We start from the raw sequence: 71,936 nt of genomic DNA on the forward strand, positions 1-71,936 counted from the left end.
AGTAAAAATCCACCGGTGAAAAAAGTAAAAGAAGACATTTCCATGTCGGAACTTTTCTCTGCAATCCAGTCCCTGTCTACTAAACAAGACGCCAGGCTCTCCAAAGTGTCCATCATAGAGCGGGCTACAGAAGAAACATCAAAGAAGATCGATAATTTGTCAGAAACTGTCAATCAGCTACACAAAATTGTGAGCGAGAACAAGGAAAAGATAACGTTCCTAGAGAATGAGGTGAAGAAAATGCAATCCAAAAATAATGAGCTGTGTGAGAATGTAGCTGAACTTCAAAGGTACTCTCGCAGGTAGAATCTGAAAATCCAAGGTGTTAAAGAGGTAGTGGGAGAGGATATTAAAGAAGTAGTCATTAATATCCTGGGAAAAGTGGCGCCATGCATCAAAGACAGGCTAAGAGACGTGATTGAGGTGGTACATCGACTTGGGAAACGAAGATCTGATGGACCCCCTCGCAATATCATCTTGCGCTTAACTATGCGCCATTACAGGGACATCATATGGAAAATGGCCAAGGGGAACAAGTTTCTGGATGAGAAGAAACTCCGCATCAAAGAAGCTCTGATACCGCAGGATCAGGCTGCCAGAGAGAAACTGTGGCCGCTTATACAGAAGGCGCGACAAGAGGGAAAGAAGGCGGGGTTCAAAGGCCCACATGCGTTTATCGAAGGAAGAATGATTACTGGGTAACTCTGTTGACATTAACCAAATTGGAACTGTGAGTACTACCATGAGTACAGTTAATGTACTGCCAATAATAAATGTACCTGTCACGTTCCTGACCTGTTTTCTGTTATTTTTGTATGTGTTTAGTTGGTCAGGGCGTGAGTTGGGGTGGGCATTCTATGTTTTGTGTTTCTATGTTTAGGTCATGGGTAATTAGCCTTATATGGTTCTCAATCAGGGACAGGTGTTTGACGTTTCCTCTGATTGAGAACCATATAAAGGTAGGCTGTTCACACTGTTTGTTTGTGGGTGATTGTCTTCCGTGTCTGTGTCTGTGCACCACACGGGACTGTTTCGTTTGTTCGTTCGTTTGTGTCGTCTGTACCAGTTCATGCGTTCTTCGTGTATATGTAAGTTCGTTTGTTCGGGTCTGTTTGACTTCGTTTATTATTTTGTAAATTCTCAAGTGTGTTTAGTTTTCGTCTTGTTTAATAAATATTCATGTCGTATCACAACGCTGCGTTTTGGTCCAATCCCTACTCCTCCTCTTCGGACGAAGAGGAGGAGGACAACCGTTACAGAACCACCCACCTACCATGGATCAAGCAGCGTGAGAGGAACCAGCAACAGCGGCAAAGAAACCAGGACTCGTGGACTTGGGAGGAAATATTGGACGGAAAGGGACCCTGGGCTCAACCAGGAGAATATCGCCGCCCCAAAGCTGAGCTGGAGGCAGCGAAAGCAGAGAGGCGGCGACATGAGGAGGCAGCACGGAAACAAGGCTGGAAGCCCGTAAGTCAAACCCAAAAATTTCTTGGGGGGGGGGGGGGGCTCTCGGGAAGTGTAGTTGGGTCAGTCAGGAGACGTGAGCCAACTCCTCCTGCTTACCGTAAGGAGCCGGTGAGGGCGGATTTGGAGATGAGTGACGCAGAGACAGTAAAGGAGTTAATGGAGAAATTGGAGGAGAGAGTTATGAGGGATGTACTGGTTTGGTGCTTTAGGCACGGCATCCGTCCGACTGAACGTGTTGGTGAGTTGATGTCACCGGGTACCGCTCTCCATACTCGTCCTGAGGTGCGTGCTAGCCGTCTGGTTAAGACAGTGCCTACACCACGCACCAAGCCTCCTGTGCGTCTCCAGAGTCCTGTGCGTCCTGTTACTGCTCCCCGCACTAGCCCTGAGATACGTGTCTCCAGCTCAATACCACCAGTGCTGGCACCACGCACCAAGCCTCCTGTGCGTCTCCAGAGCCCTGTTCCTCCTCCATGCACTCTCCCTGTGGTGCGTGTCTCCAGCCCAGTGCCTCCAGTTCCGGCACCACGCATCAAGCCTCCTGTGCGTCTCCAGAGCCCTGTACGCACTGTTCCTTCTCCCCGTACTCGCCCTGATGTGCGTGCCCTCAGCCCGGTACCACCAGTGCCGGTACCACGCACCAGGCCTATAGTACGCCTTGAGAGTCCAGTGGTCCCTGTTGTTGTTCCCCGCACTAGCCTGATGGTGCGTGTCCTTAGCCCGGTACCTCCAGTTCCGGCACCACGCACTAGGCCTACAGTGCGCCTCAGCCGGCCAGAGTCTGCCGTCTGCCCAACGGCGTCTGAACTGCCCGTCTGCCCAACGGCGCCTGAACTGCCCTTCTGCCCAACGGCGCCTGAACTGCCCGTCTGCCCAACGCCGTCTGACCTGTCCGTCTGCCAAGCGCCGCATGAACTGCCCGTCTGTACTGAGCTTTCAAAGCCGCCCGTCTGTACTGAGCCTGCAAAGCCGCCCGTCTGCCATGAGCCTTCAGAGCCGTCCGCCAGACAGGAGCCACTAGAGCCTTACGCCAGACAGGAGCAGCCAAAGCCTTCCGTCAGACAGGATCAGCCAGAGCCTTCCGTCAGACAGGATCAGCCAGAGCCTTCCGCCAGACAGGATCAGCCAGAGCCTTCCGCCAGACAGGATCAGCCAGAGCCTTCCGCCAGCCATGAGCAGCCAGAGCCGCCAGCCAGCCAGGAGCAGCCAGAGCCGCCAGCCAGCCATGAGCTGCCAGAGCCGCCAGCCAGCCAGGAGCCGCCAGAGCCGCCAGCCAGCCAGGAGCCGCCAGAGCCGCCAGCCAGCCAGGATCCGCCAGAGCCGCCAGCCAGCCAGGATCCGCCAGAGCCGCCAGCCAGCCAGGATCCGCCAGAGCCGCCAGCCAGCCAGGATCCGCCAGAGCCGCCAGCCAGCCAGGATCCGCCAGAGCCGCCAGCCAGCCAGGATCCGCCAGAGCCGCCAGCCAGCCAGGCTCCGCCAGAGCCAGCCAGCCAGGCTCCGCCAGAGCCAGCCAGCCAGGATCCGCCAGCCAGTCCGGTGCTGCCCTACAGTCATGAGCTGCCCTCCAGTCATGAGCTGCCCTTCAGTCATGAGCTGCCCTCCAGTCATGAGCTGCCCTCCAGTCATGAGCTGCCCTTCAGTCATGAGCTGCCTTCCAGTCATGAGCTGCCCTTCAGTCATGAGCTGCCTTCCAGTCATGAGCTGCCCTTCAGTCATGAGCTGCCCTTCAGTCATGATCTGCCCTTCAGTCATGAGCTGCCTTCCAGTCATGAGCTGCCCTTCAGTCATGAGCTGCCCTTCAGTCATGAGCTACCCTTCAGTCATGAGCTGCCCTTCAGTCATGAGCTGCCCTTCAGTCATGAGCTGCCCTCCAGTCATGAGCTGCCCTCCAGTCATGAGCTGCCCTCCAGTCATGAGCTGCCCTACAGTCATGGGCTGCCCTACAGTCATGGGCTGCCCTACAGTCATGAGCTGCCCTACAGTCATGGGCTGCCCTACAGTCATGAGCTGCCCTACAGTCATGAGCTGCCCTACAGTCATGAGCTGCCACTCAGTCATGAGCTGCCACTCAGTCCGGAGCTGCCACTCAGTCCGGAGCTGCCACTCAGTCCGGAGCTGCCACTCAGTCCGGAGCTGCCAGTAGTCCGGAGTTGCCTCTCTGTCCTGAGCTACCTCTTTGTCATGAGCTACCTCTCTGTCCTGAGCTACCTCTCTGTCCTGAGCTACCTCTCTGTCCTGAGCTACCTCTCTGTCCTGAGCTACCTCTCTGTCCTGAGCTACCTCTATGTCCTGAGTTATCTAGGGGGGACCGGTGTGAAGGTTCCTAGACCAGGGTTGGGGGCGAGGATCGACACTCGGAGGACGCTAAGGAGGGGGACAAAGACAATGGTGGAGTGGTGTCCTCGTCCTGCGCCGGAGCCGCCACCGTGGACAGATGCCCACCCAGACCCTCCCCTTGAGTTTTAGGGGTGCGCCCGGAGTTCGCACCTTGGGGGGGGGGGGGGGGGGGGGTTCTGTCACGTTCCTGACCTGTTTTCTGTTATTTTTGTATGTGTTTAGTTGGTCAGGGCGTGAGTTGGGGTGGGCATTCTATGTTTTGTGTTTCTATGTTTAGGTCATGGGTAATTAGCCTTATATGGTTCTCAATCAGGGACAGGTGTTTGACGTTTCCTCTGATTGAGAACCATATAAAGGTAGGCTGTTCACACTGTTTGTTTGTGGGTGATTGTCTTCCGTGTCTGTGTCTGTGCACCACACGGGACTGTTTCGTTTGTTCGTTCGTTTGTGTCCTCTGTACCAGTTCATGCGTTCTTCGTGTATATGTAAGTTCGTTTGTTCGGGTCTGTTTGACTTCGTTTATTATTTTGTAAATTCTCAAGTGTGTTTAGTTTTCGTCTTGTTTAATAAATATTCATGTCGTATCACAACGCTGCGTTTTGGTCCAATCCCTACTCCTCCTCTTCGGACGAAGAGGAGGAGGACAACCGTTACAGTACCGTTCGAACTACAACTGATGAACACTTGCCAAAGAAAAGGAAGTAAATAGATTTGTTATTCTGTTAACCACCGCTACCTCAGCTGAGCGTAGTTTTCCGTCGGAGTAATCCTCTCAAGGTTCACTGTTTGTTTTATTGTTCACATTAATACTTGTTATCTAATTTGTGTTCTTTTTTTTAATGCAGGAGTTCGTTTTCAATTCACTCAATATCGTTAGTCTGAATGCTAGGGGTTTGAGAAATCCTACAAAAAGGAAAGCTTTATTTTTATACTGTAAACGCAGTAACGCAGATTTTGTCCTTCTTCAGGAAACTCATTCGGGTGAAAGTGATTTGAAATTTTGGAAAGCACAATGGGGAGATATGGCCTATTTCAGTCATGGATCAAATCATTCTGCTGGTGTTTTGACACTTATTCACAAGTTTAAAGGTGACATTCTAGAATCCACATCTTCACAAGACGGCAGATGGGTCATAGTAACTGTTAAACTTGACAATGCTATTTTCATCATCGGTAATGTATACGGACATAACTCACATGCTCCTAATAAGACCCTTTTTACCCAATTTACCAGGAAAGTACAGGATTTAAGCAACAAATACTCAGAGGCTTTTCTAATTATTTCAGGGGATTTTAATGAAACACCTGATGCATCTGCTGATCGTTTTCCTCCTAGAACGAGTCAAAACCCTCAAAATAGTAACATTGTCATTACATTATGCAAGGATCTCTGTGTTGAGGATGCCTGGCGTTATTTCAATCCGGATGCTAAGGGTTATACCTGGACCAACAAAACTGTCACGTAAATCTAGAATAGATTTATTCCTAATTTCCCCTTTTTTGTTACAATTTGTTATAGATGTAGATCATCAGTTAGCTCCCTTTTCTGATCATCACTTGATTTCCCTGAATTTACAAGCTACTAAAAAATCAAAAGGTACTCGAGGATATTGGAAATTAAACAATACACTTCTTAAAGATACTGCTCTCATTGAACACATCAAATCATTACCTAAAGATATTTTTGCAAGAAAAGACTTGGGACATGGAAGTAGATGGGAATTTTTCAAATATAAAGTCAGAGTGGTAGCCATTAAACGCACCAAAGAGCTGATGCAATTAAAGAACCATAGAGAAAAGGAGATGATGAGCAAGCTTGACAGTTTTCTAAAGAAAGATAATCTATCTGAAGAAGAGGAGTCTGTGTTCAGGTCTTTACAACTAGAATTAGAACAGACTTACACGGATCAGGCAAAGGGCGCCTTTGTAAGGTCAAGAGCTAAATGGATTGAAGAGGGGGAAAGAAACACTAGTTACTTTTTTGCACTTGAAAAGAGAAACTACAAAAGAAAATCTATAACTACACTCAAAATTAACGATGTTCTATGCAAAGATCCCATTACAATATCATCATTTGTCAATTCCTTTTATGAAAACCTTTACAGCTCTCAATTTCAGGAAGATGGTTGTGAAAGCTACATTTGCCACATTCAGAATTATGTCCCTGTAATTGAGGATGATTTCCACTCAGTTTGCGATTCACCTGTGTCAATTGGAGAAATTAGAGAGGCTCTGAATTCAATCAAAAAAGGGAAATCACCTGGCCCTGATGGCCTGTCAGTTGAATTCTATAGAGAGTTTTGGGAGTTGCTAGAAGACCCGATTTTCAATATGTTTCAAGATTGCATTAAAAATGGGGAAATGGTCTCCACTATGAAACAGGGCCTTATTTCATTGGTTCCGAAGCCTGATAAAGACCCTTCTCTCATTGACAATTGGAGACCAATTACTTTATTAAATGTTGATTACGAATTGATTGCTCTGGTTTATGCCAAAATATTAAAGAAAGGAATAGATACCATTATAAATGAGACTCAAACAGGATTTATGAAGGGCCGTCACATAAGCTCTAACATTCGGTTAGTCTTGGACTTTATAGATTATTCAGATGCAATTGACTCAGATGCGGTTGTCCTATTTCTGGACTTCTGTAAAGCCTTTGACACAATTGAACATGAATTTCTCTTTAGGTCTCTTAAACTTTTTGGATTTGGTGAAGAAATGTGCATGTTTTACAAAGATATAAATAGTTCTGTGCTACTAAACCTTAATACTTCCCAAAAAATTTGTATCAACAGAAGTGTACAACAGGGATGCCCAATTTCGCCATTTTTATTCATTTTGGTTGTGGAACTTCTATCTCTAGATATTCTGAATAATGCAAATTTGTATGGCTTAACCATTTTTAACAAAGAAATCAAAATTTCCCAACTGGCTGATGATACTACTCTTTTCTTAAGAGACAAAGACCAGGTCGCACATGCCCTTAATGCTATAAATGCATTTTCTATTGCATCAGGATTAATGCTGAATGTTTCTAAATGTGAAATCTTATGTTTATTTGACTCTGATGATAAAGAAATTAAAAATATTCCTGTAAAGGCCTATGTTAAATATTTAGGAATACATCTGTCAAAAAACCACTTAGTCAGACAACATTTGAATTTCTCTCCTAAAATTAAGAGAACTAAAAATATATTTAATAATTGGCTACAAAGAGATCTTTCTATACTTGGGAGAGTACTTCTGTCCAAGGCAGAGGGACTGTCTCGTTTTGTGTACCCCTCATTATCAATACAATGGATCTGATCCCAGCCGGTGACCCTAAACAACGACGCCGTAAAAGGGGCAAACGAAGCGGTCTCCTGGTCAGGCTTCGGAGACGGGCACATCGTGCTCCACTCCCTAGCATACTACTCGCCAATGTCCAGTCTCTTGACAATAAGGTTGATGAAATCCGAGCAAGGGTAACATTCCAGAGAGACATCAGGGATTGTAACGTTCTTTGCTTCACGGAAACATGGCTCACTCGAGAGACGCTAACGGAGTCGGTGCAGCCAGCTGGTTTCTTCACGCATCGCGCCGACAGAAACAAACATCTTTCTGGTAAGAAGAGGGGCGGGGGTGTATGCCTTATGATCAACGAGACGTTGTGTGATCATAACAACATACAGGAACTCAAGTCATTCTGTTCACCAGATTTAGAATTCCTCACAATCAAATGTCGACCGCATTATCTACCAAGGGAATTCTCTTCGATTATGATCACAGCCGTATATATTCCCCCACAAGCAGACACATCGATGGCCCTGAACGAACTTTATCTGACTCTTTGTAAACTGGAAACCACACACCCTGAGGCTGCGTTCATCGTATCTGGGGATTTTAACAAGGCTAATCTGAAAACAAACCTCCCTAAATTCTATCAGCATATCGATTGTGCTACCAGGGCTGGTAAAACCTTGGATCATTGTTATACTAACTTCCGCGATGCATATAAGGCCCTCCCCCGCCCTCCTTTCGGAAAAGCTGACCACGACTCCATTTTGTTGCTTCCAGCCTACAAACAGAAACTAAAACAGCAAGCTCCCGCGCTCAGGTCTGTTCAACGCTGGTCCGACCAATCTGATTCCACGCTTCAAGACTGCTTCGATCACGTGGATTGGGATATGTTCCGCATTGCGTCCAACAACAACATTGACGAATACGCTGATTCGGTGAGCAAGTTCATTAGAAAGTGCATTGACGATGTCGTACCCACAGCAATGATTAAAACATTCCCAAACCAGAAACCGTGGATTGATGGCAGCATTCGCGTGAAACTGAAAGCGCGAACCACTGCTTTTAACCAGGGCAAGGTGACCGGAAACATGACCGAATACAAACAGTGTAGCTATTCCCTCCGCAAGGCAATCAAACAAGCTAAGTCCCAGTATAGAGACAAAGTAGAGTCGCAATTCAACAGCTCAGACACAAGAGGTATGTGGCAGGGTCTATAGTCAATCACGGATTACAAAAAGAAAACCAGCCCCGTCGTGGACCAGGATGTCTTGCTCCCAGACAGACTAAATAACTTTTTTGCTCGCTTTGAGGACAATACAGTGGCACTGACACGGCCCGCTACCAAAACCTGCGGGCTCTCCTTCACTGCAGCCGAGGTGAGTAAAACATTTAAACGTGTTAACCCTCGCAAGGCTGCAGGCCCAGACGGCATTCCCAGCCGCGTCCTCAGAGCATGCGCAGACCAGCTGGCTGGTGTGTTTAAGGACATATTCAATCAATCCTTATCCCAGTCTGCTGTTCCCACATGCTTCAAGAGGGCCACCATTGTTCCTGTTCCCAAGAAAGCTAAGGTAACTGAGCTAAACGACTACCCCCCCGTAGCACTCATTTCCGTCATCATGAAGTGCTTTGAGAGACTAGTCAAGGACCATATCACCTCCACCCTACCTGATACCCTAGACCCACTCCAATTTGCTTACCGACCCAATAGGTCCACAGACGACGCAATCGCAACCACACTGCACACTGCCCTAACCCATCTGGACAAGAGGAATACCTATGTGAGAATGCTGTTCATCGACTACAGCTCAGCATTTAACACCATAGTACCCTCCAAACTCGTCATCAAGCTCGAGACCCTGGGTCTCGACCCCGCCCTGTGCAACTGGGTCCTGGACTTCCTGACGGGCCGCCCCCAGGTGGTGAGGGTAGGTAACAACATCTCCACCCCGCTGATCCTCAACACTGGGGCCCCACAAGGGTGCGTTCTGAGCCCTCTCCTGTACTCCCTGTTCACCCACGACTGCGTGGCCATGCACGCCTCCAACTCAATCATCAAGTTTGCGGACGACACTACAGTGGTAGGCTTGATTACCAACAACGACGAGACGGCCTACAGGGAGGAGGTGTGGGCCCTCGGAGTGTGGTGTCAGGAAAATAACCTCACACTCAACGTCAACAAAACAAAGGAGATGATTGTGGACTTCAGGAAACAGCAGAGGGAGCACCCCCCTATCCACATCGACGGGACAGTAGGGGAGAAGGTGGAAAGTTTTAAGTTCCTCGGTGTACACATCACGGACAAACTGAATTGGTCCACCCACACAGACAGCGTTGTGAAGAAGGCGCAGCAGCGCCTCTTTAACCTCAGGAGGCTGAAGAAATTCGGCTTGTCACCAAAAGCACTCACAAACTTCTACAGATGCACAATCGAGAGCATCCTGTCGGGCTGTATCACCGCCTGGTACGGCAACTGCTCCGCCCACAACCGTAAGGCTCTCCAGAGGGTAGTGAGGTCTGCACAACGCATCACCGGGGGCAAACTACCTGCCCTCCAGGACACCTACATCACCCGATGTCACAGGAAGGCCATAAAGATCATCAAGGACAACAACCACCCGAGCCACTGCCTGTTCACCCCGCTATCATCCAGAAGGCGAGGTCAGTACAGGTGCATCAAAGCAGGGACCGAGAGACTGAAAAACAGCTTCTATCTCAAGGCCATCAGACTGTTAAACAGCCACCACTAACATTTAGTGGCCGCAGCCAACATACTGACTCAACTCCAGCCACTTTAATAATGGGAATTGATGGAAATTATGTAAAAATGTATCACTAGCCACTTTAAACAATGCCACTTAATATAATGTTTACATACCCTACATTACTCATCTCATATGTATATGTATATACTGTACTGTATATCATCCACTGCATCTTGTCATCTTTATGTAATACATGTATCACTAGCCACTTTAAACTATGCCACTTTATGTTTACATACCCTACATTACTCATCTCATATGTATAGACTGTACACTATACCATCTACTGCATCTTGCCTATGCCGTTCTGTACCATCACTCATTCATATATCTTTATGTACATATTCTTTATCCCTTACACTTGTGTGTATAAGGTAGTAGTTGTGGAATTGTTAGGTTAGATTACTTGTTGGTTATTACGGCATTGTCGGAACTAGAAGCACAAGCATTTCGCTACACTCGCATTAACATCTGCTAACCATGTGTATGTGACAAATACAATTTGATTTGATTTGATTTATCGTTATGTGTAAATCCAGCTACTTGTAAAGAGATCAATAAGACCTTTCTTGACTTCATCTGGAAAAATAAGTCTCACAAACTAAAAAAATCTGTCCTTTCTAACAAAAGACCTGAAGGCGGTCTAGAAGTGTTGGATTTTGTTGACATAAATAACACTTTCAAGATAAACTGGTTGAAAAAATGTTTGATCGATACTGATTCAATATGGTATTTCATTCCAAATAATGTATTTAATAAATTGGGAGGTCTTCAATTTTTACTGAAATGTAATTATATTCCTGAAAGATTACCTGCTAAATTGGCTAGGTTTCACCAACAAGCTTTAATGGCCTGGAAAATATGTTTCCTGCACAATTTTTCCCCTCGTAAAGCTCTTTTGTGGAATAATTCAGACATAACTGTAAGGAATAAGTCATTGTTCTACCCCAGCTGGCATGAGAGGAATATTCACTTTGTTCTTGATATTTTCGACAACAAGGGTAATATTCTCACATATGAACAATTTATAACATTGAAAGAGTTTCCAATACCTTTCAGAGAGTTTATTTCTGTGATCAAAGCTGTTCCTAGTGGTCTAACTACACTTATGAAAAGTCATCTTAATTTTGGGAATGATCACAAAGTTTATCCAGAACTCAGATTGGAAGGCGTGGGCTTACTTGAGAGATCTTGTTGTAATAAATATATAAGACAAATTCTTCATTCACAAAACCAACTTACACCGAGAGGAAAGTTTTTCTGGAACATGCTTATTCCTGACATTGTCTGGAAAAATGCATGGTTAAGGCCTTACAAATACTGTATACCAAACAAAGTTAAGGAAGTGCACTTCAAAATTTTACATAAGATATATCCATGTAATTCTATGATTTCCAAATTTGTGGCTATTGATGATATCTGCGTTTTCTGTGGAAAAGAAGGTGAGAATCTGTCTCACTTGTTCTTTGAATGTAAATTTGTGTCAGAATTTGAGGGAAACCTTGCAAAGTACTTATTTACCATTATGAACACTTGCTATATTTTTAACATAAAATATATAATATGTTACTATTGCAATGATAACAAAACCACTGAAATGATTGTTCATTTTTTTAGTCTTGTTGCCAAATAATTTATACACAAACAAAGATTCCAAAATTCTATACCAAAATTACCAATTTTCTGATTGAATTGAATTATCTTATTAAAACATTAACCCTAGTGAATAACAACAAGAATAACATCTTCATGAATCATTATAATAAGATATTTTCAGAGTGAATATAATTGCACTTAAATTGTTTATATTTTGTATTATTTTATTTTTTTTGATATTTTTTGTATATTTGAGCATTGTTAATACCTGTGTTTGGTTTGCTAGACATGTTTGATGTAGCAATGTAAGTTGATTTTTGTATTATGAATAAATTAAAAAAAAAAAAAAAAAAAAAAAAAAAAAGAGTGTGCAAAGCACAACAGGTGGAAATTATAGGCAATTAGCAAGACACCCCCAATAAAGGAGTGGTTCTGCAGGTGGTGACCACAGACCACTTCTCAGTTCCTATGCTTCCTGGCTGATGTTTTGGTCACTTTTGAATGCTGGCGGTGCTTTCACTCTAGTGGTAGCATGAGACGGAGTCTACAACCCACACAAGTGGCTCAGGTAGTGCAGCTCATCCAGGATGGCACATCAATGCGAGCTGTGGCAAGAAGGTTTGCTGTGTCTGTCAGCGTAGTGTCCAGAGCATGGAGGCGCTACCAGGAGACAGGCCAGTACATCAGGAGACGTGGAGGAGGCCATAGGAGGGCAACAACCCAGCAGCAGGATCGCTACCTCCGCCTTTGTGCAAGAAGGAGCAGGAGGAGCACTGCCAGAGCCCTGCAAAATGACCTCCAGCAGGCCACAAATGTGCATGTGTCTGCTCAAACGGTCAGAAACAGACTCCATGAGGGTGGTATGAGGGCCCGACGTCCACAGGTGGTGGTTGTGCTTACAGCCCAACACCGTGCAGGACGTTTGGCATTTGCCAGAGAACACCAAGATTGGCAAATTCGCCACTGTCCAGGAGTTGGCGGATGCTTTAGTCCAGGTCTGGGAGGAGATCCCTCAGGAGACCATCCGCCACCTCATCAGGAGCATGCCCAGGCGTTGTAGGGAGGTCATACAGACACGTGGAGGCCACACACACTACTGAGCCTCATTTTGACTTGTTTTAAGGACATTACATCAAAGTTGGATCAGCCTGTAGTGTGGTTTTCCACTTTAATTTTGAGTGTGACTCCAAATCCAGACCTCCATGGGTTGATAAATTTGATTTCCATTGATAATTTTTGTGTGATTTTGTTGTCAGCACATTCAACTATGTAAAGAAAAAATTATTTAATAAGAATTGTTCATTCATTCAGATCTAGGATGTGTTATTTTAGTGTTCCCTTTATTTTTTTGAGCAGTGTATAACAAAATATGAATGTTTAGTTGCTTGTTCATCTTCGATTTATTTTACTGTTTTAATATGTAAAATAAATCGACTTTCCGCTGGTTTTGTATCCGTATTGTATAATTTATGAAGAAACAATGTGTCGACCCATCGCTGTGATTTGCTGTGCTTTTTGACCCTCCGTAGTTCCCATAGGTAGGTCTCGTTGAAGTTGACATTCAAAATAGGTACCGTTTAGCTCATTTGATCTAAAAGCTACATTTTACTTAGAGTTGCAGATGGCGATGTTATGTGTAAACTCTAGCTAGATTATTGTTGTCATTTGTTATCGATTCAATTAGCTAGTCGGTTTATTGACGATGACTTCGCTAACTAGCAATAGTAGCTAACTTTAGCCTGCAGGCTACAGCTGATCTAACGCATGGTTTCCTGGGTGCACGTTTTGGTTTTTGCCTTAGCTCATCACAGCTGATTCAAATAATCAAAGATTGAAGATGAGTTGGTTATTTGAATCAGCTTTGTAGTGCTAGGGCAAAAACCCAAACGGTGCCCAGGACAGAGTTTGGGAATCCCTGCTTTAACGAAACGAGGTCAGGGCGACACTGGCTGTCTCACTACGAAATAACTACGATCTATGCTCTGAGATTACATTTGATTATTTTGCAATGTTAACTACATTGACCAAATTTCAAAGCCGAAGATGGTTTGTCCAAGAGATAAGTCGACTATTTGCACAAGTTTGCGTTAGGCACGAGTTCAATAGCAGCTTGTTGCTAGGGCTAAAAAGCAACTTGGCAACACAGAGGAAAACAACTGGAATCATGAATGTCAGCACGTCCTGTGCATGGTGCGCCAAGCCTCGAATTTCTAAAAAGAAAGAACTTTCAGAAAAGAAACTGGTATGTCATGATAAACTAGGCAGATAGCTATCTCATATCCTCTGTCCTCATCACACTAGCCAAGCACACATTGGTTTGTTTATATTTGTAATACCCAAGTTAGCTAGTTTGTTTAGATTGCTTGTTTTCTTGGTCTTCTGCTCTATCATGCACTCAAACATGGATAAGTAAATATTGATGACACTATGAGTTAAGATGAAACATTGGGGCTATGCCAGTCCAGTGTGATATGAGTTTAGACCAATGACTTGTATATAGACTACAGGTGGCTAGTTAACTAAGCTTATGTTAATGTTCACTCTGGGTCTCTCTCTCTGTTGTTCAGACTCGCCACTTTGTGGACAACCGCAATGTAAAGCTACTGGCAGGAGCAGGTGGAAAAGGGGCCTGCACCTTCCACAGTGAGCCCCGGAAAGAGTGGGGTGGACCAGACGGAGGGAATGGAGGAGATGGTGGGAACATCATCATCAAAGGTGTGTCGGAGACACCGTCACACTCTCAAGTGTTGCACTATTCCCAAACAGAACTGTTTATACATCGTTTATAATCTGGTTACAATGTGTTGGCCTTCTGAGTTGCTCTCGTTTAGCTATTCAGATCAATGTTTTGATCATCAGGAGATCCACAATAGGCTCAAGGATCACACAAGGATATAATCAGGCCGATGAACATTTTTAATTTGTAGGGATATTTTAACCAGGGCATTGGAGACAGTTTTCGTATGCGTACTTCAAGCCATCAAGTCCTGTTTCCGAATATCTGTGATTTGCATGCCTCCAGTCGACCTGCAGGTGAAATCCCTGGCGCAGGTCGCCCCCGTTTACAAAGGAGACGATGGCGATTCAGGAGGCAGTAAGAACTGCTACGGACGCAACGCCAGCACAACCTACATCGCTGTGAGTTAGTTCCCATGACTACAGCTGGGGTGTTGCTTTAAATTAGGGGCTCTTTATATGAACATTTAAAAAAAATAAAAAATGTTTAGCCATGTAATTGCCACAAATACTAAAATGCTGACTGTAAAATAGTGTAACTGAATGTTTGGTGTTTTGGGATGGTGCAGGTGCCAGTGGGCACGGTGGTGAAGGAGCAAGGAAAGACGGTGGCAGACCTCTCCCAGCACAACCAGGAGTACGTGGCTGTGTTTGGAGGGGCGGGGGGAAAGGGAAACCGCTTCTTCCTGTCCAATGAGAACCGCGCCCCCATGACGGCCACCCTGGGAGAGAGGGGACAGGACAGGGTCCTCCAGCTGGAGCTGCGCACCATGGCCCACGCCGGACTGGTGAGACACGGAAGAGGGACTCACTCCACTGACTAGGCCTATCTTATTAAATGTGGGCTTGTTAAAATAATATTGTAGAAATATAAATGGTATGCACTCTATCCCCCAAAAATGTGTAACATTTTCTTGATTTACCTGTTGGTGTGCGTCTTCCTCTCCAGGTTGGGTTTCCCAATGCAGGGAAGTCTTCCCTTCTAAGGGCCATTTCCAATGCCAGGCCTGCTGTGGCTGCCTACCCCTTTACCACCCTTAACCCCCATGTGGGTATTGTCAACTACAGGGACCATGAGCAAGTGGCAGGTAAAGGAGTTTTTGATCTTCGTGTTATATATTATGTTGGGCACGAAGGTTGGTGTTGTAGTTTATTGTCCCCTCCCTCTGTCTAGTGGCTGACATTCCTGGTATCATCTGTGGGGCCCATCTGAACCGAGGCCTGGGGATCTCCTTCCTGCGCCACATTGAGCGCTGTCGCTTCCTTCTCTTTGTCCTGGACCTGTCCTCCCCAGAACCCTGGACCCAGCTCCAACAACTGCGCTATGAGCTGGACCAGTACGAGCCCGGCCTCACCCACCGGCCCCACGCTATCGTAGCCAACAAAATGGACCTGCCTGGGGCTCGGGGAAACCTTGAGGCCCTCCGGGGCCACGTGGCCCACAGGGTGATCCCTGTGTCTGCCCTCACAGGCCAGAACACAGAGGAGCTGATCCTGCACCTCAGGGAGCTATATGATGGCTATCTACAGACCCATGGACAGGGCAGTGGGCAGGACATGCCCACCAGGTGGTAGGTCTGCCCTGGAAAAGGACTGAAAGACTTCCATGCCTTTTCCTCACTGCTCAGCACCTGCTATTTTGTTTAAATTGTAGAACTAAATAAATATTTATTCAACTGTGAAAAATGGAATTGATTTAATAAATGCGTTTCAGTAAATCTGATTCCTCATTGTTTTATTTACACAAGTACTGAGATCTGTGTACAAGGGTCAGTACTGATGACATCAGATAGTTATTGTGATGTCATATGTACTTAAGTGTTTTCCCTTATATCAACATCACACATTTTACCCCTTGGGATGTCTAGAAACACACTTCATCAAAAATGCAAGTACTGGTACATGTTAGACATTTTGATTATTTGAACTACGCTGATAAAAAATATTAACGCAACAGGTTTCCTTATATGAACTGTAGCTCATTAAAATCTTAAATTGTTGCATGTTGCGTTTATATATTTGTTCAGTATAATGACAGGAATTCGCACTGTGATGCATCTGTCACATTCGCTAAAGGATTTTTCTGTGTTTCTTGGTTGAAAAACAAAACAGCAGCGAGTTTCTGCTGACCTTTGACCTCTGAGAGCAAACGAGATAGGGTATGGGCTGGCACACAATGGCTGGGTTTCATTCTAGAAAACTGATCCCTCTGTCCTTGTTATATGGCAGAAACTAGGTGGAGCTAATGTATGTGAAGGGGAAAGCATTAGAGAATAGAAGGGAATAAAATGTAGCCCTTGTGTTGTGGATGGGGTTGGGTCTAGTCATGTGACAACAACACCCAATCTAAACTTGAGTGGGTGTGCATGCAGGTTAGCAGGAAATAGCTAGGCTTTAACAGCAGTAGAGCTCTGTTTATGTTTTCTCACAGATCTTTCACTTTGGGACCTTTCAGATTTGTGTCTGCTTCTTTCTACTCCACTTAGAAACACAATCATCAGCCTACACTCATCAAATCATGACATCAGTGATCTTCAGGTCAGAAAGTCGGAGCTCTAGAAATGCCAGAGTTTACGATTTAGAATACCGAGTTGGATGACCGTTCAAAACGATTTATCCTGATCGGATATCGTTTTTTCCCTAGTTCCCAGTTCTTTTGAACACGCTATAGTCGGAGATTTACCAGTTCCTAGTTGTTTTGAACGCGGCATTACAGAGACTCACCAACCAATCGAATAAGAGAAAGGAGGCCTAATCAGCCGGTCGGGATAAAGAGAGTACATTAGCCAATGAGAGTTAAACTGAGCAGCTGGATATAATTTAGACTAGCCAATCACAATAATGCCATAGAGTGGAATCTGCAGTGGAATATGCCGGAACATTGGCAGTGCATCCTGGGTAAGAAAACATTGACAGGTGAACAGTGGAGAAAGGGAGAGCATCGTGCAGGATGAAAGAAAGAGACCTGGATAGAGAGCCGCTGGGGTGTGTAAAGCTTTCATCCTTGCGACAAATGAGAAATAGAACGACAATTATAATGGCTTCTGAATGATGTTCGGAAGTTAATGAGTTTAACACTGTTGCAGTGCAGTGCAGTGTAGTGTGTTGAGCATAGCCACTTCTGCTGCAGTCGTCTGTACTTTTAAAGGATGACCCACGACACCTGCCCTCAGGGCGCTGTTATTGTGGTCTGCATGCTGCTGTTGCGTCACATGTTCATTGTCAACGCAACGGACCTCCACTACAGCTCAGTTTGTTCTCCCCTGAGGTGAGGTGGAGTGCCTCCTCTCCACACATGTATTTAATGAGGACATTGTTGACCTGTGAAAATGTCTACTTTAAAGTATTGATTCATTCAGTATCATGCTGTTTATTCCATTTGGTTCTGCATTTGAAGTGACTTTCTCTCCCACAGACCAGCATGTGAGAGAAATGGACAATGAGAGTGAGAAGTGGGCCAGAATTCTGTGGGACTACCTTTGTCTGCACCATTCTCTGGAAAAGGCAAGCCTTCATATCTGATTGTACATACACAAGTTGTACATACATAAGTTTTGACTGGATGCATTTAAAATGAACTGCAATCAGAATTGTAAACAGTATGATGCAACTTCCTTCCCCATTATCTTTTGATTTGATATGATTATATGATATGCTCTTCTGGCTTCACCAAAAATAACATCATAATGATCTGTCCTCTTTTAGGATGATGTCATACTCCTAGATTTTCTCTCAGGGTTTTCTAACAATCAATGCTGTCTCCTCTGTTGAATAATCATGTATGTTCTGTCAGTGATGTCATAATTTGAAATGCCATGATGTCCTCTGAAATGCCATAATCCTGTCATAGTGATGTCATAATTTATGTATCTGAAATTGCATTATAATCCTGTCTGATCTCAGAGTGATGTCATAATAGGCCTGGGTTGCCATGATGTGCGTGTGGCGGAGAGGTCAGCTTCTCTCTTCCTGGAAGGATGGGCTCCTTGGCTGCTCTTCACTGGTTACAAAGGCAACCAGACTGCAGGTCAGCAAGACTGAGCATCATTCTCTCTTTCTGTCCCTCTTTCTGCAAATGCAAGAAAGCACAAAGGCACGCACACATACCATCTTTCTATCCAATGTCTCTAATGTCTGATGTGTGTCTTGTGTGGTCCAGGTGTGTGGTCGAGGCCAGAGGCTGACGTGTTCCTGGATGTGGCTCTGAGGATGGGAGTGCCCAGGGGGAACATACTGCTGGAGACAGAGGCCACCAACACTGGAGACAACATCTGCTTCTCATACAGGCTCCTCAAGGAGAGAAACATCCCAGGTGAGACTCTCCTCATTAGACACACTGATGGAGAACCTTTCATATGAAATGTCTGTTATTGTTGTAGCGTTATTCTACAGCTAGGGGGCAGGACAGCACAACTGGAACACATTTCAGCCAAGCCAATATTGTATTCCTATTACAGGAGGCTGTTGAGGGGAGGACGGCTCATAATAATGGCCTGAACAGAAAAAAATGGAATGGCATCAAACACATGGAAACCATGTGTGTGATGTATTTGATCCCATTCCACTCCAGCCATTACCAAGAGCCCGTCCTCTCCAGTTAAGGTGCCACCAACCTCCTGTGATTCCTATGTACAGTATGCCAATGTGTATTTTGTCATGTACCCATTAGTGGTTGTGGTTGTCATGTCTACCCCAGCCAACAGGGTGATCCTGGTCCAGCAGCCCTTTATGGAGCGCAGGGTCTCTGCAACATTCCTGCGCCAGTGGCCTGACCAAGGGGAACATACGCATGCCATCGTTACCTCCCCCCAGATGGGCATCTCTGCCTACCCCCACCCCACTGTGGGCACTGCCACGGACCTAATAACATACATGCTAGGTATGTACTCTGTCCATAATCCCAGGACTTTTGTGTTGTCTTAAAGCATTTAGACCATGTAAAATAAATATTTAAGCCCACGTCATCTTTCTAGTGCAGGAATGTATGAAGGCATTCAGAATCAAATATTCTAAAAGACGTTGCCCCGTTGCCAACCATTTCACTTACAGCCGTGTAGAAACAACAGACATAAGTATGATGCTGTGAGTAAGGTGTAAACTTTGTGTTCCAGGTGTTCTAGAGAGGATCCGTGACTACCCACAGAAAGGTTTCCAGGTGGAGCAGGAGATTACACCCAGTGCTCTCTCCGCCTACCACTGGTTCCTGCAGGCTGGCTACATTCCCAAGTGAATACACAACACACACACATACACTTGTGCCTATGTTTCGCTATGGACATGTTGATGCTACTGATGGTTGGGAATTTAACATTAAATTACAGTAAGTTCATATTTTGCGAAGATGGTTGTTTCATTAATACCGTGACTTGAGACGTATGAAAATATGCCACAGAACTCAATTCTTGCTTATTGTAAGTCAGTGGATTGAATGCATTTCTACATAAATAAAACAAAATGAATATAAAAGCTATTACCCTTATTTACATACCACATAGAATATACATTAAAAGACAACCCCAAAATATACACCCAAATAAAACAACTGGACCTAAGCCCAAACCTTAAAGCCCAAGTGTTTAATTGATAATAATCTTAAACATGACCATCATATATAATATCATTAGACTATTTTTGGCTTGACGTATGTGGGTAAGAGATGGTGTGGTATGTTAAAAGAATGACCTCTTTCTCTCTCATTCACCATTATAACACTATTTCATTGCAGCCATCGCATTTGTAAAATCAAAGCTAAAAAGTAATTGACATTCAAGTATTTTCCACTCCATGTTTCTCACTTCCCTGGTCTGTTCTCAGTGCAGAAATCCTTTTGTTTTTTGCTGGCTGGTCAATCCAGCCAAAGTGGGCCCTGGCCAGTGTACAGTAGAGTAGAATGTAGCATGCCTGATATGTACAACCAGGCTCCCTACAGCACAGCTGTACATAGCTACTGCCCATGTAAGATCCATTGGTAAATTGCATTTATTTTCCTTCCAGCACTGAGTTCCATCTTGGTCTTTGTATTGGTCATTGATCTCCATAGTCCTGTGTATTTTATGCAAAAAAAAAAAAAAAAAGAAGTTTAACATTGCTTGTTGTTATCCAGATTTTGCATGAGCAGGTTTGCTGTTCTACTTCATTTTTAAGCATGAGTGATCCAGTTCAATTTATAATCTATGAAAGCGGCCGGTACCTAGCCTGTTATGCCCATGCTAACTAGCCAGTCCTGGCAGAGCCTCTTGCCCAAGAGGGTGAGGGCAAGGTGGGCTTAGGATGCGCTGGGGTATGGGGTGTTGCAAATGGAGGCCAGCGTGTTGAACCTGGCGCCCAGGTAGAGTAGCTTTTCCTGGTCGAAGGGGGTCTCGGATGGAGATAGACCGACCTCCAGCTGGGTGCTCTAGGTCCCCCTCTTTAGCGTAGGGGTGGGGGGCATAGTCCCCCAGCTCCTCTCCGGGAACCTGCAGAATGAACATCCTCTGGAGAAGGAGGGATGGATAGATGGAGGGATTGGAGGTCACAAAAAGGTTAATGAAGGAATAGAGTTCACCAGATAGATTTCAAAAATATACATTAGAAACAGTTTGTTTTTTTGTCATAGTCATGATTGTTTATGACTGTTACACATTGTTACATGATTGAGTAGAGTCATCAAGGGCCTGGCGTTATTGAGAGAATTATTTTCTCCCCATGAGGAGTATCTTGTTTTTGTCATCATTGATCTGCTCATCATTGACCCCTGAGTGATCAGAAACATACTATCACTACACACACAACCAATACAATGCAACATTAATCAAGTGAAAGTTTCAGAAAAAATAGTTGACAAGTTTAATTGAAATTTTAGATCTTGAAATGCCTGTCCATAACCATTGGAGTGTAATTTTGTGGGCGCACTCTGAAACCAAATTCAAAATGTTGCTGTAGTTCAGTGCCACTGAAAAGTTAATTGACAGGTCAAAAGTGGATGAAGGTAGTAGATTTATTAGACTTATATAGCCTACCTTGCGCAGAGAGGTTAATCGTTGAAACTGTTCCTGTTGCTATTGGTATGAGGAAAAATACCCTGATTATCCTGAACATACCGATGCTCGCATACTGGCGGACCTCTGTACAGCCTGGGGAAAGATAGTATCATATTTACTTTGCATGGATCAACAATTTTCCATTTGCCAAATATGCCCAGTGTGAACCAAAACAATACTGATGAATGGTGAATAAATATTGCTGGTTTCCTAACCGGCATCTTACATTGGTAGAAAAGCAGCTTTTGTTCCCAGCAGACTGTCCACTTTGAGTGTGATACGTGTAGGCACCTATGATCAAAATAGCATATTGTGTGATGGAAAAAAGCAATGACCAGAGATGAATGTGATGGTAATGTTGTCTGTTGTTACCTTGCAATCAGTTCCTGGGATCTCAATGTTAGATTTGATCTGACGTTCTTCAGAGTTTTCATCTGTAGGGATCAGCTTCAGTTCTCTTTTACTGGTCAACAGGAGGGACAACAGTAGAAAACCTAGGAGGAACTCACAAATCTCCACACACACTGAAGTTCTAACGAACTATACCAAATCAACACTAGGTGGGGATGTAGGCCAGTATGTCTTTCTCAAGTGTAAGATTCAGATCAGTGGTGAAGTTTCCCCTAGGCACAGATCTAAGATCAGCTTCCCCTCCCCCAATCCTAACCTTAACCAAAACTGGCCCACAATTAACATCTAGGGGAATCTTCACCCTACTCCTAAGATTGACTTACCTAGCAGTAGCAGCATGACACCGATGACAATCCCTACAGCCCTCGCTCCAATCTTGGTTCCAGAGGCCCTGCCGAGACTGCAGCTGAACACCAGAGCAGTCATACACGGTGACGAACAGGTTGTGGAGGGCTCCCTGACCCTGCTGGTCCAACACCATGCGCAGCAGGTCGTAGTGACCTGCGTACACTGGGTTCTCCTTCACCAGGTTCACTGTGTATCCTGGAGGGATGTGTAGTGAGAAAGAGAGTCATTAACAGCATTAGTTCAGCTAGTTTATGACTGCATATAGTATGAGACTTGGGCCAACCTGAGGTGTGTGTGAAACCTGCAATAGTGGTGTGTAAAGGTCAAAGAGACCATATGTAAAAATGGATGAGGAATGAGAGGCCAGATAGTGTGTACACTCTTTAAAAAAGGTGCTTCCTAGAACCTAACAGGGTTCTTCAGCTGTCCCCATAGGAGAACCCTTTGAAGAACCATTTTTGGTTACAGGTATTTGGTTCTAGGTATAACTTTCCACAGATGGTTCTACATGGAACCCAAAAGGGTTCACCTCAAGAGACCTGTCCTGGCTTCAGTATTTATCTCTCTCTTTTACTCTCTCTCTCTCTCCTTTGCTCTCTTTTGCTCCCTCTTTCTCTCTTTTGCTCTACCAGAATGGGCATCCATGGAACTCTTGGCTGCAGACAGAGGCCTTAGTCAGTCATGCAGTAACTACAGTACCAGTCAAAAGTTTGGACACACCTACTCATTCAAGGGTTTTTCTTAATTTTTTACTATTTTCTACATTGTAGAATAATAGTGAAGACATCAAAACTATTAAATAACACATATGGAATCATGTAGTGACCATAAAAGGGTTAAACAAATCAAAATATATTTTACATTTGAGATTCTTCAAAGTAGCCACCCTTTGTCTTTGATGACAGCTTTGCACACTCTTGGCATTCTCTCGACCAGCATCATGAGGTAGTCACTTAGAATGCATTTCAATTAGCAGGTGTGCCTTGTTAAAAGTTCATTTGTGGAATTTATATCCTTAATGCATTTGAGACAATCAGTTGTGTTGTGACAAGGTAGGTTTATCTTCTGAATACCAAACCTATTTGTTAAGTCAGAGTCCATATTATGGCAAGATCAGCTCAAATAAGCAAAGAGAAATGACAGTCCAGCATTACTTTAAGACATGAAGGTCAGTCAATCCGGAAAATTTCAAGAACTGCAAGTGCAGTCGCAAAAACCATTAAGCGCTATGATGAAACTGGCTCTCATGAGGACCGCCACAGGAACAGAACACCCAGAGTTACCTCTGCAACAGAGGATACGTTCATTATAGTTAACATTAGCGTTAACTGCACCTCAGAATTTGCTGCCCAAATAAATGCTTCACAGAGTTCAAGTAACAGACACATCTCAACATCAACTCTTCAGAGGAGACTGTGTGATTCAGACTTTCATGGTTGAATTTCTGCAATGGAATCACTACCAAAGGACACCAATGTGAAGAAGAGACTTGCTTTGGCCAAGAAACACGAGCAATACGCCATCGCATTTGGTTTGTGCTTAGTGGGACTATCATTTGTTTTTCAACAGGACAATGACCCAAAACACACCTCCAGGCTGTGCAAGGGCTATTTGACCAAGAATGAGAGTGATGGAGCCCCACATTTGCAAAAAAATAATAACATTCTTTGGGCTTGCCTGTTTTGCATGTTATTGTGGCATTAATACGTGTCACATATCAGTTTGCAAACAATGTCAAAATATATATATATATATATATCATTGAGTTAATAAAGCCATGTACAAACATGGTCTCTTTTTTGTTTTCTTGAATAAGGCAGCTACAAAATGCAGGTGTTTCAGCCTAGCTCAGTGCTTTCTGTGGTGGTGGGGCAAGCCAGCAGAAAATACGGAGCGTTGCACCGTGATTGGCTCAGTATTCTGTCACTCATGGGGACACTACATCACTGCGAAGTCTAAGGGGAGACCTCAAACATTCTAGCCCCTTGGGTGATGCCATAGAGTTACATTAGAAGTGCCCATCCAAGAAGGGTCAAGGACATTGGCCACAGATAAAATGACATCAAATCACGTAGCTTTGATTGGACTGATCATGTCAACATCATACTTTAAAAATCTTAGCTAGCAGTCATCATCATGAATCAAGTCGACAATGTACTGGCAAATCCTTTTCCATCCTTATCATATGAAGATAAATAATGAAGAGAAATCATAGATAAAACTTATCGGTGCTCATCGGCCATTGGACATAAACATTACACAACACGTTGGAAATCGCAAATTCAACAATGAGTGGTTTGGAAGGAAGTGAACACAGCACAAGGTGAGTTGAAAAATGTCTTGTATGCTGCTGCATAAATTATGTAATATGCCAGGGAGATATGTATACTGTAGCTAAGAAAGTAATACTAAGTGTATGTTGTGTAGTAATCTGTTAGTAGCCCATGTGCCTCATGCTAATAATTTGGTCCCTTTTCCCCTCTTAATTTGCTAACTGTTCTGACTTGGTGGTGCATGTCCACATGTAGCATAAAGCCTATTTTAGCAAAATGTAATCATTGAATATTGTAAGAGCTTTCATTGTCTGCTTATATGACCCCTTTATTTATCCTACGGTTCTGACTTGGTTTACAGGGAGAATACTGTAAGAATGGCCCATGTTCTGAATTCTGTCACTGTACATTTCAAAAGTTCTGAACAAATAGTTATATTGACAACGTCTGTCCTAGCTCGCTCATAAATGTCTTAATCGAAATTACGGATTGCCTCTTATCAACTCGTCGTTCCCTTATGCCATAGTTTGTACATCTCAATTGTCAGTAGAAACCACCTTTGTTTAAACAAGTCAGCTATATCAGCTATGTTTTAACTGTATCGATGCCTGACAAGGCTCCGCTGATAGCCAGGTGATCGCCCACCCGTAGCACGTGCTCCAGCAGGTATATCTCACTGGTCACCCCCAAAGCCAATTCCTCTTTGGCCGCCTTTCCTTCCAGTTCTCTGCTGCCAATGACTGGAATGAACTGCAAAAATCACTGAAGCTGGAGACTCATATCTCCCTCACTATCTTTAAGCACCAGCTGTCAGAGCAGCTCACAGATCACTGCACCTGTACATAGCCCATCTGTAAATAGCCCATCCAACTACCCCATCACCATACTGTATTTATTTATTTATCTTGCTCCTTTGCACCACAGTGTCTCAACTTGCACATTCATCTTCTGCACATCTACCACTCCAGTGTTAAATTGCTATATTGTAATTATTTCGCCACTATGGCCTATTTATTGCCTTACCTCCCTTATCCTACCTCATTTGCACACACTGTATATAGACTTTTTCTACTGTATTATCGACTGTATGTTTGTTTATTCCTTGTGTAACTCTGTGTTGTTGTATGTGTTGAACTGCTTTGCTTTATCTTGGCCAGGTCGCAGTTGTAAATGAGAACTTGTTCTCAACTAGCTTACCTGGTTAAATAAAGGTTAAATATATATTTTTTTAAATAAGGTGTTGGGACTGCTGTTGGGACAGCTTTATGTAGGCCCTAACAGTTTATGGTCACTGTTTGTCACTGTTATAGTGCACTTAATGTATTGTTTAGTGTAGTGTAGTGGCTTTGCTGGCATGAATAATTATATATATTTTTTGCTCCACCAAGATTTACATGCTCAAATCGCCACTGATAATAATCTATAATGAACCTTTGGCTGATCAGTGGGCAACGGCTGGTCCCCTTACCAAGAAGGAACGGCCCAGTTTTCTGATTGGCTGAGCTGAGCACGCAAACTCACACTCAAAGTCAACCGCGGCATCAGCAAATAGACCTGATCCGACTAGGACATCAGTTAGACAGCCAAGATCATGGATTGTGAAATGCGGAAAGGGTGAATATAAACTTAGAAAGAGCACATTCTACATTGTCACCTCCCTCAAAACTGCCTATTTTTTGGCTGCTACAACCATGATTTGCTCACACAATAACGTGCATTATCCTCATGATTCCTGTAATGAAAGTGTCTGCCCTGCCCCTTTTCCTGTTTCGATGGGGTATGCTGCTGTGTTGAGCCAATCACCCATTCGCATGAGAGAAAAAAATGCGTTCTGATGGTGTAACAGTTCAAAATGCAATTGTGGGAAAAACATTTGGAAGCTTCGTCCTCTTGTCCCTGTCGAAGCAAGGAAGGTCTCAGCTTTCTCTATATATGATTTTTATTCCTATAACTTTCAATATTCAGCTTAATAGCAACTATTTTACAACAAAGATATTTGATTTGGCTTTGAGATATTGAGCAGCACACACACAAAATGTGCACCGGCCATTGGGAGGGCATAGGCCAATAGGTCTAAATATATAACAACTATAGTATAATTGTCAACCCAAAATTCATGTCGATCACTGGATTAGGTTACACATCCAAAATATCTTGAGTCATGCATTACTGCTTGGACGTGTTAGATTAAACATTTCTTTATTACCCCAGTAGACTATTTATTACACTTCTTAATAAAGCCCTATGATTCATTTATAAGATGATTACTCATGAATTGTGTCTGACCAAATCACCATATCATGGACTAGTGCCACCAACTGTCAAAATTAGAGGCACCAGTGACAGCAGAGGAAAATGTTAGTCTGGAACCCTGTAGTACTTAACACTTAGGGTACACACTAAAAATAAAAGATTCCAGGAAGATCTTTTACGGGTTCTTCACATTGAAACTGTGGGGGAACCTCTACAAGTTCTTTGAAGAGAACCCCCTTTAATGGTTCCTCGAATAACCATTTTTACCTCGCCCATTATAAATCAGCATAACAATAACAAAAACCTTTATTTGTCAGTGTTTATTATGATTTTAGTGGCAAAGCAGAATTCAAAATATGAGGTAAACTCCCAGCAGAGCTCCAAGTTCAATCAGTATATGCTCTTTCGTGTTAATGTGTTGATATCCTTTGTATCCATAGCCAGAATGATTTTGCAGTGCATGGTGATCAAACAGGTTTCCAGTTATGTTCATCAGCAGTGTAGGAAGGGTGAAGTCTGTGAACACAAAAATAATAATTATACAGATGATGCACATGACAGTAATCATACCTTTTTTTTGTGGTAAATGTGAATGAAAAAACTGTTCACTTTTGACAACGGTTTTCATACATATACCTTGTCCATAATGTAGAGACCTCTGTGATCTTCATTGAAGAGGTCTGGGAGGAGGAAGATGGCTGCTATGACTGAGTCCTATAAGGTTTTAGAGAAACCATTAATAGAAATGAGATGATAGTCTACATGTAATCTGCATAACGCTATGTGAAAAATCAATATCAATTGTACATACCTTTGTGTGCCTCCTCGTCAGTATAGGGTTAGAGCATTGGGCCAGTAACCGAAAGGTTGCTGGATTGAATCCCTGAGCTGACAAGGTAAAAATCTGTCGTTCTGCCCCTGAACAAGGCAGTTAACCCACTGTTCCCTGGTAGGCCGTCATTGTAAATAAGAATTTGTTCTTAACTGACTTGCCTAGTTAAATAAAGGTTACATTGAAAAAAAAGCTACAGACACAGAAATAAGTGGGCAGTTCAGTCATCTGTGCCCAATACAGCTATAGCCGTCAACACCTCTTGATTGACATCCATTAAAGTGTGCCAAACACAGCCATTTGCACAAATATGAAAAGATTGATGTTATCATCATGAAACAATATCAATTTAGATAATACAAGAAACCTTACCTTAAATTGAAGAGATCTTAAAAATGTTAAGTGCCTGCACCTGCTGTTTTCTAAAATTCAAATCCACATTTTCAGTTGGGCAATTAGGTTCCTGCAAGAACCCCCAAGAACTAAGGAGGTACCTTGATGAACCCCACCTCCTATGGGGTTCTCGGAAGTACCTTTTGGGAGGATTCTTCAGTGCCAAGAACCCTAAGCGTGTTAACCCTCGCAGGGCTGTCAACCCAGACGGCATCCCAAGCCATGTCCTCAGAGCATGCGTAGATCAGCTGGCTGGAGTGTTCATGGACATATTCAATCTCATTGTAGAATAATAGTGAAGAGATCAGCACTCTGAAATAACACGTATGGAATCATGCAGTGACCAAAAAGTGTTAAACAAATCAAAATACATTTTATATTTGAGATTCTTCAAAGTAGCCACTTTTTGCCTTGATGACAGCTTTGCACACTCTTGTCCTCCTTGTTCCGCTGTGAAAGGACCGCCCCTGCTCAAGTGTCCGAGGCTGGGACTTGCGGGTTAGGACCGTGAGAGGCGCTGCCACCACACCAAAGTTGCATATAAAACACCTGTAAAAATTGGCAAACCCGAGGAACCGCTGGACCTGCTTTAGTGAGGTGGGATGGGGCAAGTCGGCGACCGCCTCAACCTTTACAGGGTCCATTTGGTAGAGAACTGATTCAACATATCCCTAACAGTGTCATTGACCAATGCTTGAAAGACTGTCGGTGAGTTCGATAATCTGAAGGGCATGACTAAATACTCATAGTGACCAGTAGGGGTGTTAAAGGCAGCTTTCCACTCATCTCCCTCCCTGATAGTCACCAGATTGTTAGCGTTGTGGAGATCTAGTTTGGTGAAGAATTGGGCACCTTGGGCCAATTCCAAGACAGCGGACGTCAGGGATAGGGGGTAACGATTCTTGATCGTAATCCGGTTCAGCCCTTTGTAATCGATGCAAGGACGCAGGCCTCCATCCTTCTTACCCACGAAGAAGAAGCCTGCACCAACTGGGGATGTAGAGGGGCGAATGAAACCTGCCTCCAGCGACTCCCGGATGTAATTATCCATGACTGTTGCTTCAGGGGTCGAGAGGGAGTACAGACGGCCCGGGGAGTTGTGGAGCCGGGTAAGAATTCTATGGTACAGTCGTATAGACCATGGGGGGAAGGGTGGTGGCTTGCCTCTTACTGAAGGCCTTCCGGAGGGGAGAGCGGAGAAGTCTTGGTCTTAAATGGATGCAGGAGGACACGACGAGGCTCCAGTCTAGTAGGTGTCCCATGGACCAGGAGAATAGTGGGTTATGTAGCGCTAGCCAGGGGTACCCTAGGATAAGGGGGTTCTCAGGAGCAGTGATCAAAATAAGTGGTTCACCCCAACCTGCAGTAGAATGGGCTTGGTCTAATATTCCATCTGACCGGAGCCAATGGGATGGGACACTTCACGCAGGGGATTTGTAATTCTCTGGCAAGGTCCTGATCAATGAACTTATCCGCGGCCCCGGAGTCCATGAAGGCTTGAATCTTGTGCTGACGGTTGTCCCAGTGGAAGGTTGCGGGTAGTGACAGATAGTGACTGGGTACCCGGGAGGTAACTACACAGCTCGTCAGGGTCTCCCCTTGTCCTGGCGAGCCCTGGTGTTTCCCGTCTGCTCTGGGCATGTAGCACGGAGATGACCGAGACCTCCCGTGTATAGGCAACAGCCTTCGCACATGCGCCTGTTGGCTCAGACATGTGCGTCCCAGTTGCATGGGCTCCTCAATGCTCTGTTCGGGGGGCTTGGAGTGCTCAAGAAATCAGGATACTGGGGTGGTGTCAAAAAGGCACTGTCTCACGCGTTCTCGGAGGCGGTTGTCGATCCAGATTGCCAGCATTATCAGGGACTCAAGGTCCTCTCCCAGTTCCGGAGAGGCCAGTTCATCCTTGATGGAGTTGGTGGAAAGCGGTGAACAGGGTCTCCGTATTCCACCCACTCTTGGCGGCGAGGGTGCGGAACTCAATGGCGAAGTCAGCCATTGGTCTCGCCCCTTAGAGGATGTTGAACAGTCGGCTGGCCGCTTCTTGTCCGCTGACTGGGTGGTCGAAGTCTCGTCGCAGATCGGCAATTAAAGCTAATATGGAGCTGCAGGATGGTGGCTTCTGTTCCCACACTGCCGTTTTTTTGCATTTTGTGTAACTTATTTGTATCTTATTGTGTACATAATGTTGTTGTTACCGCCTCTTATGACCGTAAATAACTTCTGGACATCAGAAAAGCGATTACTCACCACGGACTGGAAGAAACTTTTTCCTTTAACGATTCCGACAAGACAGATATCCTGCTTTCACTGGAACAGGCCCAGATCCACGCCTTTTGCGTGAAGAAATGACGCCGGAAAAGGGGGCGCAGATTGGGGATCCTTCTGAGAATCCGGAGGCGAGTGAGTAAACTCCCAATGCCTTCCATTCTTCTTGCTAACGTGCAATCATTAGAAAATAAAATTGATGGCCTAATATTAAGATTATCCTACCAACGGGACATTAAAAACCGCAACATCTTATGTTTCACCGAGACGTGGCTGAATGAAGAAAAGGACAATATAGAGCTGGCAGGATTTTCCATGCACCGGCAGAACAGAGACGCTACCTCTGGTAAGACGAGGGGTGGGGGTGTGTGTCTTTTTGTCAATAACAGCTGGTGCGCGATGTCTAATATTAAAGAAGTCTCGCGGTATTGCTTTCCTGAGGAATAGTACCTTATGATAAGCTGTCGACCGCACTATCTACCAACAGAGTTCTCATCTGTATTATTCGTAGCCGTCTATTTACCACCACAAAGCGAAGCTGGCACTAAGACCGCTCTCAACCAACTCTATAAGGCCATATGCAAAGTAGAAAATGCTCACCCAGAAGCGGTCCTCCTAGTGGCCGGGGACTTTAATGCAGGCAAACTTAAATCAGTTTTACCAAATTTTTACCAGCATGTCACATGTGCAAACAGGGAGAAAAAAAATCCTAGACCACCTTTACTCCACACACAGAGATGCAGAGATGCTGTTTAAAATGGCGCCGAAAGAAATGGCAGCAGTTTTACGGGCGCCCAACCAAATGTGCTATTATGTATGGTTTTTTGCGTTATTTGTAACTTATTTTGTACATAATGCTTCTGCAACCGTATCTTACGGCAAAATAGAGCTTCTGGATATCAGGACAGCGATCACCCACCTCGGATTAGACAAAGATGTTTTCTACAACAAGGAGGACGCACAAGACATTCTCCAAACACCCGACAGGGCCGACATCCCCGTTATTTGCAAGAGGATGCGACGCAGGTACAGAGGACAAAGAGCCTGGTCAGGACCCGGAGATGGCGAGTGGGAAAGCTGCCATTACCGTCAATATTACTCGCCATCGTGCAATCATTGGACAATAAATAAGACGAGGCACAATCACGAATATCCTAACAACGGGACATCAGAAACTGTAATATCCTATGTTTCACGGAATCGTGGCTGAATGATGACATGGATATTCAGCTAGCTGGATATACGCTGCAACGGCAAGATAGAACAGCACACTCCGGTAAGACAAGGGGGGTGGTCTGTGCGTATTTGTAAACAACAGCTGGTGCACGAAATCTAAGGAAGTCTCTAGATTTTGCTCACCTGAAGTAGAGTATATTGTGATAAATTGCAGGCCACAATACTTGCCTAGAGACTTTTCAGCTATACTTTTCGTGGCTGTTTATTTACCACCACAGACAGATGCTGGCACTAAGACCGCACTCAGTCAGCTGTATAAGGAAATAAGCAAACAAGTAAACCACTCACCCAGAGGCGGCACTCCTAGTGGCCGGAGACTTTAATGCAGGGAAACTTAAATCAGTTCTTCCAAATTTCTATCAACATGTTAAATGTGCAACCAGAGGGAAAAAAATTCTAGATCACCTGTACTCCACACACAGAGACGCATACAAAGCCCTCCCTCGCCCTCCATTTGGTAAATCCGACCACAGCTCTATCCTCCTGATTCCTGCTTACAAGCAAAAATTAAAGCAGGAAGCACCAGTGACTCGGTCTATAAAAAAGTGGTCAGATGAAGCAGATGCTAAACTACAGGACTGTTTTGCTATCACAGACTGGAACATGTTCAGGGATTCTTCCGATGGCACTGAGGAGTACACCACATCAGTCCCTGGCTTTATCAATAAGTGCATCGAGGATGTCGTCCCCACAGTGACTGTACGTACATACCCCAACCCGAAGCCATGGATTACAGGCAACATTCGCACTGAGCTAAAGAGTAGAGCTGCCGCTTTCAAGGTGCGGGACTCTAACGCGGAAGCTTACAAGAAATCCTGCTATGCCCTGCGACGAACCATCAAACAGGCAAAGCGTCAATACAGGGCTAAGATTAAATCATACTACACCGGCTCCGACACTCGTCTTATGTGGCAGGGCTTGCAAACTATTACAGACTACAAAGGGAAGCACAGCCGCGAGCTGCCCAGTGACACGAGCCTACCAGACGAGCTATGCTCGCTTCGAGGCAAGCAACACTGAGGCATGCATGAGAGCATCAGCTGTTCCGGACGACTGTGTGATCACGCTCTCCGTAGCCGACGTGAGTAAGACCTTTAAACAGGTCAACATACACAAGGCTGTGGGGCCAGACAGATTACCAGGACGTGTGCTCCGGGCATGTGCTGACCAACTAGCAGGTGTGTTCACTGACATTTTCAACATGTCCCTGATTGAGTCTGTAATACCAACATGTTTCAAGCAGACCACCATAGTCCCTGTGCCCAAGAACACAAAGGCAACCTGCCTAAATGACTACAGACCCGTAGCACTCACATCCGTAGCCATTACGTGCTTTGAAAGGTTGGTAATGGCTCACATCAACACCATTATCCCAGAAACCCTAGAGCCACTCCAATTTGCATTCTGCCCAAACAGATCCACAGATGATGCAATCTCTATTGCACTCCACACTGCCCTTTCCCACCTGGACAAAAAGAACACTTATGTGAGAATGCTTTTCATTGACTACAGCTCAGCATTCAACACCATAGTACCCTCAAAGCTCATCACTAAGCTAAGGATCCTGGGACTAAACACCTCCTTCTGCAACTGGATCCTGGACTTCCTGATGGGCCGCCCCCAGGTGGTGAGGGTAGGTAGCAACACATCTGCCACGCTGATCCTCAACACTGGAGCTCCCCAAGGGCGCATGCTCAGTCCCCTCCTGTACTCCCTGTTCACCCACGACTGCATGGCCAGGCACAACTCCAACACCATCATTAAGTTTGCAGATGACACAACAGTGGTAGGCCTGATCACCGACAACGACGAGACAGCCTATAGGGAGGAGGTGAGTACTAGCAGTGTGGTGCCAGGACAACAACCTCTCCCTCAATGTGAGCAAGACAAAGGAGCTGATCGTGGACTACAGGAAAAGGCGGGCCGAACAGGCCCGCATTAACATCGACGGGGCTGTAGTGGAGCAGGTCGAGAGTTTCAAGTTCCTTGGTGTCCACATCAGGAGACTGAAAAGATTTGGCATGGGTCCCCAGATCCTCAAAAGGTTCTACAGCTGCACCATTGAGAGCATCCTGACCGGGTACATCACCGCCTGGTATGGCAACTGCTCGGCATCTGACCGTAAGGCGGTACAGAGGGTAGTGCGAACGGCCCAGTACATAACTGGGGCCAAGCTTCCTGCCATCCAGGACCTATATAATAGGCGGTGTCAGAGGAAAGCCCAGAAAATTGTCAGAGACTCCAGTCACCCAGTATAGAGTGTTTTCTCTGCTACCGCAAGGCAAGCGGTACCGGAGCGCCAAGTGTAGTACCAAAAGGCTCCTCAACAGCTTCTACCCCCAAGCCATTAGACTGCTGAGCAATTCATAAAAATTGCCACCGGACAATTTACATTGACCCCCCCCCTCTTGTACACTGCTGCTACTCGCTGTTTGTTTGTTACCTATGCATAGTCACTTCGGCCCCACCTACATGTACAGATTACCTCACACTGACTCGGTACCGGTGCCCCCTGTATATAGCCTCGTTATTCTTATTGTGTTACTTTTTATTATTACTTTTAATTTTAGCCTACTTGGTAAATATTTTCTTCTTCTTGAACTGCACTGTTGGTTAAGGGCTTGTAAGTAAGCATTTCACGGTAAAGTCTACACTTGTTGTATTCGGTGCATGTGGCAAAAAAAGTTTGATTTGATAAATTGGACACACCTGAGTGTCATTAATGTCTCTAGGATGGTCTAATAGGATAAAATGCCAGGGCTGAATTCTTGTCCAAGTCCATCCCTGACGGGAAGTCAATTCAGCCCCAATGTCATTTACCTTAGAAGGTGGATACTGTATTAAAAAATATTAGGACTTACAATGTAGTTGCAATAATGTTACTAATTGAAATTGGTTTTCTAGCAAATGCATATGTATTATAAACAAATCAAACTGTTAGCTCATTATCGATCCCCTGCTTAGGATATGTATTACATAAAGTTGTAGCTCTACTGCAACATAGAGGACAATATTATCTAGTACTTGATGTGTGCATACTGTTTTTTATATGTCACAAACTTTACAGAATCAAGTCTTGTACCGCACCTCTACACACTCTAGGTCTCTCCACTCCTCTATTCTGTAGTATTACAGAACCAGTTCTACAACTTGGTCTGTAGCATCAACAGGAAGGGCGGGTCAGAGCATGTACTATCGGCATGATTCAAACTCAGTTTGCTGAGGGATTATTAGAATGGGTTAGATATGGGTACAAGTTTAGGATCTTAGCTTGAGCCAGTTTGCTATAGAAGGAAAATAATCCTGCAGCAACAGGAAATGTGCATTATTATGTGGATTATAATTAATGGCCATTTTTGTAGGGGTTGATATATTCTTCATAAGAGAAAATCAAGTCTGAAATTTCAACGTGGAAATTACGAACTTCAGAAGCCTTTTTAAACCTCAAATACACTACACGTTTTAAGATATCCTGCAAAAGAGTGGGCAAATTAAGATCCTACCTCTGTAGTGACAGGACTACACAAAAATGACCTTCTCCTATTCACATGAAATTGTTACAGTGGGTGTGTCAGTTTTACGGAGAACTCAAGGGGGTGTTCCAAGGAATTCATGTCATTGAAGTGATTTCATGTCATGTTTAGTGTGAAAAACCTTGAAAACCATTTAGGATCATAATCGTGTTTTTGTGAGGTATGGCTGAGAGATACGGAGACACTTTTCCATGACGTGCATACTTTAATCAAATTTGAAATATAAACAAAAACATGTTGATATATTGTCTTTTGATACAAAACCGGCATAGCAGTAGACGTTAGCAGGGAATAAAAGAGAAGCAAGTCAAAAAGAAAAAAAGACCTGTGCGCAAAAGTGAAGGAAACCAAGTCTAGTATTATACAGTGAACCTTTACATTATGTTTAGGATACACAACAGCACAGCTTTGATTGCTCTTAAAGGTTTGGTGAGGGCAGGGCACACAATGGTTCCAGGCTCTCAGGTTAGCCATGGTTAGGCATTGTCACTTTTCTGCAGATAGGTGATGATTCCAAAATAGCTATCAATTGTTCTTCTGAATCTGCTGTGTCCCAATTCTATACTACCAGACATCGTGTGGGATTCTACTCCATCGAGGTCAAGAAATTAGTTGAAAGCAACATGTGTAAATCATTATCCTAAGCAGAGAGAGGTTATGAAGTATCATTCGCACGATAGTAAAACTCCCACAGAGGTGATGTTGACGTTTCCATCCAAGTGTTGGCATCAAAATTATCCCATTCTGGCATAACTAGTAGATCAAGAGATGATAAGCTGCTGCTGAAAAGTACTGTGAAGCCTGATGATAAAAAACACATTAAACAACAAAACAACAGTGTTGGAAAAGTACCCAATTGTAATACTTGAGCAAAAGTGAAGATACCTTAATACAAAAGGACTCAAGTAAACGTGAAAGTCACCCAGTAAAATGTATGGATAGCCAGGGGTACACTCCTACACTCAGACATTATTTACAAACAAAGCATTTGTGTTTAGTGAGTTCGCCAGATTAGAGGCCCTATCGATGACCAGGGATGTTCTCTTGACAATTGTGTGAATTGGAAAATGTTCCTGTTCTGGCAAGCATTCAAAATGTAATGAGTACTTTTGGGTGTCAGGGAAAATGTATGAAGTTATTTTCTTTAGTAATGTAGTGGAGTAAAAGTAAAAGTTGTCAAAAATATAAATAGTAAAGTACTTTAAAGTATTTGTGCTCAAGTACTTACTTTACACCACTGCAAAACAATCACCATACAAACACACCCCGGCCCTGTCAAAACATAAATCCATAAATCCATCCGAGCATGATGTGGTTTATTCAGTGCAGTGAGGTCATTATTCATTGTGTCTTCAGACATCCAAAATATCAAAAGTGTCTCTCACAGTCCCTCCTTGTGTGGGTAAAAGCCAATCCAGCATGTTTTTTTGTCGGTAAAAAAATGGCCCTCTGTCGTATATGACGCAAAGCATGATCCAGAATCTCAATGGGCGATGTTTGGTGTAACTGTGTCCTCTTCTCCAGCTGATGGCGCTCACCCTATCAGTGTCGTAGCGCAGTTACGTTAGAACCATCTCCAGTTCCAGTCCAGCCAGTTGTGTGTGTTTGTGTGCGTGCGTGCGTGTGCATGCGTGTGTTCATGTGCATGCGTGTCTACAGCCTGATGTTCCTCTCCTGCATGTCCTGCTGACAGATGCCCCCCAGGGTGTTGAATTTTGACCCCAGGTCCCCCAGGAACTCCAGGTTGTCATCCAGTTTGTTTAGCGACAGCTCGTCCAGCGACTGGCACTTGCTGCCTGTCCCCTCGTATCCATACCCGTAAGGTTGGTAGTCCACCTCGTCTCCAATCATATGCAGCTTCTGGAGCACCAATGTGTCAATGTTAGAAAAAATTTAAGAAAAATCTTAAATCATATTTTAATTAGATTTTATAAGATTTTGTAGAACTCTCAATACTAATAACTAAACAAGTAGGCTATTTATATGTAATAGGTCCAATAGAGGGATACTTCTTACATTACAGAATTTGTATTAATGATAAGATAAATATTACCACCATTAGTTCTTGTTTTCAAGACCACATGGTGCATCATACACATCTTTACCAAAATGTCTCTCTCTGTTCTAACACCACAGGCTACTTACTGTATGTAACCTTTTCTACATGTCACATACAGTACCAGTCAAATGTTTGGACACACCTACTCATTCCAGGGTTTTTCTTTATTTTTACTATTTTCTACATTGTAGAATAATAGTGAAGACATCATAACCATGACATAACACATATGGAATCATGTAGTAACCAAAAAAGTGTTAACCAAGTCAAAATATATTTTATATTTGAGATTCTTCAAAGTAGCCACCCTGTGCCTTGATGACAGCTTTGCACACTCTTGCATTCTCTCAACCAGTTTCATGAGGTAGTCACCTGGAATGCATTTCAATTAAGAGGTGTGCCTTGTTAAAAGTTAATAAGGAGTTTCTTTCCTTCTTAATGCATCTGAGCGAATCAGTTGTGTTGTGACAAGGTAGGGGTGGTATACAGTGGGCTCCCGTGTGGCGCAACGGTCTAAGGCACTGCATCTCAGTGCTAGAAGCGTCACTCCAGACCCTGGTTCGATTCCAGGCTGTATCACAACCGGCCGTGATTGGGAATCCCATAGGGCGGAGCACAATTGGCCCAGCGTCGTCCGGGTTAGGGTTTGGCCGTCACTGTAGATAAAAATTTGTTCTTAACTGACTTGCCTAGTTAAATTGAAAATTAAAAACAGAACATCGCCCAATAAAAATTAAAAACAGATGATCACCCTATTTGTTAAAAGTCCATATTATGGCAAGAACAGCTCAAATAAGCAAAGATAAACGACAGTCCATCATTACTTTAAGACAGGAAGTCAATGAAGTCAGTCAATGCGGAACATTTCAACAACTTTGAAAGTTTCATCAAATGTAGTCGCAAAAACCATCAAGCGCTATGATGAAACTGGCTCTCATGAGGACCAGCACATGAAAGGCAGACCCAGAGTAACCTCTGCTGCAGAGGATAAGTTACCAGCCTCAGAAATCGGCAATTAACTGCACCTCAGATTTAAGCCCAAATAAATGCTTCACGGAGTTCAAGTAACAGACACATCTCAACATCAACTGTTCAGAGGAGACTGCGTGAATCAGGCCTTCGTGGTTGAATTGCTGCAAAGACACCACTACTAAAGGACACCAATAAGAAGAAGAGACCTGCTTTGGCCAAGAAACACAAGCAATGGACATTAGACCGGTGGGAATCTGTCCTTTGGTCTGATGAGTCCAAATTTGAGATTTTTGGTTCCAACCGCCGTGTCTTTGTGAGACGCAAAGTAGGTGAACGGATGATCTCCACATGTGTGGTTCCCACCGTGAAGCATGGAGGAGGAGGTGTGATGTTGTGGTGGTGCTTTGCTGGTGACACTGTCTGTGATTTATTAAGAATTCAAGGCACACTTAACCAGCATGGCTGCAACAGCATCATGCAGCAATGCACAATTCCATCTGGTTTGCACTTAGTGGGACTATAATTTGTTTTTCAACAGGACATTGACCCAAAACACACCTCCAGGCTGTGTAAGGGCTATTTGACCAAGAAGGAGAGTGACAGAGTGCCGCATCAGATGACCTGGCCTCCACAATCACCCGATCTCAACCCAATTGAGATGGTTTGGGATGAGTTGGACCGCAGAGTGAAGGAAAAGCAGCCAACAAGTGCTCAGCATATGTGGGAATTTCTTCAAGACTGACTACCTCATGAAGCTGGTTGAGAGAATGCCAAGAGTGTGCAAAGCTGTCATAAAGGCAAAGGGTGGCTACTTTGAAGAATCTCAAATATTAAATATATTTTAATTTGTTTAACACTTTTTTGGTCTCTTACCCGGTCTATGTGCTCTGAGATGTGCTGGTTCGACAGCAAGCCGAAGGAACGGGAATACCTCGAAGAGTTACTCTGAGGAGAGAGTGGAGAAAACACAAAAAAACAAACATGGATGATTGATGGAGGAACAACAGTGTATGTCGTGTGTATGTATGTGTCAATGGTGTGGTGTCAAGTAGACCAGATCCTGATAGTGCACGGCAACACTTACCCTCATGGTATTGTTCATGCTTGTAGTCTGGTACTGCAATTAGAAAATATAATATCAACAATATGAATGTGTAAGTATCGACTGCATTAATGCACCCACTTCACTGTATAAAACCTTGATAACCTGTAGTTAATCTGTAATAACCTGTATCTATACACCTGTCAAATCATACAGCACTATAGTAAAAATTCATAAAAGGAGGGTTATGTTTCCCTCTAGTGGCTGCCTGCAGATGTCACTCACCATGCCCCGCCCACCCTGGCTTCTCAGAGTTCCGTTGGCCTCGCACATTCTCTGGAATGTTCCCCCTCCTGAGAACCCTCCCTCTCCTGACGAGGACACCTGGGTGACCTGGGGAGAGATGGAGGTTGAGTTCTGAGACATAGGCGCTGCTGCTAAGACTACTGGATGGCCGCTGTTTTGCAAGCTCTGACCCAGCTTTTCTATTTTGTGATTCTTTTGTCATTCATTTTTACTTTATTTTCATGAAATGTATCCTCTATCATTTCTTACAACCGACAAGAACGTTTGAACATCAGATCAGCAGTTAATTACCTAAATTCAGGCTTCATCTTCAACTCATCTGCCCTGAGCTCTTTTTGTAATTCCGACCCAATTTTTGGGATACGCAAGAAGAAAGGCTGGCATTACAGAGGCAAGAGAGGGGGATCCTGAAGGCGAAGGGAAAACCGGCCACCTCTTCCCTCCATTGTACTTTCCAATGTCACTTGATAGTAATTTGCTTCTAACGTGATTCTCAAAACTGCAATATTCTCTGCATTTCGGGAACATGGCTCTCGGACACGTCTCCCTCACCACTAGGGGTGATAAAGTCATTGACCACTGTTATTTTACCCACAAGCAAACATACAAGGCCCTCCCTCGTCCACCATTCGGCAAATCAGATAATAACTCTGTACTCCTGCTTCCTGTTTACAAGCAGAAGCTCAAACAGAAAGTACCCGTGACTCAATTCATTGAAAAATGGTTACCAGAATCAGAGGTTATGCTACAGGACTGCTTTGCTAGCGCTGATTGGAATATGTTTTGATACTCCGTTGATAACATCAACAAGCTATCAACTTCCCTCAGCGGCTTCATTAGGAAATGCATCGGCGAATTTGTCCCCACAGTGAAGGTTCGCTGCGTCCCCAATCAAAAGCCCTGGATTAACACTGAGGTTGGCGCTAAACTAAAGGATAGGGCTACCGCACACAGGGCTTTCGCAGCCAACCCTGAAGCTACGGCTGAGGACTGGAACAAGTACAAAAAGTCCTGCTATGTCCTCCGCAGAGTCATCAAACGAGCAAAAGGACAATATAGGAATAAGGTGGAATCATATTACACGTAATTAGACGCCCGCCGCATGTGGCAGTGGCTACAGTCCATTACGAATTACAAAGGAAGACCCAGCCGTAAACTGCTTAACATTGCCTCTCTATCAGACGAACTCATTGCATTTTATGTATGCTTTGACAATACCAACATTGTGCTGGGTGTGAGGGCCGTCACAGACCCAGATGATTGGGTGATATAGCTCTCCGAGGTCGACGTGACTAAAGTCTTTAATCAGGTCAACACTCACAAGGCCGCGGGGCCCGACAGTATTCCAGGGCGCATTCTCAGAGCATGTGCAGAACAGCTGGCAGGCATATTCACAGTGATTTTCAACCTCTCCTTGTTCCAGTCTGTAATCTCCACATGTTTTAAGATGACCACAATCACTCCTGTTCCCAAGAACTCTAAGGCTTCATGCCACAATTACTACCGCCCTGTTGCACTCACATTTGTAATCATGTGGTGGTTTGAGAGGCTGATTATGGCACACATCAACTCCAATTTGTATACCGCACCAACAGATCCATAGATGACACAATCTCAATTGTACGCCACACTGACCTCACCCACATAGATAAAAGGAATACCTATGTGAGAATGTTGTTCGTTGACTACAGCTCAGAGTTCAACGCCATTGTCCCCTCTAAACTCGTAACCAAGCTTACGAACCTGGGACTAAACACCCAGGTGGTGAGGGTAGGCAACATTACCTCTGCCACGCTGACACACAACATGGGGGCCCCACAGGGGTGTGTGCTTAGTCCCCTCCTGTACTCCCTGTTTATCCACGACTGCGTGGCCATGCATGATTCCAACACCATCATCAAGTTTGCTGACGATACGATGTAGGTAGGCCTGATCTCCGGCATTTATGAGACAGCCTACAGGGAAGAGGTCAGTGACCTGGCACAACAATCTATCCCTCAGCGTCAGTAAGACCAAGGAGTTGATCGTGGACAACAGGAAACGGGGGAACATCCACTTCAACAGGGCTGCAGTGGAGCGGGGTGTCTAAATCACTCAGGACTTAAAATGTTGACAGTTCCTCTTCCACCTCAGGAGGTTGATAAGGTTTGGCAAGGGCCCTCAAATTCTCTAAAAGTTCTACAGCTGTACCATTGAGAACATCTTGACTGGCTGCATCACTGCTTGGTATGGCAACAACACCGCCCTCGATCGCATGGCGCTATAGAGGGTGGCGTGAACAGCCCAGTTGGTCATTGGGGCCGAGCTCTCTGCCATCCAGAACCTCTATATCAGGCGGTGTGAAAAGGAAGGCCTAGAAAATCATTAAAGACTCAAGCCACCCAAGCCATAGACTGTTCTCTCTACTTTCGCACGGCAAGCGGTACCGGTGCATCAAGTCTGACACCAATTGGCTCCTGAACATCTTCTATTCCCAACCCATAAGACTGATAAATAGCTAACAAAATAGCTAACTAAATGGCTACACGCACTATCTGAGTTAACCCTTGTCACACACACTGACACTCCAACACACGCAAACACTCACTCCATAGTTTGCTCACACACACATACATTTATACTGACGCTACACTCACCCACTCATATACAATCATCATATACACTGCTGCTACTCTGTTTATCATATATCCTGATGCCTAGTCACCTTACCCTATACATATCTACTTCTATCGATCCAGTATCCCTGCACATTGTAAATATGGTACTGGAGCTGACCCTGTATATCGTATGCTTACTTACTTTCTCGTGTTCTTCTTATTTTTATTTATTGTGTGTTTTTGTTCTACCTTTTTTTTTGTATTACATCGATATTGATTACTGCATTGTTGGGTTTATAGTTTTCAAGAAAGGCATTTCACTGTACTTGGGCATGTGACATTAAAACTTGAAAACTTGAAAGGTTATATACATTTCAATGTAGACTGATGCCCTACTCCATCAGCTGACTGAATTGTGTACCACTGTTGTCACCACTATTTTGTTGCGTTAAGTATCTAACATGGTATGAGCATGTTAGATAATGACATAGTAATAGGGAAAATGCACAAAGTGCAAAATTAAAGCATAACTGAGGATTATGAAGAGTTAAATTATGTTATGTACACAGTGATGTAGTACCACTCAATGTAGAACTACGGAAAGTATACCACTGAGACAGGTAGGAAGAGCATTTAAGATCTTCACTCTTTGAAATGTCTCTCACAAATAGTTGACACAGGTCAAATGCAATGCTTATCAGTGCTATTGAACAGTCAGGACAGTACAACTGGTTCAAGCTAAATAAAACTTTTGCATTTTGTTATTTTGCCATCGGCTAATATCCTCCCAAAAACAAAGTTTCCCACAGTTCAGATTGAGCTATAGCCAGTGAACAAGGGCAGGCATGAACTGCATGTATTTCACACTGCCCAAATGGTTTAATGTGATGTGAGACTTCCATCGACTAGAGATGAGATGCATCCAAAAGGGAAGTATTTCAAGGTATTTAAAAACACATACTTAAAAAAAACTTGAAAATCGTGATTGTCAGTAAGGATGTCACTCACAATGGTCCTCCCTGTGGTTCTGTACATCTCATTGGCCTCTTGGGTCATCTCATTAGTCTTCTGAGTAAACTGTCCAATCAGAGAGCAAGAATTAAGCACAGCATAAACAACAGTGATTTAGACTGTGATCAAAGTGTTGTAGTAAGATGGTAGAAGATATAGTAACTAGTCTTGTTGTTGGTGGTGACAGAGTTAAGAATATAATAATATTTACATTTTAGTCATTTAGCAGACACTCTTATCCAGAGCGACTTACAGTTAATGAGTTCATACATTTCATTATTTTTTTTCTCCATACTGGTCCCCCGTGGGAATCAAACCCACAACCCTGGCGTTGCAAGCACCATGCTCTACTGTACCAACTGAGCCACATAATATGATATACAGGTCTGTGGAGTAGAAGTTCTCTAACGGTGGGAAATGAAGTGGTGTAGTACAGATGTAGGATCTTCATTTGATCCCCCTGTAGCAGGAGAACTTTCCTGCAATGCAGGAAATGTTTCACTTATAGTGTATTTGAGGTTTTAAAAAAGGCTTCAGAAGTTTTTGACTTGATTTCCCTTATGAAAATGTATCAACCCCTACAACACTGTCCATTAATTATAATCCACATAATAAATCACATTTCCTGTTGATGCAGAATTATTTTCCTGCTGTAGCAAACTGGCTCAAATTAGAATCCTACTTCTGTAGCAGATAGAAAGGTAGGGACAGTTATATAATAGGTAGTTCTGTTCAAACAGTAGCACTATCTTACAGATAGGAGACTTGGCTCTAACTCATTCTCCATTGGCAAGCATATGATACATATTGCTTGTAAATCCCTCAATCTTAGGAAACCATAATTTAATGTTACATTATATATACAAAAGATATGTGGAGACCACTTCAAATTAGTGGATTCGGATATTTCAGTCACACCCGTTGCTGACAGGTGTATGAAATTGAGCACGCAGCCATGCAATCTCCACAAACAAACATTGGCAGTAGAATGGCCTTACTGAAGAGCTCAGTGACCTTCAACATGGCACCGTCATAGGATGTCACCTTTCCAACAAGTCAGTTTGTCAAATTTCTGCCCTGCTAGAGCTTCCCCCGGTCAAATGTAAGTGCTGTTATTCTGAAGTGTAGGAGCAACAACGGCTCAGCCGCGAAGTGATAGGCCACACAAGCTCACAGAATGGGACTGCCGAGTGCTGAAGCGCGTAGCACGTAAAAGATATCTGTCCTTGGTTGCAACACTCACTACCGAGTTCCAATCTGCCACTGGAAGCAATGTCAGCACAATAACTGTTCGTCGGGAGCTTCATGAAATAGGTTTCCATGGCCGAGCAGCCGCCCACACAAGCCTAAGCTCACCATGCGCAATGCCAGGCATTGGCTGAAGTGGTGTAAAGCTTGCTGCCATTGGAGTCTGAAGCAGTGGAAATGCGTTCTCTGGAGTGATGAATCACGTTTCACTTTCTGGCAGTCCGGTGGACGAATTTGGGTTTGGCAGATATCAGGAGAATGCTACCTGCCCATGCATAGTGCCAACTGTAAAGTTTGGTGGAGGAGGAATAATGGTCTGGGGCTGTTTTTGATGGTTCGGGATAGGCCCCTTAGTTCCAGTGAAGGGAAATCTTAACGCTACAGCATACAATGACATTCTAGACGATTCTGTGCTTCCAACTTTGTGGCAACAGTTTGGTGAAGGCCATTTCCTGTTTCAACATGACAATGCCCCTGTGCACAAAGCGAGGTCCATACTGAAATGATTTGTCGAGATCGGTATGGAAGAACTTGACTGGCCTGCACAGAGCCCTAACCTCAACCCCTTTGAACACTTTTGGGATGAATTGGAACACCGACTGTGAGCCAGGCTTAGTCGGCCAACATCAGTGCTCGACCGCACTAATGCTCTTGTGGCTGAATGGAGGCAAGTCCCCGCAGCAATGTTCCAACATCTAGTGGAAAGCCTTCACAGAAGAGTGAAGGCCGTGATAGCAGCAATGGCGGGACCAAATCCATATTAATGCCCATGATTTTGGAATGAGATGTTCAACGAGCAGGTGTCTACGTACTTTGGTCATGTAGTGTATGTCAGTCAGTGCCCTTCTAAATCTTCTGAATCTCACTGATGTGGTCCACCGGGCCTACTTCACCATGCACACTGTGTCCTGCCCAATCCACTACACTCAATATCTTAGTACATACTAATTCGCTCCATAATATCCATACACTTGATAAATCTCTGGTACACACTACTGTGATGTGGCCTATACTTAGCTCTTTAGTAATCACATCTGTACTGTATTCTATAATTAATCTTCACCCTTTACAAAATGCAAGTCTCCTCCAAGACTTGTAAGCAAATGTTTAGGTTTTTAAACCTGTTCTGGGGGCTCTAACACATTCTTTGAGCAGATGAGTCATCTTCCCTGCACAGTCAGCCTTACCATATAAATGTGGTTTGGAGAATGTAGTCAGTGTTGTAGGCTTACTCACTCTGCATGTGGCACATGTGCTCATGAGTCACACCCAAATCATGGATGTGATCTCTTTTACTCTCTCATTGGTACTACAGAAACTAAATTATGCTAATAGTGACTGAACCTGCTTCATTCAGTGATTACCATACATACCGTACGTATTAGAGGGAAGCACACACCGTACACAGAAACCACTAATTACCTGTAACTGTCGTGATTTTAATTACTTTTTCCTCCATCATATGACACCTCACACACTCTCTCACACAACTCCACCTAACCGTGCAGAACACACCCACAGACACGTCATTGAAAAATCTCAGGCCCTGTGTTGACCATAGACTGTTTTTTGTATTTTTAAATAAGGGTTGTGACACGGAAAAAGATGAGTTACAGAAAGAATGAAAAAGAAGACAAGAAGAAAGTAAGAATAGTGGCCAGTTTACCGGTATGCCTGGGGTGGTCTGCTTCATTCCATCTATCACTTCCCTGTTAGGAGCGGTGGGGGTCAGGATCAACATGGACTCACCCTAAAAGGTAGGGACAGGAGGAGAGGGAGAGGAGGAGAAGAAAAAAAGGAGGATATGGGTATAAGAGCAGCAGAGAGGAGACAGGAGAGGTAAGTAGAGAGTATTGGAAAAGAAGAAGAGTTTATGATTGCAGAGGAGAGGAAAGAGATGAGGAGAGGAAAGAGATGGGGAGAGGAAAGAGATGAGGAGAGGAAAGAGAAAAGAGATGAGGAGAGGAAAGAGATGAGGAGAGGAAAGAGATGAGGAGAGAAAAGACGAAAGATATGAGGAGAGGAAAGAGAAAGAGATGAGGATAGGATAGAGATGAGGAGAGGAAAGAAATGAGGAGAGGAAAGAAATGAGGAGAGGAAAGAGATGAGTAGAGGAAAGAGAAAAGAGATGAGGAGAGGAAAGAGGAAAGAGATGAGGAGAGAAACGAGATGAGGAGAGGAAAGAGAAAAGAGATGAGGAGAGGAGAGGAAAGAAATGAGGAGAGAAAAGAGATGAGGAGAGGGAAGAGGAAAGAGATAAGAGATGAGGAGGAGAGGAAAGAGATGAGGAGGAGAGGAAAGAGATGAGGAGAGGAAAGAGGAAAGAGATGAGGAGAGGAAAGAGGAAAGAGATGAGGAGAGAAAAGAGATGAGAGGAAAGAGAAAAGAGATGAGGAGAGGAAAGAGAAAAAAGATGAGGAGAGGAAAGAGATGAGGAGATGAAAGAGAAAAGAGACGAGAAGAGGAAAGAGAAAATAGATGATGAGAGGAAAGAGATGAGAAGAGGAAAGAGATGAGGCAAGGAAGAAGAAAAGAGATGAGGAGAGGAAAGAGAAAAGAGATGAGAGAAAATGAACATTGAAAGTTATTACAAGATGAAACATCATGTCAGACTACAAACTGGTCACATACCAGAGGAAGAATACCTGTCTTGCCAACAGTAAAAACATGTAATTCCCAGACTCAATGACAACAATAATATAAGCACATGACTGGGGTTTCAAAGCTACTGGTGATTTACCAAAGTTACCGGAATCGTCAGTAATTTAGGTAATTTACAGAACATCTATGGCAACCTATTGTAACTTTGGTCAATTATACTTGAATAACTTAAATGTATATATATTTTATATATCTGTGTCAATATCGTCCATGAGTATCTAGTAGATAGACCATATGGTTCAAAAGAAAATTCATGAAAAAGTATCTAATTAACATTGGCATTATTTTCAATTACCTCTGAAACTCTTCAACTATTGACTTTTTCACAACTGCCACCAGTTTGACGCCAAAACATTGACAACAAATACATATTGACATAATAAAATAACTACATACTGACATGGTAAAATAGCTACATACTGACATAGTAAAATAAATACATACTGACGTAGTAAAATAAATACATACTGACATAGTAAAATAAATACATACTGACATAGTAAAATAAATACATACTGACATGGTAAAATAACTACAAGTGTGTAATATATAAAGGATATTTCATGCTGAAACCCTCATATTAAACACCAATGGTATTGACTAAGTTGATGGTTTATATTTAGGATGACGTTTTACAGCTTTGTCATTCTATTTTTTATTTTAAAATAATCTTGTTTAATTATTACATATTTTACATGTGATAAGGTCACAGAGTGCCAGAGATAGTTACAGACACCTGTGATATTCTGAAGTACCCAAAAGGGCCACTAGATGTCTTGTGATAGATAACATAACATCTGTGAAAGACACCCAAATTCTGGTAGTTTACTGGTAAACTTAGAAAGTTTCCATTAATATACCCTCCCTTTGCAACCCTACACAGGACAGCTCAGTAAGTGATTGTATTGTACACTCCTGTCATTGTGCTGAACACCCAGACACATAACTTAATGTATACATTCGGCACAAATACTGTAGATATACATGCACACATGCACGTGAACATATACACCCACACACACCTTGCATGCACTGCCCCCAGCCTCCTCGTTGTAGTTGATGAGAGTCTGGTTGCCCTCTTCTTGCAGGTTGAGGGGGAGGTGTGTGAACTTCTTACCGCCACACTCACACAGCAGGAGGAAAAGCAGTAGCACTGGGAGAGGGACACACAACCACACAGTCACCACTAACAGTCATATCTCATAGCATTTTACCATACAAAAAATGAATGGATGTTTAGTCATGTTTTTATAACTTTTCATAGCATGCTGTATCACTGCTATCTATCAACATGTTTTAATTACAATAATGCATCAAAAGTTTGCTCTCAATTTGATAGATGTGATTTAGTTTAGACTGAATTGGTGTCTCTCTCTTCATTTTTTCCACTGAATTTCAGGCCACAAGCACTAAGTTCTAAGAGTGTCTGAGTAACTGACTTACTGATTATCCACCTACTCTCTAACTATCCCTATATACTGTACAGTACTCCATTCCTATTCCCTTCTAACTCACGTAAGAGGAGCAGCAGTCCAGCCAGCAGTAGTCCTATAGCGGCAGAGCCCAGGCTGGAGCTCCGGGGTAGAGAAGCCCTACACTTGTCTTCTTTCCCACAGTCACACACTATCACCTGGACAATGTCATGTGCCTCCTCGCCTTGCTGGTCGAGGATCACCAGAGGCACCGTGTAGTTACCGTACGGCAGGGTCTTCAGACTGACCAGACCCGCCTCCATACCTGACCACCGGGGGAGAGCAAGGGAGAGTGGTGGACGGAGAGGAAAAGAAGGTAGGAGGTTAATTTAGCAATAAGTCCTGAGGGGGTGTGAGTCATGCGTATGGGTTGAGTCATGCGTATGAACAGCCCTTAGCCGTGGTATTTTGGCCATATACCACAAACCCCCGAGGTGCCTTATTGCTATTATAAACTGGTTTCCAATGTAATTAGAGGAGTAAAAGTAAATGTTTTGTCATACCCATGGTATACAGTCTGACATACCACGGCTGTCAGTCAATCAGCATTCAAGGCTCGATCCACCCAGTTTATAATGATATTTAATTCTGTGCTGCTACAAAGGAAGGACCTGGCGTCTGAGTAGTGGTATTTTCTAGGTTAGCAGGTTGTATGGCGATAGTAGATGGATAAAAGCAGTGCTTTGGTGTGTGTGTGTGTGTGTGTGTGTGTGTGTGTGTGTGTGTGTGTGCGCGCGCATGCGCGCGTGCGTGTGTTTATGGGTGTGTGTGATTCTGCTGACCATTGGCAGGGTCCAGTTTCCAGTGGCTCTTCAGTGTTTTGTCTCCATTGTCCACTCCCAAGGAGAAGGAACAGGGGCATCCAAAGGGAGGTTTGTCCTTGTCTTCTACTGGCACAATCACTTTGTTACCACACATGACCAGCTCCTTCTCCACCAAAGAGGGTATGTTATCATTGATATCCCCCAGGTGAACCAGAATGGTGCCTGTAGCTGTGGCAGGAGGTTTGCCTGAGAGAGGAAGAGATTCTTTAAATACTTTATTATGCTCAATACCATATACTGTACAAATGCATACGTACGTACACACACAGCTACATGCATGTTCACACGCACGCAGGTGCACACGCAGGCACACACACAAACACTCACACACAGACACAGACAAACACACACCTCACGCACTAACCGTCATCTATGGCATGGATTTGGATAGTGTATATGTTGTCTTTGTTGACGTGAGGTGACTCCCGGTCCATCTTCTTCACTGTAGTAACCGCTCCTGTCTTGTTATCTATGGTGACCCAGCCTGCTGGGTCCTCAACTAACTCATACCTGGTCAGGACATGGATGGGACAGATATATGCTTACTTTGAATCCATACTGTACATACAAAATAAGTTGTGGTAATCAATATCACAACCCAGGTGAATCTGAGTCATCACATGTTGCCACCTGCCTGATTTTTCCCACATCTGAGTCAACGTCGGTGACCTTGGGCGTGTACAGCACCTTCCCTGTCACCTCCTCCTCCTTCACGTACACGTCTACCACCTTTTTGTCAAACTCCGGGGGGTCGTTCACGTCAATCACCTCCACCGCCACATTCACTCTCTGGGGGAGCGCGGTCAGGGTTTTGGGGGAGTTGGGCCCTCCTGAGCCACACACAAACAGAGGCTCCTCGTTCTCCACGGCGATCTCCACGTTGGTCACCGTCGTCTTCTCAAAATCCTTCCCCTGGGAAATGTAGTCCCGTACTTATGTTAGAGCAATGTAAGTCAATACAAAACAAAAATGGAAAAAACTACTTGGAACTAGTACTATCTGCAGCAACTATCCTGCAGCAACAAGACATGTGAGTTAATATGTGGAGTATAATTAATGGTCATTTTTGTAGGGGTTTATACATTTTTCATCAGGGCAAATCAAGTCTGACATTTTAAAGTGGAAATTACAAACTTTAGAAGCCTTTTTAAACTTTGAATACACTACAAGTTTGCCTTTACTGTTGTGCAGGAAAATGATCTGCAACAACAGAGTGATCAAATTAAAATGGCATATCTGTAAGTGACGTTGATGCTCAGAACCTTGAATAAGGTCATAAGGTCAAACAGACTCACCTTGATGACAGTCAGTATACCTTCGTTGGTCTTGGGGTCGGTCTCAATCTTATAGTTCCCTTCCTCGTTCCCCTTCACAATGGAGTAAACGGCCCGCCATGCGGGGGTGTTGGGGGTGTCTGCGTCAGTCACAGCCACTCGGAGTATCTCCCTATTGGACTCCATCTCCATAACCTGAGTATTGTACTGCACAGAAAGAAGGTAAAGTAAATATTTGTGTTTCACAAATCAATAAAGACATGTTCACTCAATCAGTTGATCAATTGATCAATCAACCAATCAACCAACAAATCATTGAATCAGTCAATCAACCAGTCAACCAACTTGGAACTTACAGTCTTGTTTTTGAACACTGGCTGGTGAGTGTTGGAGTCCATTATGTGGAGGTTGACCACTGCAGTTGAGGACAGGGCTGGTTTCCCATGATCCTTAGCTTCAACAACCACTTTATACATCTTTACTTTCTACACGAAGAACAAAATAAATAAAATATTGATCCCACCATTTTAAAATACAGATTAAAATACACATTAAGAACACCTTTGTAATATTGTGTTACACCCCCTTTTTGCCCTCAGAACAGCCTCAATTCGTTGAGGCATGGACTCTACAAGGTGTTGAAAGCATTCCAGAGGGATGCAGGCCCATGTTGAGTTCAATGCTTCCCACAGTTGCGTCAAGTTGGCTGGATGTCCTTTGGGTGGTGGACCATTCTTGATACACACAGGAAACTGTTGAGCATGAAAAATCCAACAGCGTTGCAGTTCTTGACACAAACCGGTGCGCCTGACAGCTACTACCTTACCCTATTCAAAAAGGTGCTTAAATATTTTGTCTTGCCCATTCACTCTCTGAATGGCACATACACAATTCATGTCTCATTTGTCTCAAGGCTAAAACATCCTTCTTTAACCTGGCTCCTCCACTTCATCTACACTGATTGAAGTGGATTTAACAAGTGACATCAATAAGGGATCATAGCTTTCACCTGGATTCCCCTGGTCAGACTATGTCATGTTCATAATGTTTTGTGTATGTGTTTGTGCGTGGGTACGTCAAGTGTGTGTGTGTCTGTGCATGTAATGGCTTGTCTGTGTGTGCATATGTGTTGTAGTGGGACCTCACGTCATAGTCGAAGCAGCCGGTGAAGGTGAGCTGGCTCATCTTGGTGCCCTCCACCTGCTTCAGGTTGATCTGGGGCTCAGCTGGCTCCTGAGACAACACCCGTAAACTGATGGTGGAGTTTTCTGTGTTCGCCTCATCCCTGTCCCTGACTGTCAGAGGCACTGGCAGATAGCCTAAGACGGGGAGAGGAGGGCAGGAGGGGAAGATCAGGGAGGAGGAGGAGAAAAGGGGAAATTAGTTCCCCTTTATATGTTCTCTCTGCTCAAAAAGAGCACCCACTTGCCACTTGATTTCTCAGCCGAACGCAATGACTGATTGGTTCTTGTGCGAACAGTCTAGTTAAGTATACTTTGTGCAAGGCCTATATGCAGGCATATGATTTACAGCCTTTCTGTGTACTGACCCTCTGGTAAACTTTCTTTCACACTGGCTTTCGTGATAAGGTTCTCAAAGTAAGGCGCATTGTCATTGATGTCCTTAATCGCCACGTCGAACCCCAGAGTACTGTCCACGAGATTACCAGTCTCCTTGTCCATGATGTCAAAATTAATCTGTAGGAAATAATATTATGATTGTCAATTTATGTTTAGATATTGTTATGCTGGTGAATGAGGACCCAAAAGCGACGTAATAGTAACAGAGTCTTTATTCCAGTAATAAACAAATAATGATTCTCCTGGATATTATCAATGGTCAATCCAAAACAGGAACTGAAATCCTCTCGTCAATAGAGAGGAACGACTGGAGACGCGACCACAGACTGCAGGTCGCTTCAGGAAGGCACTGGCCGTAGCTGACATAGACACCTGCTCACACGCAGCATCTGAAGAAGGCAAAGAACACGACAGGGCGGAACAAGGACACAGGAACAGCAAACATCAAACAAGAATCCGACAAGGACAGAAGCGGAAAACAGAGGGAGAAATAGGGACTCTAATCAGAGGGCAAAATAGGGGACAGGTGTGAAAGAGTAAATGAGGTAGTTAGGAGAATGAGAAACAGCTGGGAGCAGGAACGGAACGATAGAGAGAGAGAAAGAGGGAAAGAACCTAATAAGACCAGCAGAGGGAAGCACAGGGACAAGACATGATGAAAGACAAAACATGACAGATATTCTGTTTGGTTAAGATAGTTTTAGGTAATCTGTCCGTCCGTCCGTCTGTCTGTCTGTCCGTCCTTCTGTCTGTGTGTGTTGATGCTCACGTGAAAGAAGGGGTATGTCTCCCTGTCAATGGCCTTGTATACATAAACCACTCCGTCCTTGTTGCCAATGGAGAACACGCCCATCGGTTCCTCGGTCACTCCGGTTCCACTTATACGGAACTGGTAGTTGTTTTTGAGCATTGGCGTTTTATCGTTGAATATCTGGAAAGACAGCCTTGTTGATGAGCAGTTTGCAGTTCTATGAATACTGGATCCCTGGTTTAGGAGAAGCCCAAAACAGGTCCAGGGTTTACAGTATGACTTACTACAGAGTTATGTTGGAAGCAACTGTTCTTCTGATGAATGACCATAGACTATTTATGGGCCCAGTGCTTTTGTACCTTGTTTGGTGGTGCATGATGTTTTTACCTGTATGGCTATCTTGGGAAAAGGTCCAGGGTCCTCCTCCACTAGCTCAATGGTGGACAGGACCCACCTTCTTTTGGAACGCACCAGCAGCTCCTTTAGGAAAGGGGATGAGGGCCATTGTACTTCTTTCTTTAAACTCAAAAATGTATTTCAAGATTTTCTCTCTCTTTTTTCTGGAAATGCCCATGACATACCCGCTTTTCCCGCTTGTTCATTGTATAGTTGCCGGTATCGTGTGCCAGTGCTAATGCAACCATGATTGAGACCTGATGACATAAACAGTTACAACATGCAATTAGAGAGAATATATTTGTGCATAGTAAAAAAATACATAAAGATGAAGGTGTGATTCATCCAGTCTCTCTCTCTCTCTTTCTCTACCTCTACCTCTCTCTACCTCTCTCTACCTCTCTACCCCATGGACACTGTTCATAGACATAATAAAAAAAACACAAATTATACCTAATGAATCATCCAATGAGGTAGCGGTTAATAGTGTGTTCGAATCCCTGAGCTGACTAAGTGAAAGACCTGTTGATGTGTCCTTAATAAGCAAGGCACTTATCCCTAATTGCTCTGAATAAGAGTGTCTGCTAAATTACTCAAATGTACATTTCATTAGAAGGAACACTAAGAGATGGACACTTTTAGTTGGTCAAGGGATGGTCAAATTGAAAAGTTGCACCACAAATTAACAAATTAAAAAGCTGAAGAATATGTTTATTCAGGGTCAGGCATTAAAACGCAATGGGGTGTGTAGTATGATGATTTAAGGAAAGCTCTTACGGTTGAAGGCAAGGTGAAGATTTATAAAATTGACTTGGGATTATATTTACTGCAACCAATTGACATGTATATTACATAATAAGCAGTTTGAGAATGTGGGGCTACACCCCAACGAAGGCTGTCCGCTAAACATTGACAGTTTTGGCTCAGTCCAGTAAAGAATACAAGTTCAGAGTGAAAACGCAATTCGGTAGATCCGTGATCGATTAAATTCTGGAGAATGTTACAAAGTATGATGTGAAATGAGGGCACTTGCATTCTCACCACCATGGCCTCTGATAAAGACTTTATGTTAATTCATCCTCCAGAAACCCTGCATACTCAGCTATCAACACCCATTCAATGATGTCCCAATTATCATAGGAGATTTTCAAAGTCATAATAGATTCAAAGCTCAGTGAACTCCCTACATGCTCAGACAGGTAGTTTTAGTAGAGAGTAGTTTCGCATTAACATTCCAAGAAAGTTATTTGGCATATTTCAGTAAGTGATGCTGTGAAGTGAGGTGAACAAACATGTCACTGTAAATGAGGTGAGAGATGAGACGAGACAAGCTTCACAAAATAATGGTGGTAAAAGTGTAAGGGAAGATGGTATATTTACAGTTAAGTAGAGTGTGTGCAGAGCATTGGAGAACATACGCCTGACATGATTTTCAACGGAAAGTCTAGTTGAAAAAAGTTCACCAGATAATACCAGTTTGCAAGCTAGATTCAGCTAGCCTACAGTACAGCTAGCTAATTTCTCTGAGGTGATTCGGCTAGCTAGACAGATAATATGGACATAATCAGCTTGGTAAAACTTGGATGAACTTGACTGATGCTCCAACAGACAGAAGCAGAGATTCTAAGACTAGGGAAAATAGTATCTTCCCATCAGTTGTTGACATTTTGATTTGTAGTCTACTGGCCTGAAGCACACTTCGCAGCTGAGTCTAAAATAATAGGCATCCTTGCACACTCACACTTCAAACCTCTTAAGGATCCGCCCCTTTTTTCAATTTTCTAAAATGACATACCCAAATCTAACTTCCTGTAGCTCAGGCCCTTTAGCAAGGATATGCATATTCTTGGTACCACTTGAAAGGAAACACTTTGAAGTTTGTGGAAATGTGAAAGGAATGTAGGAGAAAAAAAAATCTACCGTTTTGTGTGTACTTTTTTGTACCATCATCTTTGAAATGCAAGAGAAAGGCCATAATGTATTATTCCAGCCCAGGTGCAATTTAGATTTTGGCCACTAGATGGCAGCAGTGAATGTGCAACATTTCAGACTGATCCAATGAACCATTGCATTTCTGTTCAAATTGTTGTATCAAAACTGCCCAAATGTGCCTAATTTGTTTATTAATAACTTTTCATGTTCAAAACTGTGCACTCTCCTTAAACAGTAGCATGGTATTCTTTCACTGTAATAGCTACTGTAAATTGGACAGTGCAGTTAGATTAACAAGAATTTAAGCTTTCTGCCAATATCAGATATGTCTATGTCCTGGGAAATGTTCTTGTTACTTACTACCTCATGCTAATCGCATTAGCCTACGTCAGCTCAACCGTCCCGTGGAAGGGACACGATCCCGAAGAAGTTTTAAAGACAATGTCAGTCAGATGGCAATGATATCTCCCATTTGTCCAAAGTGTAATGTGTATCTGCCTATATGTAGCCTAACTGAACATCAGGGGCACCAGGTAGCCTAGTGGTTAGAGCGTTGGGCCAGAAACCAAAAGGTTGCTAGATTGAATCATTGAGCTGACACGGTAAAAATCTGTCGTTCCGCCCCTGAACAAGGCAGTTAACCCACTCTTCCTAGGCCGTCATTGTAAATAAGAATTTGTTCTTAACTGACTTACCTCGTTAAATAAAATGAAAATCTATTTTCCTCTAGGATGCCCACAAGCCTCACAAGACACGTCTGAAGTTGATACAGCCTCTTCCGCCAACTTCTGTCTAAAGCATCCAAACGGTTTCGGCTACACACTAGTATGACCCCTCCGTGGAAAGCTGAGACTCGCACAAGACCTGTCTGAAGGTCCCCGGTACCAGATTAAAAAATGAATGGAAGTATATATCGAGATAGTTTCGTGCCTAAAATAGGAGAATAAATGCATGTAAAAAATAAAAATGTATGATCTTTCTTATGTCTCTCAGATATAGGACAGACACTTCAGAACAAACTTCGTTTAGATACTTTTTTGGGGACTATCTGTTGTTCCATGTAGCGAATCTGTTATTCAATGTGATTATATTGGCTAATAGCAGTAATGCCAAATTCAATGTGTCATCCAATAATTGTTTATATATTTGTTTGATACCTTAAGGGATCTTAAAATTCAAAATCAAATAGCTAAATAATCCTTGGTATGACCATCTTAAAACAATTCCATATGTTAGTTTAGACCGCTCCCCTTCACATGGCTTAGACCACAGGTGTCAAACTCATTCCACGGGGGGCCGAGTGTCTGCGGGTTTTCGCTCCTCCCTTGTACTTGATTGATGAATTAACATCACTAATTAGTTAGGAACTCCCCACACCTGGTTGTCTAGGGCTTTATTGAAAGGAAAAACCAAAAACCTGCAGACACTAGGCCCTCCGTGGAATGAGTTTGACACCCCTGGCTTAGACCCTGGACGCAGGCCTGGGCAACTCCAGTCCTCGGGGGCCTGATTGGTGTCACACTTTTGCCCCAGCCCGGCTAACACACCTAACTCCAATAATCAACTAATCATGATCTTCAGTTAAAAATGCAATTAGTTTAAGTCAGGTGTGTTTGCTAGGGATGGAGAAAAGTGTGACACCAATCAGGCCGCGAGGACTGGAATTGCCGAGGACTGCCTGGTGGGTTAAAACCCCTGGCAGGTATTTTGTGCCATTGTTGATGAGGTAGGCTAGATGGACTAAAAACCTTTCAACATTCAGAGAGAAAACACTCAAAGCATTGCAAAGTGGCATACTAATGTTATAACATGATAAACTGCACCCAGATGACACTTCTGTGATCAATATTTCAGGTATGTTTACATTTATACCAGGGGTTGGAACCGGTTCATGGAACAGAACCGAAAATCAGAAAATAATTTTTTGAGGAACATTACCAGAACCGAGAACAAAAGTGATCTATACTGTTCCGGAACAGAACTGTTATTTTAAAAGCATGGGAACAGGTTATAATGTACACAATTTACACTCTGGATATTTTTTTCCAATCCCACAAAAAACACAACAAAGTGCCTATGCAAAACCCTCACTGTAACTCATAAATGTATTCCAGTGTGTGTGTGTGAAGCCCACCTGCCACCTCCCTCCGAAGCATAGGGTACTGTAGCTACTGACGTTACAGGCGTGATTCAGAAATTAGGGAGAGAGATTTTAATTAGAGAACAATGGATACACTTTTTCAATGCCAGTTAACGATATTATAGTTATCACGTTTCACATTGAATTGATCAATTACAAAAAGGTAAGAAGTGTTTTTATTTTAATTCTGTTCCAACATTAATCTTGTTAGCTAGCTAGCTTGTTAGCTAGCTCTGATCTAGCTCTGGAAAACTCTAGGTGACATTATGTGTAATGTAATGGATCTGAGATTCATGATCAAGGGCTAGCTCTGGTCCAACATTAGTTAAGCCAACTCTCTGAAATTCAAAGACATTCAATGTTCCTTCATAGAACCCGATCCTCCGTAGGTATAATTCTGTGGGTCTAATTCAGATAATGCATGTCATAACAACAAGATGCCCAGTGCTTCATGCCCAGAGCTCTCTTCATCCGCAAAATTTCAGTCGCATGTCGCACCCTACACTACACTTCTATGTTCAATGCATGTACATAGCTTGCCCGCTCCACAGCAAGCTACTCTATCCATTGGTGAAGCGATTTAATGTCAAGCTAAATGTAAAATTAAAAAAATATTTTAGAGATTTTAAAAGGAACAGAGAGGAACAATATTAACCATGACTTATTTTGGGTCAAAACATTTCAGAACTTTATTTTGCTGGTCGGAACAGTGAAACTGAACACAAAAAAATTAGGGTTCTGTTCAGAACGAAACGATTGGAAAATCATTTTAGTTCCAACCCCTGGTTTAGACAAATGTGCCTATTTTGTCAATGCTAATCTACTTTAGCACAATGAATTCTGTAGAAGCTGGTTTTGTACTCACTATCAGCTGAAGCAAGGACAACTTCCCCATTTTGGACCGTTCCGCTTGATATCCTCTGGGTGAGTGTCAACATCTCACCTGTGGTAGAGGAGCTTGAGACACTTGGTACAGGCAGTATGTGAGGGACGGCCCACTATCCCTCCAGGCAGAACAGGCGTGTTTGATCCTGTGTGCGTGTGTGTGTGTGTGTACATTATCAGGACCCTAATTTCCTAACAAATCACCAGAATGTCCTAACAAGGTAGGAAAACAAGAAGATTTTTGAAAATTCTGAACTTTTATCATGTTCTGAATTTGTTTAAATGCTATTTTAGGCTTAAGGGTTACACTCTTAGAAAAAAAGGTGCTATCTAGAACCGAAAAGGGTTCTTCGGCTGTCCCCATAGGAGAACCCTTTGAACAACCCCTTTTGGTTCCATGTAAAACACTTTCCACTGAGGGTTCTACCCACTGTTCTCTCTAAGCTGTTCGCTGCAAAGGACTGCACGGTCCCCGGGACTGCCCAGGCAGAGAAGAACCAAATTGAACTTCACTCCACTAGAGATTTCCCTGTTAGTTAGCACTATCAACGTTTCCCTTTACTGTGGGAATTGTGATCGAATCAACGCAATATTAGCCACTTTCAATGCAACATACAAAACGAACTATGCTTTTGTTGTAGGCAGAATGCAGTGGAGAGTAGGATTCTATTGCATTGACAGGCACTACTCAGGCCCATACTCTTCTACACAGACGTGTGCGCCATAACCAGTCAGAGCTGCAGTACGCCTATATGCAAATAGACCATTGCAATGCACTGTATGGATCTGTGCCATTCAGCGGTTGTGAGTAGATGAGCTTGTTTTGAGATCAAAGCGAGAGCTACATGTAGCGACGTGAGCACATTTGTACATTTGTTCATATCCTTTGCTTGTTAGTGATTTATTAGCCCCGTTACAGATAATGTGTAGTCAGCAATGGGGGAGTGATTACCTCCTACAAGAGCACAAAACGTGTGCATTTCTAGACATTGTTGACCAATAAAATGTATAAAAATTATCAAATAATTTATCTTTCGTCTCTGTGTTTTCATAATTTGCTGAATCTCACAGGAGACATCATCCGAGTGAGGGAAACAGCGCCCCTCTGTCTCAGTATGTGTAGCCCATGTATCTGATGCTATCTGGAACAAAAGAGTATGACATGTTGCCGCCGTAGCATTTGATTGATTGATGCTAGCAAGCATTTGGCCTCCCTTGATCATTTTTCAAAATAAAATAATTTATTTTATTGTGGGTTGTCCTGGCACAGAAAAATGCCCCCCAAGGGAAGCCAGTTTGGATTTGGCTTACACCAATCAAGTCACATCCTAAACTAAACGTCATCATTGTCAGACAAAGGTCTCTGTTTCTGGTCTGCTTGTGTTGATGTCATGCAGTAGCTAGTTTTCTAAATCAGCCCTTTCCTAAGCCATGGATGGAGATTTGGATTTGGACTTGTGGTTTTGACTGAATTCTCTGTACAGGCCAATGATTATGAAGGTGATTCTGATCTAACCATGAATTAAGATATTGTGCCACTGGCCTGTGACGATTTAATTTCAGTATGTAGCCTTAATTAACTAGCTAGCTAACTTAGCTGATTCCTTTTTGCCCATGCATTTTAGCAAGGTAGCCTATGAAAACTAAAACTAAATGAGTACTGTATGACAGACCCATAAACCATTTTGCAAACATGAAAGAAAGGAGAATGGTATTGGCATTGGAGAAGGAGAATGGCATTGGCATTCAACTAATCTACAAGTAGGGTGAGTCAACATTATTTGTTTAACTTCTTGAAGCTAGGGGGCAGAATTTTTATGTTTGGAAAAAATAACGTTCCCAATGTAAGCTGCCTATTTCTCAGGCCCAGATACTAGAATATGCATATAAATGACAGATTGGGATAGAAAACACTCTAAAGTTTCCAAAACTGTCAAAATTCTGTCTGTGACTATAACAGAACTGTTATAGGCGAAAACCTGAGGAAATCCAACCCGGAAGTGCCTCTTATTTTGAAAAACCCCTGTTCCATTGCCTGCCTTTCCTCCATTTAAAGGGATATCAACCATATTCCTTTTGCAATGGCTTCCACAGGGTGTGAACAGTCTTTAGACATAGTTTCAAGCTTTTATTCTGAAAAGTGAGCGAGATTTATCAAAACGCGTCAGTGGATAGCTGAATGTCCTTCGATTAGTTCATGCGTGCAAAAGTTGTAGCTCGACATTTTCTTTATCTCTTTTATTGAATAGTTTACCGTCTGGTTGAAATATTATTGATTATTTATGTTAAAAACAACCTGAGGATTGATTATAAAAAACGTTTGACATGTTTCTACGAACTTTACGGATACTATTTGGAATTTTCGTCTGCCCTTCATGACCGCTCGAGCCTGCTGATTTCTGAACATAACGCACCAACCAAATGGAGGTTTTTGGATATAAAAATAATATTTATCGAACAAAAGGAACATTTATTGTGTAACTGGGAGTCTCGTGAGTGCAAACATCCGAAGATTATCAAAGGTAAGCGATTAATTTTATTGCTTTTCTGACTTTCGTGACCAAGCTAATTTGAGGCTAGCTGTTCTTACTGTTTTGTCTAGTGATTGATAAACTCACAAACGCTTGGATTGCTTTCGCTGTAAAGCATATTTTCAAAATCTGACACGATAGGTGGATTAACAAAAAGCTAAGCTGTGTTTTGGTATATTTCACTTGTGATTTCATGATTATAAATATTTTTTGTATTTTTTTGAATTTGGCGCTCTGCAATTCAGCGGTTGTTTACGAAAATGATCCCGCTAAAGGGATCCGTGCGTCAAGAAGTTAAGAAGCCTTTTGGACCTAGACTTGGTGCTCCGGTACCGCTTGCCGTGCGGTAGCAGACAGAAGAGTCTATGACTATGATGTAAATGTAATGTTTTTTAGCGGCAGGGACTGGGAGACTATTCAGGATCAAGGGAAAGATCAACGGAGCAGAAAGACCCCTTGATGAAAACCTGCTCCAGAGCGCCCTGGACATCAGACTGGGGCAAAGGTTCACCATCCAACAGGACAACGACCCTAAGCACACAGCCAAGACAACGCAGGAGAGGCTTTGCGACAAGTCTCTGAATGCCCTTGAGTGGCCCAACCAGAGCCCCGTCTTGAAACTGATCGAAACATCTCTGGAGAGACCTGAAAATAGCTGTGCAGTTATCCAACCTGACAGAGCTAGAGAGGATCTGCAGAGAAGAATGGGAGAAACTCCCCAAGTACAGGTGTGCAATACTTGTAGTGTCATACCCAAGAAGACTCGGGGCTGTAATTGCTGCCAAAGGTGCTTCAACAAAGTACTGAGGGTCTGAATAGTGTAAATGTGATATTTCAGTTGTCTAGTTTATACATTTAGAAAAATGTTGAAAATGTTGCTTAGTCGTTATGGGGTATTGTTTGTATATTGATGAGAATTAAAAACAACAACATTATAGTCAGGGTGCACATGGGCGGCATCCCAGATCTAATCCGAGCGCTTAAGCCATTCGTCCACTGCAGGAGCTTCGATCTGGCTCTGAAGCCAAGGTGCCAGAACCGGCTGATACTCCAGTACGCACTGGAAGGGGGAGAGGTTAGTGGAGGAGTGGCGGAGTGAGTTTTGGGCCATCTCTGCCCAGGGGATGAACGACGCCCACTCCCCCGGCCGGTCCTGGCAATATGACCGCAGAAACCTACCCACATCCTGATTTACTTTCTCCACCTGTCCGTTACTCTCGGGGTGAAAACCTGAGGTAAGGCTGACCGAGACCCCCAGACGTTCCATGAACGCTCTCCAAACCCTGGACGTGAACTGGGGACCCCGATCAGAGACTATGTCCTCAGGTAACCCGTAGTGCCAGGATCCACAACAACCAGGATCGTGGTGTTGCCCTGTGAGGGAGGAAGATCCGTCAGGAAGTCCACCGACAGGTGCGACCACTGCCGTTGTGGAACGGGTAGGGGTTGTAACTTCCCTCTGGGCAGGTGCCTGGGAGCAGTGCACTGGGCGCACACCGAGCAGGAGGAAACATAAACCCTCACGTCCTTAGCCAAGGTGGACCACCAGTACTTCCCACTAAGGCAACGTACCGTCCAACCGATGCCAGGGTGACCAGAGGAGGGTGACGTGTGGGCCCAATAGATCAAACGGTCGCGGACAGCAGACGGAACATACAGGCATCCAGCTAGACACTGGGGGGGAGTGGACTCTGTGCGCAACGCCCGCTCGATGTCCGCGTCCAGCTCCCACACCACCGGTGCCACCAGGCAAGAGGCCGGAGGTATGGGAGTGTGATCCATGGACCGCTCCTCTGTGTCATATATCTGGGACAGTGCGTCTGCCTTAGCATTCTGGGAACCTGGTCTGTAGGACAGGGTGAAAACAAAACGGGTAAAGAACATGGCCCACCTTGCCTGGCGAGGGTTCAGTCTCCTCGCCGCCCGGATGTACTCCAGATTGTGGTGGTCAGTCCAGATGAGAAAAGGGTGTTTAGCCCCCTCAAGCCAATGTCTCCACGCCTTCAGAGCCTTGAAAACAGCCAACAGCTCCCGTTCCTCCACATCATAGTTTCGCTCCGCCGGGCTGAGCATCTTCGAAAAGAAAGCACAGGGGCGGAGCTTTGGTGGCGTGCCCGAGTGCTGAGAAAGCATGGCTCCTATCCCAGCCTCGGACGCGTCCACCTCCACTATGAACGCCAAAGAGGGATCCGGATGAGCCAACACGGGAGCCGAGGTAATCAGAGCCTTCAGGTGACCAAAAGCCCTGTCCACCTCAGCCGACCACTGCAGCCGCACCGGTCCCCCCTTCAGCAGTGAGGTAATGGAAGCTGCTACCTGACCAAAACTGCTACCTGACCCGGATAAACCTCCGGTAGTAGTTGGCAAGAAACCGCTGCACCACCTTTACCGTGGTGGGAGTCGGCCAATTACGCACGACTGAAATGCGGTCACTCTCCATCTCCACCCCTGACGTGGAAATGCGGTACCCTAGGAAGGAGACGGACTGTTGGAAGAACAGACATTTCTCAGCCTTGACGTACAGGTCATGCACCAACAGTCGACCAAGCACCCTGCGCACCAGGGACACATGCTCGGCGCGTGTAGCGGAGTATATCAGAATGTTGTCGATATACACCACTGCACTCTGCCCGTGCAGGTCCCGGAAAATATCATCAACAAAGGCCTGGAAGACTGATGGAGCATTCATCAACCCGTACGGCATGACGAGGTACTCATAGTGCCCTGAGGTGGTACTAAATGCCGTCTTTCACTCGTCCCCCTCCTGGATACGCACCAGGTTGTAAGCGCTCCTGAGATCCAATTTTGTGAAGAAGCGCGCCCCGTGCATTGACTCGATCGCACTGACGATGACAGGCAGCGGGTAGCTGTACCTCCCAGTGATCTGATTGATACCTCGATAGTCAATACACGGGCGCAGACCTCCATCCTTCTTCTTCACCAAAAAGAAACTCGAGGAGGCAGGTAAATTGGAGGGCCGAATGTATCCCTGCCCCAGGGATTCAGAGACATATGTTTCCATAGCCGCCGTCTCCTCCTGTGACAGAGGATACATGTGACTCCTGGGAAGTGCTGCGTCTACCAGGAGATTTATCGCACAATCCCCCCGTCGATGGGGTTGTAATTGAGTCACCTTCTTCTTACAGAAGGCGAGAGCCAAATCGGCATATTCTAAGGGGATGCGCACGGTGGAGACCTGGTCTGGACTTTCCACCATAGTCGCACCGATGGAAACCCCTACACACCTCCCTGAGCACTCTTGTGACCACCCCTTGAGAGCCTTCTGTTGCCACGAAATAGTGGGATCATGACAGGCCAACCAGGGTAGGCCCAGCACCACGGGAAACGCAGGGGAATCAATAAGGAAGAGACTGATTCTCTCCTTGTGACCCTTCTGCGTAACCATGCTTAGTAGAGCGGTGGCCTCCCTAATCAGCCCTGACCCTAATGGTCGACTATCTAGGGCGTGCATAGGGAAGGGCATATCCACAGGAACAATGGGAATCCCTAAACTATGGGCAAATGAACGGTCAATAAAATCCCAGCTGCGCCTGAATCTACGAGCGCCTTCTGCTGGGAATGCGGGGAAAGCTCAGGAAAAGTAACATACAAAAACATGTGTGCAACAGATGGCTCTGGGTGAGAATGGTGCCGGCTCACCTGGGGTGACACCAGAGTGCCCTGCCTGCTGCCTTGATCCCCAGAGGAACCAACCCTCTGCGGCCACAGATGGTGCACGAGACGGAACCTCCTCCGGTCTCCCTGAGCGCAGCACCTCCCAGCTCCATGGGCATCGGTGCGGTGGTGCTGGGGGATGGAACTGACACACCCCGCTCTGGACATCCGCGGGTAGCCAGCAGGTTATCCAGCCGAATGGACAGGTCCACCAGCTGGTCGAAGGTGAGGGTGGTGTCCCGGCAGGCCAACCCCCGACGGACGTCCTCGCGCAAACTGCAGCGATAGTGGTCGATCAGGGCCCTGTCGTTCCACCCCGCGCTGGCGGCCAGGGTCCGAAAGTCCATTGCGAACTCCTGCTTCGCTCCTCGTCCCCTGCCTCAGATGGAAGAGACATTCACCCGCCGCCCTACCCCTCGGGCGGGTGGTCGAAGACCAGTCAGAGAGCACAAACACTTTACAACAAACAATTTCACACACAGACATGGGGGGAACAGAGGGTTAAATACACGACAAGTAATGAGGGAATGTAAACCAGGTGTGTGGGAAAACAAGACAAAACAAATGGAAAATGAAAGGTGGCTCGTCGATGGCTAGAAGACCGGTGACGTCGACTGCCGAACGTCGCCCGAACAAGGAGAGGAACCGACTTCGGCGGAAGTCATGACAGTCTAGAGGCAACTCAATCCTTCTTTTTAATTGCCTAGTTTGCTTTTAATACCAGAGTTAGGATAGCTTCTCCTAGCTAATTAGCTAAATCTCTCAGGATGTGATGGTGGCTAGAAATGGCTAGAAACACTTTTGATATTTTAGGGAGGCAGTTGACACAGTCTAGTGTTCCAACCTTGTTGCCAACTTTTCAGTTTGATATGTTCTGTGTAAACAAAGGATTGTCCTTTGATTTGTTTTATTATGCCTATCCCTATTCATTTCTATGTACAGATGACTAAGCATTGCAAATGTATCCAATCTATATTATCAGGCTGTACAAAAATATGAATCAAATAGAACATTAACAGTACAATTGTTCTGTATGGTCCAAGACAGTCACTACTGTACCTGAAAGATGGTTCACAGCCATTTTCACCAGGCAAGCAGAAATGTGAGCAGATCGTCTTGAAGTAGGCTTATGTCCGGTGACATGGTATATGATTGACACATTGGTGCAGTTCACCCCTTACCCTGAGACATTGTAGCCTCCTATGATGCCATGTTTAAGAGCAAATTCACATCTAACACTATACAACCTAACACCATGCGCTGTATAACGCTGTACAATATTCATGAAATGCTTTTATTACAGCTTGAGAAGCTACAATTCCTGGGCTTTAGGCCAGTGTTGCTACTAAAAAAGCAGAATGCCAGGACAGTGGAGGTGTGAAACGATGACCCCAAGAGCAACCTTGGTATAGTCCTCCAAAGTTAGCCTTAAAAAATGCAGGGCATTGTCGAAATTGTGGTAGAAAGTAAGATTACCTTATTTTACTTGGCGAAAACATTCTGTTTTCGGTAGATTGAAATGAGGTACATTGAGCGTGCAGACTTAACCAGAGCAATACCCAATTAAAATGTCTGATTAACCCAGAGGAGGCACACATGTAAAGCCACAGTTTTCAGTATTAATTTATGGTAAACTGAGGGATAAGGTTGGAGAAATGTAAGCACACTCAAAATCATAGACAGAGCTGTGGATGCACCGATGGGCAGTCGATAATAGTTTTAAACACATTTAAAGCTGTACATTGCTTTCAAACAAACATAAACAATGCACTAATACAGGCTTAGTTCTTGGTACCAAACTTGCATACAAGTTGGAGTTACCTTTGCAGTTAAAGTTCCCTGTGAAATGCAAGAATGGAATTGTAGATGGAAGAGGAAAAAGGTTATTGATAATAGCTATAAAGTTGAAATAGGTCTTAAATCATGCCATGTGTTGATGAAATTAGTAACCAGTGTAGTGGCTGACCTTCCTGATATCCACTCTAGCACAGGTGGGATTGTTAAGAAAAGCATAGCAATATCATAGTTTCATAGTCTTAACGTGTGCACGGTGATCATGGTAGAACTGTATGCCCTCCATACCTGTGCATACCTAATTCCTGGTCACACGTGTACTTAGACCTGTGACCAGTGACCCATGACTCAACATATAGTGAGTGAAATATAGGAAAATTGTCTTAGACACAATATACACAGACATACACATTATTTTGGTGGAGTTTTTTGCTAAGTTCTCCATATTGTACATTGCTCTCCGTTACTGTTTTTTGTATGGTCATTAGCAGGGTATACATGATGCCAATTTTAGCTTCAAGACACAAGCAATTTGAAAAAACTAAATAATAGATTGTGCTGATTGATTGGTATATTGAACCACATCGCTCGCCGTAGTTTAAAAACTCAGTGTGGATAGTTTTAAAACAAGGACATTTCGGGATTCTGGCATCTTTATGCACCTTCACCATTGTATCTCAGTTTATACATTGATTCATTTCTATGTTTTTTTCTTTGCAGTGGGATGACGTTTGGCCAATTTGCTGTAGTGGTGGCGACTACAGTAGTAATGGTAGTAGTAATACTAGGGTTAAATATGTTAGATTTACAGTGTTCTTTCTTTCAGCAACTACAGCCACAACAATAAATCATTTTATTGCAACGCTGGCGTTTTGAATTTTTTTATAGTTCATAAGCCAGGTAAGTCATTACTGTTGCCATTATTTGTTCTTATTATCATATATCCAAATGAAATGGAGTTGACCCTTTTCACACTATCATGCTGACTGACTCAGTCTCCAACCATACTATGTAAAAACAAATATTCATTAGTGAAGTCACCACAATGAATTCTCATTTTATAATAATTTTTAATTAAGGCAATCATTACAGCTCATGCTTCCTGCATATAACTGTAATTGTCATTCCAAGATGGCATTGCAGTCAGACGTCCTTTTGTCCTCGTCTTGTCGTGTCCCGTATATATACACTGCTCAAAAAAATAAAGGGAACACTTAAACAACACAATGTAACTCCAAGTCAATCACACTTCTGTGAAATCAAACTGTCCACTTAGGAAGCAACACTGATTGACAATAAATTTCACATGCTGTTGTGCAAATGGAATAGACAACAGGTGGAAATTATAGGCAATTAGCAAGACACCCCCAATAAAGGAGTGGTTCTGCAGGTGGTGACCACAGACCACTTCTCAGTTCCTATGCTTCCTGGCTGATGTTTTGGTCACTTTTGAATGCTGGCGGTGCTTTCACTCTAGTGGTAGCATGAGACGGAGTCTACAACCCACACAAGTGGCTCAGGTAGTGCAGCTCATCCAGGATGGCACATCAATGCGAGCTGTGGCAAGAAGGTTTGCTGTGTCTGTCAGCGTAGTGTCCAGAGCATGGAGGCGCTACCAGGAGACAGGCCAGTACATCAGGAGACGTGGAGGAGGCCGTAGGAGGGCAACAACCCAGCAGCAGGACCGCTACCTCCGCCTTTGTGCAAGGAGGAGCACTGCCAGAGCCCTGCAAAATGACCTCCAGCAGGCCACAAATGTGCATGTGTCTGCTCAAACGGTCAGAAACAGACTCCATGAGGGTGGTATGAGGGCCCGACGTCCACAGGTGGGGGTTGTGCTTACAGCCCAACACCGTGCAGGACGTTTGGCATTTGCCAGAGAACACCAAGATTGGCAAATTCGCCACTGGCGCCCTGTGCTCTTCACAGATGAAAGCAGGTTCACACTGAGCACATGTGACAGACGTGACAGAGTCTGGAGACGCCGTGGAGAACGTTCTGCTGCCTGCAACATCCTCCAGCATGACCGGTTTGGCGGTGGGTCAGTCATGGTGTGGGGTGGCATTTCTTTGGGGGGCCGCACAGCCCTCCATGTGCTCGCCAGAGGTAGCCTGACTGCCATTAGGTACCGAGATGAGATCCTCAGACCCCTTGTGAGACCATATGCTGGTGCGGTTGGCCCTGGGTTCCTCCTAATGCAAGACAATGCTAGACCTCATGTGGCTGGAGTGTGTCAGCAGTTCCTGCAAGAGGAAGGCATTGATGCTATGGACTGGCCTGCCCGTTCCCCAGACCTGAATCCAATTGAGCACATCTGGGACATCATGTCTCGCTCCATCCACCAACGTCACGTTGCACCACAGACTGTCCAGGAGTTGGCGGATGCTTTAGTCCAGGTCTGGGAGGAGATCCCTCAGGAGACCATCCACCACCTCATCAGGAGCATGCCCAGGCGTTGTAGGGAGGTCATACAGGCACGTGGAGGCCACACACACTACTGAGCCTCATTTTGACTTGTTTTAAGGACATTACATCAAAGTTGGATCAGCCTGTAGTGTGGTTTTCCACTTTAATTTTGAGTGTGACTCCAAATCCAGACCTCCATGGGTTGATAAATTTGATTTCCATTGATAATTTTTGTGTGATTTTGTTGTCAGCACATTCAACTATGTAAAGAAAAAAGTATTTAATAAGAATATTTCATTAATTCAGATCTAGGATGTGTTATTTTAGTGTTCCCTTTATTTTTTTGAGCAGTGTATATTAAATGTTGTGTTATTTTATAAATCCCTCATTGTTCCCATCTGTGCTTGGGTGAGCAATAATTTGTACATTGGCTCTATTTGGCTTCAGTATGCATGTTTTCACCATTCTGAATGTCTAAAGAATCCACTCGGTCTCCCCCCCTGTCCTCTCTGGTCTCGGTCTTAATTAACTCGGTCTCCCCCCCTCTCCTCTCTGGTCTTGGTCTTAATTAACTCGGTCTCCCCCCCTCTCCTCTCTGGTCTCGGTCTTAATTAACTCGGTCTCCCCCCTCTCCTCTCTGGTCTCGGTCTTAATTAACTCGGTCTCACCCCCTCTCCTCTCTGGTCTCGGTCTTAATTAACTCGGTCTCCCCCCTCTCCTCTCTGGTCTCGGTCTTAATTAACTCGGTCTCCCCCCTCTCCTCTCTGGTCTCGGTCTTAATTAACTCGGTCTCCCCCCTCTCCTCTCTGGTCTCGGTCTTAATTAACTCGGTCTCCCCCCCTCTCCTCTCTGGTCTCGGTCTTAATTAACTCGGTCTCCCCCCCTCTCCTCTCTGGTCTCGGTCTTAATTAACTCGGTCTCCCCCCTCTCCTCTCTGGTCTCGGTCTTAATTAACTCGGTCTCCCCCCTCTCCTCTCTGGTCTTGGTCTTAATTAACTCGGTCTCCCCCCTCTCCTCTCTGGTCTCGCTCTTAATTAACTCGGTCTCCCCCCCTCTCCTCTCTGGTCTCGGTCTTAATTAACTCGGTCCCTCTCCTCTCTGGTCTCGGTCTTAATTAACTCGGTCTCCCCCCTCTCCTCTCGGTCTCGGTCTTAATTAACTCGGTCTCCCCCCTCTCCTCTCTGGTCTCGGTCTTAATTAACTCGGTCTCCCCCCTCTCCTCTCTGGTCTTGGTCTTAATTAACTCGGTCTCCCCCCTCTCCTCTCTGGTCTCGGTCTTAATTAACTCGGTCTCCCCCCCTCTCCTCTCTGGTCTTGGTCTTAATTAACTCGGTCTCCCCCCTCTCCTCTCTGGTCTTGGTCTTAATTAACTCGGTCTCCCCCCTCTCCTCTCTGGTCTCGGTCTTAATTAACTCGGTCTCCCCCCCTCTCCTCTCTGGTCTTGGTCTTAATTAACTCGGTCTCCCCCCTCTCCTCTCTGGTCTTGGTCTTAATTAACTCGGTCTCCCCCCTCTCCTCTCTGGTCTTGGTCTTAATTAACTCGGTCTCCCCCCCTCTCCTCTCTGGTCTTGGTCTTGACTTTGACTCGATTCGCCCCGGTCTTGGTGTTGAATCGGTCTCGCTTTAGGTGGTCTCGAACTCTACACTGCTAGACACTACCCAGATCTCAGAAATTATTTTATAGGCCTACAGAAAATATGGTGAACATTCCAATCAGAAGGCAAGTTGTTTGTTGTTTTGAAGTTTGTTGTTTTGAAAGTGTATTGGAAATGTCATAGTAGCTAGCTAACATTTTAGTTTGGATGTCGCGAGGCAGTTGGCATCAGTTGCCAGTGATCCTGCCGACCAAGGACGGGTCTGAGAAGCTACTTGGGGTTGCAGCTAGCCTAGCTAGTTACGCTGCTAGCTACCATGACAAAGACCAAAGCCGGCAAGAGTACTATTGAGGACAGTGGTGTGTCTCTATCACACGTAAAGGATCTTTTAAACAAACAAAAAGAGTTCTACAAGCAGTTGTTACAACAACAACAAAATAGCTTCAAGTGTTTTGTCCAAACACCGGTGGATTAAACCAATAAAATAATGTCCAATCCTGACCAGAGAGGTCCAGGACCTGAAGAACAGCTTACAGTTCTCCCAGGGTCAGCTCGGTGAGTTGAAACAGGAGAACGTCAAGATAACAACAATCTGTAAGTAACTGACAGTAGATAGAAGTTCTGTGTGTGAATCCATGATAACAATGTCAGATAAATCAGACTCGAGGGACAATCAAGGCAGAACAAAATGGTCGTGGAAAGAATTGCAGAATCTCCACATGAGACCTGGACAGAGTCTGAGGACAAAGTGAGGGAAATGATCTCCGTGAAATTGAAGACGGACCACAAGAAGATTGAGGTGGAGTGCACCCACAGGACTTGAAAACCCACTACCGGCCCAGGTGACAGGCCCAGGCTGATAGTGGTTAAGTTCCCGAGGTTCAAGGACTAGGTAGGTGTTTTGGAATGAGCCAAAAACTTGAGAGGAACATATATCTTCCTCAACGAGGACTATCCTGAAGCTGTGCGCCAGAAGAGGAAAGAACTGATCCAAGCCATGAAAAAGCTGCCAGACTGCGTGTGGACATTGCTTACATCCGTTATGACAGGCTCATTGTCCACCCTCCCTCCCAGAAGCCTGGAGAGGATGAGAGAGCCAAGCCTATGGGTTCGTAGCTTCAAACACACACACACACACACACCAATTGATTGCTTTGTTTGCTCTTTTCAGTATTATGTCTTTCTCTGATACTCTACTCAGGAAAGGGCTGAAAATTGCACATGTTAATATATGTAGCCTTAGAAATAAGGTTCATTAAATCAATAACTTGCTATAATCAGATAACATTCATATATTAGCCATTTCTGAGACTCACTTAGATAATTAATTTGGTGATAGAGCAGTAGCAATACAAGGATATAACATATATAGAAGATACAGAAACTTATGGGGGAGGTGTTGCTGTATACATTCAGAGCCATATCCTTGTAATGCTTAGAGAAGATCTTATGTCAGGTGTTATTGAAGTGTTGTGGTTGCAGGTTCACTTGGCACATCTAAAGCCTTTGCTTTTGGGGTGTTGCTATAGGCCACCAAGTGCGAACAGTCAGTATCTAAATAATATGTGTGAAATGCTTGATAGTGTATGTGATGTAAACAGAGAAGTCTACTTTCTTGGAGCCCTGAACATTGGCTGGTTTTCATCAAGCTGTCCGCTCAAGTGGAAGCTTATCACTGTAACCAGTTCCTGTAATCTGGTTCAGGTTATTAATCAGCCTACTAGGGTGTTTACAAACACTACAGGAACAAGATCATCCACATGTATCGATCACATTTTTACTAATACTGTAGAACTTTGTTCTGAAGCTTAATTCGTACCCATTGGATGCAGTGATCAAAATATAGTGGCTACATCCAGGAAAGGCAAAGTTCCAAGAACTGGGCCTAAAATAGCATATAAGAGATCATACAAAAGATTTTGCTGTGACTCTTATGTGGATGATGTTAAAAATATTTGTTATCTGATGAAATTAATGAGGAGCATCCAGATGCTGCACTTGATGAATTTATGAAATTGCTTCTTCCAATTATTGAT

General features: G+C 44.1%; 3 protein-coding genes across 6 annotated transcripts; 2 read left to right on the plus strand and 1 right to left on the minus strand.

Moving 5' to 3' along the window:
• Positions 1-12,977: 12,977 nt before the first annotated feature.
• Positions 12,978-15,909, plus strand: mtg2 (mitochondrial ribosome-associated GTPase 2). Its single transcript, XM_039010172.1, has 6 exons — positions 12,978-13,692; positions 14,018-14,165; positions 14,473-14,588; positions 14,756-14,974; positions 15,136-15,274; positions 15,361-15,909. Exons 1-6 carry the CDS (start codon positions 13,459-13,461, stop codon positions 15,759-15,761), a joined length of 1,257 nt encoding a protein of 418 aa, XP_038866100.1. The 5' UTR covers positions 12,978-13,458; the 3' UTR covers positions 15,762-15,909.
• Positions 15,910-16,550: 641 nt separating this feature from the next.
• On the plus strand, positions 16,551-19,967 carry LOC120060760 (uncharacterized protein SCO4629-like). Of its 4 annotated transcripts, none has more exons than XM_039010176.1 (6): positions 16,551-16,724; positions 17,602-17,690; positions 18,090-18,213; positions 18,346-18,498; positions 18,883-19,065; positions 19,298-19,966. In XM_039010176.1, exons 2-6 carry the CDS (start codon positions 17,619-17,621, stop codon positions 19,414-19,416), a joined length of 651 nt encoding a protein of 216 aa, XP_038866104.1. In that variant the 5' UTR covers positions 16,551-16,724; positions 17,602-17,618; the 3' UTR covers positions 19,417-19,966. The 4 variants fall into 4 exon arrangements, with proteins under 4 accessions (XP_038866104.1, XP_038866101.1, XP_038866103.1 ...); XM_039010173.1 differs by lacking the exon at positions 16,551-16,724 and adding an exon at positions 16,731-17,084 and having other exon boundaries at positions 19,298-19,967; XM_039010175.1 differs by lacking the exon at positions 16,551-16,724 and adding an exon at positions 17,089-17,171.
• Positions 19,968-36,402: 16,435 nt separating this feature from the next.
• On the minus strand, positions 36,403-52,705 carry LOC120061631 (cadherin-like protein 26). Its single transcript, XM_039011534.1, has 15 exons — positions 52,565-52,705; positions 51,765-51,912; positions 51,362-51,534; positions 50,572-50,700; positions 50,237-50,422; positions 49,576-49,853; positions 49,306-49,451; positions 48,900-49,127; positions 48,161-48,382; positions 47,668-47,798; positions 45,651-45,734; positions 39,108-39,215; positions 38,865-38,897; positions 38,654-38,725; positions 36,403-36,609 (listed from the first exon to the last, which is right to left on the minus strand). The coding sequence occupies exons 1-15, from the start codon at positions 52,703-52,705 to the stop codon at positions 36,403-36,405; spliced, it is 2,286 nt and encodes a 761-aa protein (XP_038867462.1).
• Between the last annotated feature and the right edge of the window lie 19,231 nt (positions 52,706-71,936).

This window comes from Salvelinus namaycush, chromosome 16, assembly GCF_016432855.1.
Source record: "Salvelinus namaycush isolate Seneca chromosome 16, SaNama_1.0, whole genome shotgun sequence".
In the NCBI taxonomy this organism is placed as follows: domain Eukaryota; kingdom Metazoa; phylum Chordata; class Actinopteri; order Salmoniformes; family Salmonidae; genus Salvelinus; species Salvelinus namaycush.

Coding starts and splice junctions, on each gene's coding strand:
- mtg2 (XM_039010172.1), top strand. CDS start 13,459: ATGTTAACTACATTGACCAAATTTCAAAGCCGAAGATGGTTTGTCCAA. Junction 14,589..14,755: donor CCAGCACAACCTACATCGCT/GTGAGTTAGTTC, acceptor GGGATGGTGCAG/GTGCCAGTGGGCACGGTGGT. Junction 15,275..15,360: donor GGACCATGAGCAAGTGGCAG/GTAAAGGAGTTT, acceptor CCCTCTGTCTAG/TGGCTGACATTCCTGGTATC.
- LOC120060760 (XM_039010173.1), top strand. CDS start 17,057: ATGCCGGAACATTGGCAGTGCATCCTGG. Junction 18,214..18,345: donor CAAAGGCAACCAGACTGCAG/GTCAGCAAGACT, acceptor TGTGTGGTCCAG/GTGTGTGGTCGAGGCCAGAG. Junction 18,499..18,882: donor CAAGGAGAGAAACATCCCAG/GTGAGACTCTCC, acceptor TGTCTACCCCAG/CCAACAGGGTGATCCTGGTC.
- LOC120061631 (XM_039011534.1), bottom strand. CDS start 52,705: ATGCTCAAAAACAACTACCAGTTCCGTATAAGTGGAACCGGAGTGACC. Junction 49,452..49,575: donor TCAGATGTGGGAAAAATCAG/GCAGGTGGCAAC, acceptor TGTCCTGACCAG/GTATGAGTTAGTTGAGGACC. Junction 48,383..48,899: donor GAAACTGGACCCTGCCAATG/GTCAGCAGAATC, acceptor CCCGGTGGTCAG/GTATGGAGGCGGGTCTGGTC.